This window comes from Malus domestica, chromosome 13 (assembly GCF_042453785.1).
Source record: "Malus domestica chromosome 13, GDT2T_hap1".
In the NCBI taxonomy this organism is placed as follows: Eukaryota; Viridiplantae; Streptophyta; class Magnoliopsida; order Rosales; family Rosaceae; genus Malus; species Malus domestica.
Genome location: NC_091673.1, coordinates 41,584,728 through 41,656,816, shown reverse-complemented (window position 1 = coordinate 41,656,816; position 72,089 = coordinate 41,584,728). Strand labels below are relative to the sequence as shown.

The window sequence follows — 72,089 nt, the reverse complement described above, 5'->3', positions numbered from 1 at the left end:
CTCCAAGTAAGTACAAGCAATAATCACTCTTAGATTTTCTGGAACACATTGGTTATTCATTTTCCGCTTGATTTGGCGTAGCCACTCTTCGGCTGCCATAGGGTTCAGTTCGCCTCTGAATACCGGTGGTCGCGTCTTACGAAATTCTCCTTGAATTCTCATCACTTGATTATCTTCAGTTTCATGATTAGGTCCATGATTATTCTGAGTAGTTTCCCTTATAGCATTTGCCATTTCTTGAATAACAAAAATGATCCCAGCATTCCCATCAAAATCATTCTCATGTTGTTCATCTAATCCGGCCATCTTATCATAAAAAAAAATAAACAACTACATTAATATTTAGTAAAATAGTTTTTTTTATTTTTTTTTATTTTGTGTTACTTAATCAAACATGAAAGCAAACATAGGCAGGAACAATTCAAGAACTAAATTATACAGGCTACAGTAATTTCCAACTAAAAAGTACAGGCTTTTGTATAGAATCAAACCAATGAAATCCAAAAATTCTTTGTCATTCATTAGAGTCCAATCATGTAATTTTTAGTAACCATATATATATATATATACAATGTATCCTTTATATTATCAAACAGAGAATATGAATACATATATATTTTTGCATAAGTACCAAAGAAATATATATTTACTTGGGAGCAGCCTCTCCATAAATGGGGGTAAGGCTAGCCGACATTCACATCTCCTAGACCCTGCGTAAAGCGGGAGCCTTGTGCACTGGGTACGACCAAAGAAATATATATTTAGAAACACACATATTATACATCAACAAAAATTTACAACCTTATGCATATGTCAACTATTTTACAAATAAAAAGACCCATACATATTTGTTATGAGTTATATATTAGTTAGAGTGTAAATAATAGTTTATTGTCCCACATTGGTGAAGTACATATGTAATACCAATTGTAACTCCTATGTATACTCCACTTTGGAGATTAATGAAAATATAAGAAATTCTCAAATATTGTCATATATGTTTTTGGTATTTACCATGTTTAGTTCAATATGGCATCAGAGCAGTTCGCTCTTGGTGACCTGTGTGCTTTAATTTTGTGCCCACATTTTTCGTGATTTCCTTCGTAAAAAAAAAAAAAAAAAAGTGAATAGTGGCACGCTACAGTACAGTGCTTGAACAGTGGTCCTCTACAGTGCTTGAACAGTGATTGCTACAGTATCGTGAAATAGTGCTCCGCTACAGTACATGAACAGTGCTATGCTACAGTATCTGGTAAATTGTTTTCATTCCGCTGCGTATCTTTTGTGCCTTTATTGTTCGTGATTTTTGTTTAATGGCTCAATATAATCATAGTGTTGTTATGCATCTTGGTGGAACAAATAAATGGATAATAGATACTGGAGTCACTGATCATATGACTAGTGACCCTAGAGTATTTGATGAATTATGTGACCATGTTCGTGATCTGTATGTTACTAGTGCAAATGGAGCACATTCCCATGTGAAGGGTGAAGGCACTATCTCTCTGACTCCAACCTTATCATCGGTATGTACTTTACTTGTTCCTGATCTTAAGTGCAATCTTTTGTCGGTAGGAAAACTTCTTGATACCTTATATTGTTCTGTTCACTTCTACCCTACGTATTGTTATTTTCAAGATATTCAAACTCAGAAGATAATTGGTCATGGTAAAAGAATAGGGGGTTTGTACATCTTGACTATGGAGGATACTGTTGTTTCTGGTTCAAATAATCATCAAGTTTTAAGTGCTAAAGTGGATGACAGACATCAAATTTGGTTGTGGCATCGACGATTAGGACATTCATCATTCAGCTATATGAAACATCTATTTCCTTCTTTGTTTCACATTTGTAGTGATTCAGAGTTCAAGTGTGAAACATGTGTCATGGCTAAGAGTCATCGTGCTTCATTTCCTGTAAGTGATTCTAAAACTACTTTTCCATTAGATTTGATACATTCTAATGTGTGGGGTCCAGCGAAAGTTACTTCTAATGGATTCCGTTGGTTTGTTACTTTTATTGATGATTGTACTCGGTTAACTTGGGTGTTCTTGATGAAGAATAAGAGTGATGTTCCGTTACTTCTTCAATAATTTTGTACAATTGTGTCTACTCAGTTTCAGACCAAAGTTAAGGTCTTTAGGTCTGATAACGGGGGAGAATATATGAATCACACTTTGGCATGTTCTTTTCATGATCATGGTATTATTCACCAGACGACTACTCTGTTTACACCCCAACAAAATGGTGTATCCGAACGGAAGAATCATCAAATAATGGAAGTTGCTCGCTCCTTGATGTTGGATAAATGTGTTCCTAATCATTTGTGGGTCATGCTGTTTTGGCTGCTGTGTATTTGATCAATCGTGTTCCAAGTAGGGTTCTTGATTTTCAGACACCGTTCGATGTGCTACAACATGTTTCTCTTGTTTGTGTATCAAAGCTTCCTCCGAAAGTGTTTGGGTGTATTACGTACGTGCATGTCTACTCTCATCAGCGGAGTAAACTTGATGCATTTGCTCTCTGGTGTGTCTTTATTGGGTATGCTAACAATCAGAAAGGCTATAAGTGTTATCATCTTCTGACTCAAAAAACTTATATTACCATGGATGTCACCTTCCATGAGGAAGTTTCGTATTTTGTGAAGCCCTCTTCCGACTCTCCACTTCAGGGGTAGAGGGGGAGTGAAATGTAGATTCAAAGAGATGGTATGGATGATGTGTTACAGGCAGAGTTGGGAACAGAACCTATTATGTTGTGTGATAATGATCATTCGACTACAGATAGTGATCAGTCACCTGTTATTCTTGGAACTATTTCTACTGATAATAGATCAAATGTGCCCAGCGAGTTGCTTGTTAGTATGTCTAACGAATTGCCTTCTAATGATCGGTTGCTTGCTGCTGATATGTCTAACGAGTTGCCTGATGATGGTTCGTCCAGTGATGATTCTTCTAACAGTTTGGTACAAGATGGTGGCATACATGAGGTAAATTCTGACGATTCTTCTACTTATCAGTTGCCTCCACAAGCTAATCTCGGAAAACCTAAAGTACACTATGAGCCTGATATGCATGCCAAAGCCAAATATCCTATCAACAATTATGTGTCTACTCATCGTTTATCTAAACCATATGCATCTTACATATGTCAGCTATCTAGTGTATCAATTCCAACACAATTGCAAGATGCCTTGTCTGACCCTAAGTGGGTTAATGCCATGCAAGTTGAGATGGAAGCTTTGGAAAAGAATTCTATATGGGATTTGGTTCCTTTACCAAATGGAAAAAAAAGTCGTTAGATGTAGATGGGTGTTTACTATTAAGCACAAAGCAGATGGTTCTATTGACCGGCATAAAGTTAGATTAGTTGCTAAGGGTTATACTCAAACCTATGGGGTGGACTATCAGGTGACATTTGCTCCTATTGCCAAACTTAATATTGTGCTTGTTCTTTTATCCTTAGCAGCAAACCAGGATTGGCCTCTGTTACATTTTGATGTTAAGAATGCTTTCTTTCATGGTGATCTTAAGCAGGAAGTGTATATGGATCTCCCACCTGGTATTGGAACATCTCCTGGAAAAGGTGTTGTATGCAGGTTACGAAAGGCTTTGTATGGTTTGAAACAATCTCCTAGAGCGTGGTTTGGGAGGTTTACAAGTTCAATGAAGAAGTTTGGGTATATCCAGAGTCATTCAGATCATACTTTGTTTCTAAAGCGACAAAATGGTAAGCTAACTGCATTGATTATTTATGTTGATGACATGATAGTGACTGGTGATGATCAGAAGGAGATACAACGTCTTCAAAAGTACCTAGCTACTGAGTTTGAGATGAAAGAATTGGGTGAATTGAAGTATTTTCTAGGAATCGAGGTTGCACGATCCAAGCATGGTATTTTTCTGTCTCAACGGAAATATGTTCTTGATTTGTTAGCTGAAACAGGTATGTTAGATTGCAAACCTGTTGATACTCCGATTGAGCAAAATCATCGTTTGAGCTTATTTCCAGATCAAGTTCCTACTCATAAGGAACGATATCAGAGGCTTGTGGGGAGATTAATTTATTTATCTCACACTCGCCCTGACATTGCTTATGCCGTTAGTGTGGTAAGTTAGTTTATGCACTCACCTAGTGAAGCTCATATGGATGCAGTAACCCGTATTTTGAGGTACTTGAAGATGGCTCCTGGCAGAGGCCTGTTTTTCTCCAAGAATGGTCATTTGAATGTCCAAGGGTATACAGATGCAGATTGGACAGGTTCTATCACTGATCGGCGATCTACATCTGGATACTTTACGTTTGTGGGTGGTAATTTAGTTACTTGGAGAAGCAAGAAACAAAAAGTGGTGGCTAGGTCAAGTGCAGAAGCTGAGTTTCGTGGTATGTTGCATGGTGTATGTGAGTTGTTGTGGTTGAAAAAATTGTTGAGATATCTTGCGTTTAACCCCAAAGGTGCTATGAAACTTCATTGTGATAACAAGCACTGCTATTGAGATTACTCATAATCCAGTGCAACATGATTGAACAAAACATGTCGAGATTGATCGACATTTCATTAAGGAAAAATTGGATGCTGAAATTATTATGTTTCCGTTTGTGAGATCTGAAGATCAACTTGCTAATGCTCTTACTAAGGTTGTGTCTAATAGTGTGTTTTCCAACTCGCTTGACAAGTTGGGCATGCGTGACATCTTTGCACCAACTTGAGGGGAAGTGTTGCGAGTTATATATTAGTTAGAGTGTAAATAGTAGTTTATTGTCCCACATTGGTGAAGTATATATGTAATACCAATTGTAACTCCTATATATACTCCACTTTGGAGATTAATGAAAATATAAGAAATTCCCAAATATTGTCATATATATTTTTTGGTATTTACCATTTTTAGTTTAATATTGGTATTTACCATGTTTAGTTCAATAATATTTACACTACACTTCCCCCCATAAAGGCTGATTATACTATACACCAAAAAGTCAGCCTGAAATACTAATACTTAGGTAGTCATAGTTCATCTCATAAAACATTTATTCCTTATCAGACTCTGTTTTAACTGGAACATCAGGACTTTCTTCACATCAGATTCATCATCAGAACTTAGACATATAATTGAAGTGTATGGACTTGAGCTTTGATGGACCACAAACAAATTCAAAAGAGAGTATTGAATCTTCAGGTATATCTTCTAAAGCAGTTTCCAGATCAGTAAGCTAGAAGTTATCTGCCTGGAAGTTATCACATTGGAAGTCATCTCCATCGAAGTTAAACTGAAAATCATCACTTTGAAAATCTTCAAACTGAAAATTAGCAGCTGGAGAGTTGTTAGCGTTTAAATTCTCAATAGGAAGATTGTTGACATGTGAATTTTCTGGGTTGTTTTCAATTGGATCTTCAACCTGGGGTAAATATATCCCTGGTGGTGGCCAAGCTATATCTCCTTTGGCAATAATCTGATCTTGAAGACTATTATATATTTCATCATCCTTCAGCTTAGCTCTTGCTCGTCATATATCCTCCATTTTTGACTTAGGGCGATAATCAACACACTCTCTCTGCATTTCTGGTGTATAAAATATCTTTTCATTTCCAACTTTCCACATCTCGTTCCGTAGAATCTCGGTGGAATTCAGATCAGAAACATAGTCATAAATGGCATCATTTGCTGGAACGATACCATCCTTTCCCATATGATATCCTCCTTTGGTATCCACACTTCCAAATGAAACCATTATTCTACAACAAAGTAACATGTTAACAGAGACAAAGATAACTTCAAAATCAGATAATAGCAAGCAAACCACTTAAAACAAGTTGTACTAACCACAGAATGTTAACCTAGTGCTCTGATACCAATTTGTCACACCCTAATCGGAGTATTAACTTAAAACTCTAATTAAGGCATGATTCACAATTTAATATGGAATAGAATCTTTAAGAACAGATTAATCCATAGTTAAATAGTGAAGAAAGAAAAGGAAAAAAAATTATTTAGAAGATATAAATTTGTTCAAACATAATTCACATTTATTCACCAAGAGATAATTCTCAAGTTTTACAAAGTACATTTTACATAAATTTACATAAAGCTTCTTGTTCCTTATTCAAACAAAAGAGCAAACACCACCAAGCTCTTTATTTTATTTCTATTTACACATATCATACAACAAGTAACATCTCTAGCACATGACTTAATTCTCTGGTTCCGATCCTGCACAAAATTTAAGTAGGGTGAGCATAAAGCTCAGTAGGGACATTAGACCTCAATATATAACCATTAGTATATTATTTTTATGTAGTTAAAACATATTAGAAAAATGATATGTATGAATGCACAAAGTTTCTCTCTTCAAACCCTATTAACTTGAACCCAAACACCATATTTTCCTATTGTTAGTGTTCTTGCCTAATTCCCTTTCACCAATCCCGTATTACCCTTAAATTATTGTGCACTTTGGGGCTGGCTTGAGACCTGGTACCTGCCAAGAATTAGGCTCAACTACACAAAAGCCTTCCTCATTGCCCATTTCCCTATCTACTTCACAAGAATCTCAGCCCAAGGTAATCAGTTCATTGTTTAACAAATGAATGAAGAGCATGTATATCAATCCATCCAAGTAATGGGTAATGAGTTTATGAATCCAACCACATAGATAAATATCAATCAATATGTATTAATCAATATGTATTAATCAGATAATAAAGGAATAAATATTTATAAGGTTTCCCAAGCACCCCCTACCTGGTTCCAAAGCTACAACGTAAGTCCACGTAACTGCCAAACTGATCAAGTATCTTGGTCCAACTCGTGAGTTCCTATTCAAAGTATAAACTATCACTATTTAAGCATACAATTTAAAGGGTAAAAGACTGTTTACTACCCTCATGTTTCGTGGTTTTCAACATTTAGTACATCAAGTTTTTTTCGTCTTAAATTCATACCTAAAGTGTAAATTTTGGGACAGTCTCATACATTTGTTAGTTAAACTGTTAAGTTTTCTGTTAACTATGACGTGGCACACTGACTGGGCACCACGTGTCATCCGAGTTTTTTTCTTTTTTTCTTTTTTTTCTTTTCTTCTTCCTTCTTCTTCTTCTTCTTCCTCCGACTGCAACTTTCTTTTCTTTTTTTTCTTTTTTTTTCTTCCTCCTTCTCCTTCTTCCTTCCTTCCTCCTTCCTTCCCTTTCTTCCCCTTCTTCCTTCTTCTTCCTTCTCATTCTCCTTCTTCTTCCTCCGAATCTGGGGAAGCTTTTTTGTTTTTTTTGTTTTTCTTCTTCTTCTTCCTTCTCTTTCCTCCTTCTTCCTTCTTCTTCTTCTTCTTCTTCTTCTTCTTCCTCTGAACCCAGATTCAGTTTTTTCTTTTTTTTCTTTTTTTTTTCTTCTGTCTTCTTCCTTCTTCTTCTTCTTCTTCTTCTTCCTCTGAATCTGCCCAGATTCAGTTTTTTTTTTCTTCCTCCTTCTTCTCCTTCTTCCTTCCTCCTTCTTCTTTCCCCTTCTTCTCCTTCTTCCTTCCCCTTCTTCGTTCTTCTTCTTCTTCCTCCGAATCTGGGGGAAGATGAAAGTTTTTTTTTTTTTTTTTTTTTTTTGAGGAAGAAGAAGAAGAAGAAGGAGGAAGGAAGGAGGAGGAAGAAGGGGAAGGAAGAAGGAGAAGAAGGAGGAAGAAAAAAAAAAGGTTGCAGTCGGAGGAAGAAGAAGAAGAAGAAGGAGAAGGAGGAAGAAGAAGAAAGAAAAAAAAACAAACAAACAAACTTCCCTAGATTTCGGAGGAAGAAGAAGAAGAAGGAGAAGGAAGAAGAAGGAAAAAGGGGAAGGAAGAAGGAGGAAGGAAGAAGGAGAAGGAGGAAGAAAAAAAAAGAAAGAAAGTTGCAGTCGGAGGAAGAAGAAGAATAAGAAGGAAGAAGAAAAGAAAGAAAAAAGAAAAAAAAAAACGTGAATGACACATGGCGCCCAATCAGTGCGCCACATCACAGTTAACAGAAAACTTAACAGTTTGACTAACGGATATATGAGACTGTCCCAAAATTTACACTTTATGTATGAATCTAGGACGAAAAAAACTTGATGTACTAAATGTTGAAAACCACGAAACATGAGGGTAGTAAACAGTCTTTTACCCCAATTTAAAATATAACTCGTATTATAAATAGATTTTGTAGAATACAAGTATGTATAATAATAACCAAAACAACACATACGTCAGTTTTCTAAAAATAGTTTTAAAACTAAAAGTTTTTGTATGGTGGAAATTTGTTATGCAAAATTAATATTGGATATCTGTACGAATCCACCAATAATATCTAAATATATTATTACAATCAGAACTCCTTTCTAACACCAAAATTTGTTTATTGAATTGGATGACTAGTTCAACAGTTTCATGTTTCAAAAATTCACCTTAAAATCCCTTCCTTCGTACCAATCCATAATCAAAACCTCAACATAAAAGACTCTTTCTTTTTGAGTTTATGAAAGCTCTCTGTTTTAAACAGTAACACAACATAAGTATATTTTGAAATAAAAGGGGAAATTGAACATTCTATAATAAAATTATGAGGTTTTTTGGCTAAAAGAGATTGACTATTAATTAACCAACCTTTTCAAAGCCCCTCTAAAATAAAAATGAAACAAATAAAAGGAATGAGAAGTTTAACCAAAAGAAAAATACTTCAACTCTTAGCACCCTTTCTCCTCACTAGCCTTCGGAAACTATAAAGCTTTTTGTCTGACATTTCTATTACTGTTGATTCTCAAGAGAACTATTAACTCCCTATTTATGCAGGTTTTTGTTTCATTTTAACTGGATAAAAACTCATACTTATCCCTAACAATCATGATACCTAACTCTAGACTATTCACCACTTGCTTCTTAGACCTCCGCCTCCTACTTCCATAGACTCCACATGTTCTTTTGGAACTAACACTCAGGTGACACAAGCCACCAAGCCACAGAAATTGAACACTTCCTGCTTGCTAGCAGTAAGAGGAGGATTTACCTGACTACCCACACGATAACTAGATTGAGATGAAAATCCTAGCAAATGAAAATAACACACCTCCTAATTTCAAATTCCTACGTGGTGGTAAGAGAGAAAGAAGCATGTAAAACACAAGTTCAATGTACAGTCATAAGGAAACCAGAACAAACTTACCTCATGAATTACTTGTTGGCTACTCCAATTTGACTCTAGATAAGTTTGGAATTGAAGACTCGACGACAAAAACTTCGAAGAGAGAAAAGCTAGGGTTTCTTTTTCCCCTTTTTAGACTAAAGGAGATAAGGAGATCATGAACTCCTTATTGGGGTTGTCGTCCAAAAGAAGGAAAAAATAAAGTAATAATAAAATATTGTATTTGTATATAATATATATATATATATATATATAATGAATCTAAAAAAAATATGAACCAATTTACATATTAGTCTAATTATATAAATTAGAGAGTTAAATCAACACTTGCACCACTAACTAATTAAAAAAATTTCAAGTTCTCACAGGTGCACCGATGTTCCAACGTGGGCAAAATCTGATGTGGCACGGTCAGATGAACCCGGGGAAGATGCAATCCAGTGCGTCATAGGACATGGGGACACCATAGCCACGGGCTGGTGTTGCGGGCTGAGTCCAACAAATGCCCAATTGGGCTCTATGTTGCAGGTCAAGAGAATCAAAGCCCAGGTGGGCTTAGGTCAAGTCCAAAACACCCCAGGTCTGAATTGGGTTATGTCGTCGTGAAAGGAGATCAATGTCGCTACTTCAGGCGGTAGGATTTTAGAACATGGTTCTCGATGCAGAGTCATGGGTTCGACGGTGAGCTAGTTCCTAGTGACAGAGGAAGGTACCTCGAAGTCAGGGAGAACGAAAGAAAACCCATGAAATTCAATCTCGAATTTCATCCAAATTCGATGAATTCTTCTGGAATTTCAATGATTTTGGTCCAAAATCAAGACATTGTGCCGTGAATTGCCAGAAAAACGTACGACAAAGTCGTGGCCTCATGGCAGGCGAGTTAGGGTTTCTGGGTTGGACGCCATAGGCGTCAAGTTTTCCAGGTGGAGCTGATGACTCTATGGGTTGGCTCGGGTCATGGGTTGGAAGAACCCTAGAAAAATTATTTTTAATTTTTTTCAATTTCCAGATTAATTCAATGTATGAACAGATATTTGATGTAATTTATGGCAATATCAATTCACATAATTCAATAATTATGGATATAATGTATACACAGTTTATGTAGAAACTAAAATTCAAAAATCGTAAAGTTGTGTCATGCATTATGGTGAATGTTCATGCTATCAGGCTGTAAAAATATCAAGATAAAAACCATTGTTTTGGAAGAACCTGATTGCATGATGATATTGATGAACTGGTTTGATGCAGAAAAAAACTTTCACGTCAGATTCCTAAGTGCAGCAGTAGGAACGTGTTGATAACGTGTTGTGGCTTATTTTATCTAACAGGGGAGAGGGAGTGCAAGGCAAAGAGAGTAGGGAGAGAGAGATGTGTTTGTAAGGTTGTGTAGATGATATGTTATTTCCCCTTACACAATGCCTTTATTTATAGTAATAAAGAAGGGAAGAATCCTTTTCCTCCAAGGAATACAAGTCATAATAGGGAAGAATAACTAATATCAAACCTAATATAGGATTTACACAATCACACTTAAATACAGAGTTTATAACATCATTACTATTGTGATGACCTGTCCCTAATTTTCCATGTAATTTCTCCCCAAGTGCGTAAATTGATGTTTATGCCCTTGTTTGCAAAGTGACGTGGACATGGTTATTTGACTTTAAATTATTTTCTCATTATCGTAATTAAATAGTACTCATTGTTACGATCGCGTGAGTACGAATTAGACCCGAATCAGAGTGGTAATGAAAAGTTACATTACATTAAAGTACGTAAACAACGGGTAGATTTGTACACTTGTATTAATTATTCAGTGTTGGAAACACTATTTTAGATAGAAACTTAGATTACGTTTGATTTCGAATTGTACAAATTTTATCTCTTTTTCTCTTTAAAGTGGGATTCGTGTCCCCTTTCTTCACACTTTCACCAATCATAACCCCTAAAACTGTCACATTCACTTGTTTTTCCCTAAATCCCTCCTCACCAATCAAACTCACCCTCACTCTCACTTAACCAATTAGAAACACTGTCTCTCACTTCTCTTCCCCAATCAGAACACACTCATTCTCTCTCTCTTCTTCTCATTCTCTCTCTCACCGAACCTCTCTTTTCTCTGCAACAACAAAACTCACACCTTAAAAATCCTAGATCGGGCCTGAAAGTACCACCATTTAACATGTCCCAACCCCGATATTCTCTAAATACCCAGATAGGCACGTGCTAGCCGACACCTGAGGGTGACGAAAGCCATTTATTGATTACAAGAGTAATGATTAGGAGGAAGTATTCATGAATAAACATTAGAATCTAGAAGTAATAAACAAAGTTTAAGGAAGTGTCTAGAGTGCACATAACACATTCTAAAACAAGATTCATAAAAGGAAAGATCATTACAAGATATCACACAAGTGAGTGATAGATTGCTACTGGTAAGGGAATGCCTCGTATGTCGTGTCATAGTCCTCGTTTCTAAGACCTGAATGGGGGCGCAAAACAAAGGTGAGTGGACCAAGTTCATATATACAATAATAGCTGCTGTTGGTAGCTATGCATTTGGCATAAGAAAAGGATATCAAATTGGGGCACCCAGATCCACCATTTTCTCGTGTTCCAAGAATAGATGTTCCGGAATTAGCATGCATGTGTTCCAACAAGCTCTCTTCTCCTTGGGACCTAGTTTCCCCGCACTGGACCGAGAACCGAGCTATATGCTCAATAGTCGACTTATTCTCCTCACCGGAAAAGAGACAGATCAATAGAATAGAAGGTATCATATTCACTAAATTCCTAAGAGAATCGCCTGCTTGATAAAATAGTTATCAATATACTAACCTCCACAGTTCATATAAAGAAAACTACTAGTATAATAAGTGATGGTTTTACTGAAAACCCTAGCATGCCAAAAATATCTCAACAGACATCGTAGAACACAAAATATCAAACGTCTCACAGATCGTCTTGTAATGCGATGTACTACTAGTAAGATCACTGAATGAATATATATATCTCCCGGCTCTATGCCAGTACCATGGTCTTTGCGCCCGTAGCCAGAGATTACCAACTCCCGGCCCAATGACTGTTCTGTGTCCCTCATCCCATAGCTAGGGATTATTTCTCCCGGCCTATCTGCCAACACCAAATCCTCGCCCCAGACGGCATAATGTCCACTAGGTACGCATAAATAGTTACGCCTTTCATAAATAACCACTTCATAGCATAAAGTCATCCATCGTCTATACTATAAAGAGGGGTTTCTAAAACATATTCTAGCATCCTATCGTCATCCATCAGATAGTCTACCAATTCATGGTTTTTATAGAAAATACGATATTTTAAAATATAGCTCAATATAGGCCAACAATTAATTCCTTACAAAATAACGAGATGATAATCAATATTTCAATAAATGTGCTTAACATAAAATCAGTTAATAACTCGTAAGGCATGCATTTCATTTATGCAATTAAACTATGAAATTATGCAAATTTTAGAAAGGGTCCACTCACAGATACTCCTTAGCAGTAGAGTTGTGTGGATAAGGATTAAGAATTTCCTCACTAGCAACTTCACCTAAGCACAAAAAGGTAACAAATAAATAAAAGGATTTTCTAAAGGATTTGGGCTTGAATTAAATAAAATAAAGGATTTGGGTTGAATGGGTTAAGGTATAATGGGTTTTAGGATCCTAATGTTTTTGGGTTAAAAGGGTTTAAGGTGAAGAAGGGTGGTTTAGGCTTAAACCCAAACCCACACTCACACACATACGCCAGCACACACATACATACACACACGTGCACATGCTTACACACACACACCACACATGCACGAACACACACACACACACACAACACACATACGTATCACATAACACACACACGCACGGACACACACACAACCCACACACATGCACGACCCACTTTCACATGCACACAACTCACACACATGCACGGCCCATGCAAGGCACAGCCCACATGCCAAATAATCAGAAGGGAAATGGGTCGGTTCAAGTAAGGGTTGAGGCCCGTGGGTGAGTAAAAATGGCCTGATGGCCTGGTGGCTTTGGGTGTAGTCGGGGAAGAACACCGGAGCTGTTATAGTTCCAGTCCACGGCAAACGTTCAAACAACAGTCAAACCAAGTACCAAATTGAAGAGGGAAATAGCTGAAATGATGGGAACGGAATTATACCACTTAGAGTCTCAACTGTGGTCGAGAACGGCGAAGTGGATCTCGGAATTCGTCGGGTTTTCTCGTCGGGTTCTGGAAAACAAAAATATAAGGCATGCACTGATTAGAACCTCCCATTGAATTGAGAATAACTCAAAAAAACATACTAGAGAAGAGCACTCGCCTGAGTTCGAGTTTCAGAGGTTTGAAGCTCTCGGCTTCAATGGCAGAACACACAGAGGTGTTCTACCAACGCATGCAAGGTTATAACTGTATTCCTCAAGCTCCAAAGATTCTAGCTATGAGGTTAAACTGTTGGTTCTGATTAGTTTTCAGAGAAAAAGAAAACAAGAGCTCTCGGAGCTCTAAAGTACATGAGGGTTCCCGTGAGAGAGAGAGAGGTTTGAGATGGAAAGTGTTTCAGGAAGAGAGGGAAAAGAAGAGAGCCAGAGAGCTACCACATGGCAGTTTAGGATAAAAAAGGAATCTGGATCAACGATTAGGATTAAAAGAGATAAAGCGTTAAATTGATAGATTTAAAAATGTTCTAAGGAAAAACAAAAATAAAATGGAAATATGAGGGTGGTTGTAACACCATTACATTCCTCTCGAAACCACGAACCCAGCCGTACCAACAGATCGTCAAATGGACGAGTTTTGACTTGTCAACTCGGAAGCTCCGGCTTGGACGAGTTTGCTCCGAAGTGATCACGGCCGAGTTACAAGTTTTTGAAGGTCGTGGAAGCACCTAGTCAACTCCCTAGAGTCCCTAGACTAGGTTTGGAGTGGAGTTGACAAGAGAACACATGTTTTCAAGGAGTCGAGTTTTAGGCCGAGACTTTCAAGACATTTCCAAGCCTTTTCCCATCCATTTTTGGACTTCCAAAAGGTATAGACTTGTTTTACTCCTCAAGAGCTTCACTTTCATATAAATTTCTTCAAAAATGGTTGAGTAATGAGCAAGCTATGAGGTTTTGAAATTTTACCCAGAAACCGACGAACCAGACGGCAGCAGACAGCAAGGCCTACTGGAGAAAACGAAGAATTCCGTCAAAGTTGACAGAATATTCTAACGGCGTCATGTAATGCCGTTAAGTTCCGTTACTATTTAACTGTGTTGATGCACAAAATCAGTGAGGACTTTGGTACAACAGAAAATGTTAAGTTTGTGACCTTCGCTAGATTGCTTTGATCACTAGTGTGGATAAGTATGTAAATCGATAGGGACAGGGAAGCAAACACAAAATGTACGTGGTTCACCCAGATTGGCTACCTCCACGGAGTAGGGGAGTACTCATTAATTGTGAAGGGTTTACATAAGTACATAGGTTCAAGCCCTCCTTTAGTGAGTACTAGTGAATGATTTAGTACAAATGACATTAGAAAATATTGTGAGAGAATGATCTCTATTTATAGAAGAGAGTTTCTAGTTTCATTCTGACATTGACACGTGTCATGTTGTGATTGGCTTCTAATGTTGACACGTGTCGCACTATGATTGGCTTCTAATGTCGACACATGTCGCGCTGTGATTGACCTTCTGGTTGGAGGGAAACTCTTCTGGGTCTTTGACGGTATAACGTTGACCAGTGCTTAGTAGTTTCAGGATTGGTCAAGTATGGTATAAACAGTGCTCCCCTAAGTTCCCGAGTGAGGGAAACTCCTCGGTTGGGGACTTGCAAGATCCAAGTTATTGAGTAATCATGAAACTTCTAAGTACCGAAGTGTGGTATCATTTTCACTTGTCTTATCTGTTCATATGTATATGTGACATCTTCTCTGGAAGTACTTTTCCTTCATCCAAAGGTGGTATCTTTAACCGATGAAGATGCACAAGGTAATGTATCAATTTCACTTGAAGCTTACTTGTAGTTTTGGGCTTGGTCAAGTGTGATACAAACCCTATAGTAGGAGTCCCCCAAGTCGCCGAGTTAGGAGATTTGCCGTAAGAGGTAACAGACAAGGTAAGCAATCAGACTTCCAAGCAAGCAACCTGGATCGGAGGTTCGACTTCGGCTTCTGGTTGATTGTTCTCCTTCTCCTTGCATCGTAAACAGTAACAAGGATAAGGAGAAGCAAATGTAGAAGAGATGATATGAGATACTTTTGAAGAAGTAACTTTCCACAGGCTTATTCTTGAACTAGGCTGGAAGGTTTTCTGGTGACTCAAGAATTTAAGGGTCAAAACAAGTCCATCAAATCTAAAGTACGTTCGACCCTGATGATATGGGATACTTTTGCTGTTGACAAAGTAGTGGATGTATCGACACGTGTTCTGTTATGTTTGTCTCCACATGATTCCTTGTATCTTTCTCACTTGCTCTATCTATTTCTCAGGCAGATGTGGTATCTTCTCTAGAAGCATAAGATGTTGAAGATGAGTACTCGAGAGCAATGCCAGGTAAGTAATCAGGCAAGGGGTTCCAGGCAGTCAATTCCTGATTGGAAGCTTGATTCCAAATGCTGACTGATTGCTTTCTTTCTCCTTGTCTTGCAGGTAAGAACAAGGCCAAAGGAAAAGACAAGGAAAAAGCATGATATGGGATACTCTTGCTTTTAACCCTGATGATATGAGATACTCTTGCTCTGGTGTGGCTTGTTTGTAGAGGTATTATCGGGGAGAAAATAAGCTGAGTATTTCGAGAGACTCTACTGAGTGCCCTCTCGGATGTGAAGAAAAGTTAAGCATTTTTTTTATTTGCAGGTCTGCCTGGCTGTGGAGGATGAAGGTCGACATATATAGGAATTGTCCCAACAATAAGTGGTAACGCTGTTCCTTTACCCTTCTCGGTCATAGCAATGTACTATGAGCTGCAAGATTCACGTGTTTTAACTTTGTTAGAAAACTTTGAAAAAGTGGTTTGTGGTATCTGGAAAGCTGATGTTGCGTGTGAAGATTGTAGACAAGCTTTATCCAAGGAAATCTAGCTCTTGAAGTTCGAAGAGCGGTGCCTCTTCGGTTTTCGAACAAGCAATCCTATCGGGGATCTGGCTCTTGAGATTTGGAGAACGGTGCCTCTTTGATTTTTGAGAAAGTCATCTTGCTGGGAGTCTGGCTCTTGAGATTTGGAAAGCGGTGCCTCTTCGATTTTTGAGCAAGTAATCATGTTGGGAGTCTGGCTCTCGAGATTTGGAGAGATGTGCCTCTTCAATTTTTGAGCAAGTAATCCTGTTGGGAGTCTGAATCTCGAGATTCGGAGGGCGGTGCTTCTTCGATTTTTGAGCAAGTAATCCTGTTGGGAGTCTGACTATTGAAATTTGGAGAGCCGTGTTTCTTTGATTTTTGAGAAAGTAATCCTGTTGAGAGTCTGGCTCTCGAGATTCGGAGAGCGGTGCCTCTTCAATTTTTGAGAAAGCAATCATGTTAGGAGACTGCCTCTTGAGATTTGGATAGCAGTGTCTCTTCGATTTTTTAGAAAGTAATCCTGTTTGGAGTCTGGCTTTTGAGATTTTGAGGGCGGTGCCTCTTTGATTTTTGAGCACGTAATCCTGTTGGGAGTCTGGCTATCAAGATAGAGCTGTGCCTTTTCGACTTTTGAGCAAACAATCTTGTTAGGAGTGTTTTCTCGAATGTGAGTAAAGGTTAGGCATTTTTGTCAATCTGCCTTGCCACGGAGCACGGAGGTGACACACATTGGGACTTTCTAGTTACCAAGCAGTGGTGCTGTTCCTTTACCCTTGTAGGTAATAGTAGGGTAGCTAGACCTTCAAAATTTATGTGTCTAAACTTTGTCAAAGATCTTTGGTAAAGTTATCTGTGGTACCCGAGGAGCTGATGTTGCATGTGGAAAGTGGTGCCTCTTCGGAATCCGAAGAGTGGTGCCTCTTCGATTTTTGAACCAACGGCCCTGTTGCCCTTTCTTTTATAAGGGCACCAATTATGTGCAAGAAGTACATTCAGTGAGTTATTGCTTGTAGGAATTTTCCCCTTACTTCAGAGATTTATTACACCTCATTTCTCCTTCATCATTTCTGAGAATGTCTGGCCCATCCGACCGTCGTTTTGACTTGAACTTTGGTGAAAAGGCAGCCATGCCCTCTCAAGACAACATATGGCGCCCATCCTTCTTATCCCCTACTGGTCTTCTTACCATTGAGGACTCTCTAATGAAGAATGATATGACAGCTACGGTGGTGGCCAGGAACCTTCTCACTCCCAAAGATAACAGACTACTTTCCAAACGGTCTGATGAGTTGGCTGTTAAGGATTCTCTGGCTCTCAGTGTTCAGTGTACAGGTTCTGTGTCTAATATAGCCCAACGCCTATTTGCTCGAACCCGCCAAGTCGAATCATTGGCGGCTGGACTGATAAGTCTCAAACAAGAGATCAAAGGGCTCAAGCATGAGAATAAACAGTTGCACAGACCCGCACATGACTATGCTACAAACATGAAGAGGAAGCTCGACCAGCTGCAGGAATCTGATTGTCAAATTCTACTTGATCATCAAAAGTTTGTGGGTTTGCTCCAAAGGCATTTATTGCCTTCATCTTCTGGGGTTGTACCGCATAATGAAGTTCCAAATAATCAACCTTCGGTGCCTCCTCCTTCTGGGGCCTAGTATTGAGGCTCCGAATAATCACCCTCTGATGCCTCCTCTTTCTAGGGCTCTGCCGACTGCTGAGATTTCTCCTAAGCAACCTTTGTGAAGGCTCCCTCTTGTTTGTTTATTTTGATTCATGTATATGTACATATTTGTAACTTATCAGAGATATCAATAAACAAGCTTTGCTTCATTTCAACGTATTGTATTAAATACACCAAGGCCTTCTTCACTAAGTTCTTTGAATTTTTCCTTTTGTTGAATTGTGTATGTTAAAGCTTTGTGACTGAAGCATGTAAGTTGAGGTAGTGCTCCCTTAATTTCCCGAGTGGGGAAAACTTTTTTCGAATTTTTTTTCTTTTCCGAAATTTTTTTTTTCGATTTTTTTTTCTTTTCAAATTTTTGAATTTTTGAATTTCCAAATTTCCATAAAAAATATATATATATATATATATATTAAAGCTTTGTAGGTGAAGCTTTGAGGTTGAAGCTTTGTTGGGTACCATGAATTGATTTTGCTTCACACTATCTTGATCAAGATAGTGTGAAGCTTTTGTAGGTGAAGCTTTTGTGTTGAAGCTTTGTAGGTGAAGCTTTTATGGGTCAAGCTTTTGTGGGTGAAGCTTTTGTAGGTAAAGCTTTTGTGGGTCAAGCTTTTGTGGGTCAAGCTTTGGAGTTGAAAATTTTGTTGGGTACCATGAATTGATTTTGCTTCACACTATCTTGATCAAGATAGTGTGAAGCTTTTGTAGGTGAAGCTTTTGTGTTGAAGCTTTGTAGTTGAAGCCTTTGTAGGTGAAGCTTTTGTGGTAGGTGAAGCTTTTGTTGGTGAAGCTTTTATGGGTGAAGCTTTTGTGGGTGAAGCTTTTGTGGGTGAAGCTTTTGTGGTGGGGGAAGTTTTTGTGGGTGAAGCTTTTGTGGTGGGGGAAGCTTTTGTGGGTGAAGCTTTTATTGGTGAAGCTTTTATGGGTGAAGCTTTTGTGGGTGAAGCTTTTGTGGTGGGTGAAGCTTTTGTTGGCGAAGCTTTTATGGGTGAAGCTTTTGTGGTGGGTGAAGCTTTTGTGGGTGAAGCTTTTGTTGGTGAAGCTTTTATGGGTGAAGCTTTTGTAAGTGAAGCTATTGTGGGTGAAGCTTTTGTAGGTGAAGCTTTGGAGTTGAAGCTTTGTAGGTGAAGCTTTGGAGTTGAAGCTTTTATTGGTGAAGCTTTTATGGGTGAAGCTTTTGTTGGGTACCATGAATTGATTTTGCTTCACACTATCTTGATCAAGATGGTGTGAAGCTTTTGAGAATTTGTAGTTGTCCTCCATTGATGAAGCTTTTGTTGGTGAAGCTTTGTTGGGTACCACAAATTGATTTTGCTTCACACTATCTTGATCAAGATAGTGTGAAGCTTTTGAGAATTTGTAGTCGTCCTCCATTGATGAAGCTTTGTTGAATTTCCCTTTTTTCTTTTTTTTTTGGGAAACTAGAAATTTGAAAATGTGGGAGAGACAACATATACAAATTTTGCTTCCACACTGTTGAGCAAGAGATTGTGATGCAAGCCACAACTTGTAATAGTCGAAGGTTTGGATGAACCGTATAAATTGAATTTGCTTCGAACAGTCTTGAATTTGCCTCGAAGGTTTGAGAATTGTAGTTGCCCTCCATTGATGAAGCTTTTGTTGGCACCATAAATTGATTTTGATTCACACTGTCTTGATCAAGAATGTGTGAAGCTTTTGAGAATTGTGGTTGAACTCCTTTGATGAAGCTTTTGTTGACACCATAAATTGGTTTTGCTTCACACTGTCTTGATCAAGAGTGTGTGAAGCTTTTGAGAGTTGTGGTTGAACTCCTTTAATGAAGCTCTTGTTGGCACCATAAATTGGTTTTGCTTCACACTGTCTTGATCAAGAGTGTGTGAAGCTTTTGAGAGTTGTGGTTGAACTCATTTGATGAAGCTTTTGTTGGCACCATAAATTGGTTTTGCTTCACACTGTCTTGATCAAGAGTGTGTGAAGCTTTTGAAAATTGTATTTGCCTTCCATTGATGAAACTCTTGTTGGCACCATAAATTGGTTTTGCTTCACACTGTCTTGATCAAGAGTGTGTGAAGCTTTTGAGAATTGTAGTTGCTCTCCATTGATGAAGCTCTTATTGGCACCATAAATTGGTTTTGCTTCACACTGTCTTGATCAAGAGTGTGTGAAGCTTTTGTGAATTGTGGTTGAACTTCTTTGATGAAGCTCTTGTTGGCACCATAAATTGGTTTTGCTTCACACTGTCTTGATCAAGAGTGTGTGAAGCTTTTGAGAATTGTGGTTGCCTTCCATTGATGAAGCCCTTGTTGGCACCATAAATTGGTTTTGCTTCACACTGTGTTGATCAAGAGTATGTGAAGCTTTCTACGAGTTGTAATGTTTGCATTGTTACAGAGGGGAAATGTTTGAAGCAGATGCAAGAGAGCTGAATAGCTTGATCTTCGTATGCCATGCACTGAAGTTGCTGTTGGCTTGCAATAAGACTTTGTTGGTGACTATAACTCTTGTTGGGCATAAGTGCTCCCCTAGTTGAGTTGTCAAACTTGAGGGTTTTTGATTATTTGTGAATGCTAGGAGTTCACATGTACAAGTTGTACCACTCATCTTCTGGTAGGTGGAATGAATGGTGAGTTGCTTTCATCATTTGGTTGGTGGTACGAAGGTGAGTTCCTTCTTCCCCTGGTTGGTGGCATGAATGGCAAGTTGCCAAATGATATTAGAGTACGGGTTGTACATTTCATCACCTGGTTGGTGGCATGAAGGAGAGTACGGGTTGTACATTTCATCACCTGGTTGGTGGCATGAGTGGTAAGTTGCCAAATGATATTAGAGTACGGGTTGTACATTTCATCACTTGGTTGGTGGCATGAAGGAGAGTACAGGTTGTACATTTCATCACCTGGTTGGTGGCATGAGGATGAGTTCCTTCTTCACCTGGTTGGTGGCATGAGTGGCAAGTTGCCAAATGATATTAGCGTACGAGTTGTACATTTCATCACTTGGTTGGTGGCATGAATGAGAGTACAGGTTGTACATTTCATCACCTAGTTGGTGGCATGAATGGCAAGTTGCCAAATGATATTAGAGTATGGGTTGTACATTTCATCACCTGGTTGGTGGCATGAAAAAGAGTACGGGTTGTACATTTCATTACCTGGTTTGTGGCATGAGTGGCAAGTTGCCAAATGATATTAGAGTACGGGTTGTACATTTCATCACCTGGTTGGTGAGAATAAGGGTAAGTTGTCTAGGCACATTGTAGCAATTGTCAAATGACACAAAATATGTTGAACCCTTTCAAAGCACAGTTGGCTTATGTATGAATGTGTTGGAATGTATGATTGAACGAATATGCTGTGAAGCTGTTCGTTTATTTGTATAGTCTTGTTGACATATACTTAGACTTTGTTTCATGTTGGAAGCATTCATGTTGAAGCTTTGAACCCCGAGTGTTTCATTGCTAGGAATGTAAGAGGATTAGGATCAAGTTGTCTAAATCACCTCTTTATTGAATTCATGCCAAATAGTTTTCGTTACATAGGATGCCGAACGACTAAAGCTTAACACTTGTACAGTGTGAGTTTACTTGTAATAGTACTTCAAGTGATCAGCGTTCCATGGGCCAAGGGTCTTGCCATCGGAGCTTTTAAGCTTGTAGAAGCCAGGGCGACTGATGCTAACAACTTCAAATGGTTCATCCCAGTTTGGACTAAGTGTCCTTTCACTCGGGACTCTGTCGCAGAGTAATCTTTTCTTCAATACCCAGTCCCCTACTTTGAAAGAACGAGGTTTGACCCTTGAGTCATAGTAGTTGGAGATGCGCTGCTTGTAGGCGACATTCCTCAAGTGAGCCTGGTTTCTGTGTTCCTCGACTAGATCTAAGTTGAGGGTAAGTTGTTTTTCATTTTCGCTTTGCACGTAGTTCTGGACTCGGAACGTTGCTTGCTCAAGCTCAACTGGGACAACTGCCTCTGTACCAAAAGCAAGTGAGAATGGGGTTTCTCCTGTTGATGTCTGATATGAAGTGCGGTATGACCAAAGAACTTGGGGTACAAATTCTAGCCAACAACCCTTAGCCTTGTCCAAACTGGTTTTCAAAGTTCGCTTGATTATTTTGTTGATGACTTCAACTTGTCCATTAGACTAGAGATGAGCTGGGGAGGCAAAACATAAGTTGATGTTGAACTTAGAGCAAAATATCCTGAACTTATTGTTGTCAAACTGTCGCCCGTTGTCAGTGACTATCGCATTGGGAATGCCGAATCTGCAAAGGATGTTCTTCCATACGAAGTCTTCTATTTTTGCCTTAGTAATGGTTGCCAAGGGTTCTACTTCGGCCCACTTTGTGAAGTAGTCAACTGCAACGATTGCATAGCAAACCTTGCCCTTCCCTACAGGCATTGGGCCGATCAAATCAAGTCCCCATTGGGTGAAGGGCCAAGGGCTGATCATAGGAGTGAGCGGCTTGGGAGGGGAGTGAGGAATAGTTGCGTAGGGTTGACACTTATCACATAAGCAGGATATTCTGATGGCATCTTGGTGGAGTGTTGGCTAGTAATATCCTTGGCGAAAAGCCTTGTGTGCTAGGGATCGAGATCTAGCATGTATTTCCCGAATGACAATTTCCGCCTCTGCGGGCGTAAGGCATCTTAGGTACGGTAGGTTAAAACCCCGCTTGTAGAATTGGTCATTAATGATCAAGTAACAGGTAGCCTTGTATCGAATCTGCTTAGCTTGGACTTTGTCATTTGGGAGGGTGCCATGAGCAAGGAATCTATAAATCGGGGTAATTTAACTATCCCCCTGTTGTAAGTTGCACACTTCCGCAGCCATGGTGCTTGGTGCTGCCAGCAATTCGACCTAAATTTTTCTCCTAATCTTGTCTTCCACCGCTGAGGCAAGGTGAGCCAAAGCATCTACATGACTATTTGCCGCTTGAGGAATTTGGGTGATCTGGTAGTGCAAGTGCTTGAGCAACAATTGTATTTATGCCAGATATGCTGCCACGGAGCTATTCTTAGCGTCAAAGTTGTTGGTGACCTGGTTAACCACCAATTGGGAGTCACTGAAGATATCAATTCATTTAACCCTAAGGTGTTTGGCCAAACGTAAGCCTGCTAGGAAGGCTTAATATTCAGCCTCATTGTTCGACGCCTTGAATTTGAAACGAATAGCATACTCCATCGCCATATTGTCAGGGGTCGTAAAGACTAGTCCTGCTCCACAACCATGTTGGTTAGACAAGCCATCAACGTATAGACTCCATGTTGGGGCTGTTGGTTCTATTTTCCGAACTTCCAAGGGTAATGAAACCACTTCTTTAGGCGTAGAAACAATATCAATAGGATATGTGAAGTCAGCATTGAAGTCTGCCACTGCTTGGCCCTTCTCAGCTGGCTTTGGTTGGTAGGAGATGTCAAACTCACCCAATGTTATTGCCCACTTCTTTAGGCGTAGAAATAATGTCAATAGGATATGTCAAGCATAATGGTGGAGTGTGCTTGGAAGTAAGGGCGAAGTTTTCGAGCAGACTTGACCAATGCTAGAGCCAATTTCTCAATGTTGGAGTATCGTGTCTCCGCATCTTGTAAGGCTTTGCTAGCCTAGTAGACAGGTCGTTCAACATTACCATCATTTCGAATGAGAACGGAACTTACTGCTGAAGCTGATACCGACAGATAGATAATGAGAGTGTCACCAACCTCAGGTTTGGAGAGCAAATGAGCTTTACTCATGTAGTCTTTGAGGTTCTTGAATGCCTCAGCACATTCATCAGTCCATGTAATGTACTTCTTACTTCCTTTAAGTGCTTTGAAGAAAGGAGCACATCTGTCTGTGGCCTTAAAGATGAACCTAGTTAAGGCTGCCACCTTGCCAGTAAGGCTCTGGATGTCTTTTGAAGTTATCGGTTCCTTCATGTCGAGGATTGCTTTAATCTTCTCAGGATTAGCCTCAATGCCTCGTTGGCTTATCATGAAGCCTAAGAATTTGCCAGAGCCTACGCTAAAGGCACATTTGTTGGGGTTCAACCTCATTCGATACCTCTTCAGAATGGTGAAAGTTTTAGATAGGTTGGTGATGTGTTGGTCAGCATGTTTGCTCTTGACTAGCATATCATCAACATAAACTTCCATGCTTTTCCCAATCTGTTCGGCGAACATTGAATTGACCAGTCTCTGATAAGTCGCTCTTGCATTCTTTAGGCCGAAGGCCATGACTTTATAGCAATATAGTCCCCTGTCAGTAGTGAAGGCTATGTGTTCTTAGTCTGGAGGGTTCATGAGGATTTGGTTGTATCCTGAGTAAGCATTCATGAAGCTCAAAAGTTCACACCCTGCCGTAGAGTCTATAAGTCTGTTTATGAGAGGAAGAGGAAAGCTATCCTTCGAGCATCCTTTGTTTAGGTCGGTGTAATCGACACACATTCTCCACAAGACCTTTTGGAGCAGGAGACTTTCCTTGGTCGGATTCTTCTTAACAATGACAACATTTGCTACCCACGTTGGATAATTGACTTCACGGACGAAACCTATGCCTTTGAGTTTTTCAACTTCTGCCTTCATTGCCTCGTACCGTTCAGCGTCATAAGATCTTTGCTTTTATCTCACTGGCTTGGTCTTGGGGTCAATGCTTAAGCGATGACAAATTATATCGGGAGAGATGCCTAGCATGTCCTCGTATGACCAGGTGAAGACCTCAATGTTCTCTTGCAAAAAAGAGATCAATGTCAACCGAATGAGTGGTGACAAGGTGGTACCAATCTTCACCATGCGATCCGGAATAGAGACCTTCTCAAACTCTTCAGCGGGTTGTGATTGCTGGGTGAAAGAGTCATCTCGAGGATCGTCGGGTTGACTGTTGCCACTGTGAAGATCCAAGTTGGCTTTGTCTGGGCTGGTCTTTATGACTTGGTCATGTATAGAAAGGGTTTCCTTGGGCACAGGCAGGTGTTGTTGCTTGACCGAAGTGTTGTAACATGATCGTGCACTAAGCTAATCTCCTCTGATGTAACCATTGCCATAGGGGGTTGGAAATTTCATCAACAACATATGTGTGGATACCATGGCCTTGAGATCATTGATGCCTGTGCGTCCGAAGATGACATTGTATGCCGTTGGGCAATCAACCACCTGGAAGTTAGTGGTAATGGTAGTTGTGTAAGGGCCTGTACCAATGGTGAAAGGTAAATGTATGCTCCCCAAAGGTTGCACAATATCACCGGAAAAGCTTATCAGAGGGGATATCGACCGATCGAGCAAGTGTTCAGCTACATTAAGTGCCCTGAAAGCTTCAGCAAACATGATATTGACCGAAACCCTCGTGTCTACCAGGATTCGTCGTACTTCAAAGTTGGCTATGTGAGTTTCCACGATCTGTGGGTCATTGTGAGGGTAGATGATACCTCTTTCTTCCTCAGGGTAGAAACATATTGGATCCCAATTAGGCTTTTGATACTTACCTCCCCTGATGTCTTCCACGTGAAACACTTGGTGGCCAGACCTTCAAGCTCGTTCACTATTTTTCATGGCCCTGTTGGAAGATTTAGATATATGTGTGCCATCACTTATGGAATATATCACATTGACCTGGCGTTGGTTACGGTTACCCTTTGGAGGGTGAATGAGGAATTGATCAATTTTTCCTTCACGTGCCAACACTTCAATATGATCACGAAGGGTGATACACTTCTCGCCGTCATGGCCGTTATGCTCGTGGTAGCAGCAAAACGTGCCCGTGTTCTTCGTGGGCTTGTAATCCGGGTGCCTTGGCTTTGGTTTCGGTATCAAGTGTGCTATGCTGGGGTAAATGGCCACGCATGTGGCGTTCAAAGGCGTGTATGCCTCGTACCTCGTGGTAGGGGCTATCCTGACACGTGCTTGACCTACTGTGTTGGCTACCTGGGGTTGGGGATTATCATGGCGATACCCTTGGTTATCGCGGTAATGTCCCTTACTCATTTTATTAAAATGAGACTGGTGAGGATGGAAATCTTTCGTTTTGCCCTGAGATTGATATGTCTGTTGACGTGCAAAGTATTAAGTAAGGCAGGGGAGGCACCGCTACCGTTTGGAAGGTCGAGGTCTTCTCATTGGGTTGGATCTGGCTTCCACTCTATACTTGCTGATAAGGGGTACTTTGTGGGGGGTTTCCCTTGATATGTCCTTGCCTCGGCGGAGGCATGGTTGTAAGCTTGTGCCATCACCTTAGAGTAAGTCTTCCAAGTGTTGGCATTGATCATGTACCTGAAGAAACAGTCACGTAGGTTTGCCGTGAAGGCTTTGAGGGCAGTCTTGTCGTCTGCCTCGGCACAACGAGAATACTCATGGCTGATGCGGCCAGCATACATACGTAATGACTCGTTTGGCTTATGGCGAATAGTGTACAAGTCATCAGCAGAGTGCAAACGATCGGTCTGAAAAATGTGTTGAGAACAAACAGTTTCCTCAATTCCTCAAATGAGTCTACCGTCTCAGGTGGAAGACGGCAATACCAATTTAGAGCTCCACCAGATAGGATAAAGGGAAAGAGAAGACATCGCTCTTCGTCGGTGTGCACCCGGTATGCCATGGTAGACTAAAAAATGTTAAGGTGTTCAATCAGGTCCTCCTTGGTAGACTCAAAAATGTTAAGGTGTTCAATCAGGTCCTCCTTTCCAGTATAGAGTTGCAAGCCGAGCTTCTGCTTTGTCTTTGCTTGGAGGGGGGTGTCGAGGATCCTCCTTGTAAGAGGGCCAGGTCTAGGTTGGTTCCAATCAGGTATCTCAGCTTGTCGTTCGACCTTCAACTTATTTACTACCTTAAGAAGTTGTAGGACAAGAGCGTCCTGAGTGGAGTCATGTACCACTGGAGCTTTCTTTTGTAAATCTCCATCTCCTCTTGGAAGTATAAAGGTTTGACCAATAGCATGTGATTTTTCCTTGGACTCGCCGTACTGACTTCCTAGGTATGTCTGTCGGAACATCTCTGAGTCCCTTATACCTTCGTGTTTCTCTAGGACTTGTTGCCCCTTACTTAAATTGGTAGCCGGCCTGGGACATGGGAGGGGACTGAGTATTTCAGAGACCCTTGGGTTATTGATCTTCGAGCTTACATGGATGGGATTGTCTCGAAGTTGCTTTACGAAATCTCGACAGTCGCGAAAGTCGGCTTTCGATCCTTCCACTCCTTCTGTAAGGAGGTTTCTTCCTCCACTTCTCCTACTTCGGGTCGAAGCAGCTGGGTTGAGAGAAGTCTCATGTTGATCAATGTTTTGATGATTAGCTTGCTCCTCATCAGGGATACCCATGTCGAAGGAATGCGACCCTCTGTGTTGGGGGGCACCCAGATGATGGTTGAAGTCCACAAGGGTAACGAGTTCGCATGCTTGAGTACACCTAGTTTGTGGAGCGAGCGTCTCAAAGAGCTTCTCATACTGCTTATGGAGGACCTCATTCTTCATTGCTATCTTGTTGTTCTGAGCTTCTAACTCATCGACTTTAGCTTAAAGAGCAACCCTCTTTCATTCTTTCTTTCGTTGCCTCGCACCAAGTGCAAGAAGGGTGTCATTCTGCGTGTTGTGGCTTCCTTCACTCCCCATGTTGGAGAGGGATGCCTGGTCAAAAGAGAGTGTACGAATGGTGGAAACCAACTTAACAAAGCTGAAGAAAGTGGGAATAAGTGTCTTTCCCACAGACGGCGCCAAATGTTGATACACAAAATCAGTGAGGACTTTGGTACAATAGAAAATGTTAAGTTTGTGACCTTCGCTAGATTGCTCCAGTCACTAGTGTGAATAAATATGTAAATGGATTGGGACAGGGAAGCAAACACAAGATGTACGTGGTTCGCCCAGATTGGCTACGTCCACGGAGTAGAGGAATTCTCATTAATTGTGAAGGGTTTACACAAGCACATAGGTTCAAGCTCTCTTGTAGTGAGTACTAGTGAATGATTTAGTACAAATGACATTAGGAAATATTGTGAGAGAATGATCTCTATTATAGAAGAGGGTTTCTAGTTTCATTCTGACATTGACACGTGTCGTGTTGTGATTGGCTTCTGATGTTGACACTCGTCGCGCTATGATTGGCTTCTGATGTCGACACGTGTTGTGCTATGATTAGCCTTCTGGTTAGAAGGAAACTCTTTTGGGTCCTTGATGGTATAACGTTGACTGGTGCTCAGTAGTTTCAGGATTGGTCAAGTATGGTACAAACAAACTAGATATTCCTTGGCTTCTGTCACCACTGACCTGTGTGTGGCTATGCGTGTGGTCGTGGGCTAGGCAGCGCATGATGGCGCGTTCGGCCTCCGGCCGGCGAGTGGTTGACACATACGGGTCCGTGATGTCATGTAGAGTGTTTTCGTATATTCAAACCTTCCGTTTGAGCAAACTATGGGGGGTTTTTCCTAGCTTTTAGTGTATGTTGTAATTAACTAATTATTATTAGTTGTTTCGTATATAAGGGAGATTTACCTTGAGGATGTATAAGGACAAGCGAGGATAGGGGGTCACAATCCATCGACGTATAAGTGAGTGGGCATTTGTTTTCATGTATATGTGTGTGTGTATATATATATATATAAGGTTATAAGAAATGTTATAAGTGGGTGGGCATTTTGAATTGATTTATGCATATCATGCCATGATTAAATAACATTATAAGAAATGTTGTACTTTTGTGAAATGCTAAAATAATCCTACGAGATGTACAGGTAAGTTTATTGTCAAGTAAGATTATTATGTTGACTGGAATTATTGAATTGTTATGACATGCTTATATTCATTTAGTTTGTTCATCATTGCTGCACCCTGGTGTTAGTGCTCGCCACGGACCTGGGCCAGTCTTTCACATGTATGTTCATCTCCGCACCGCACGCTCGCCTTAGATCCAAGTAGGTGCCAGCCCTATCATACAAGTTGCATAAGGCAACTTCGACTTGTAGGTGACCGCGATTAGCGCCAGTCTTCACGTGATTGTAGCACTAGAGCATATATTATGATTACACTCACTCTTGTCGTACAGGTCGTATTAGGCGACTCCGACTTATGTGCTAACATAGATTGATGAGCATTAGTTCAGTTGTACAGGTCGCATTAGGTGACTCCGACTTGTGTGCTAGTACAGATTGATTGAACCCTTGATTTTACTTATACTAGTATTGAGATATTGTGATGTGGCATACTTATGGATTTACTGTTGATTGCATTTGATTTCATACCTATACGTAATATGATTTTCTAGAAACTATACATGTTTTACAGTAAGGGGTTAGTATGTTCAGAAAATAAATGGATTTTATAAACTTTTGTTTTTGTCCACTCACCCTTCTATTTTTCGTCCCTCCAGGTGCTAGATAGCTGAATTACTCTGTGGCGTATGAGAATTAGCCGGCGATTCTGACATATCCCTGTTTAAATGTAGGAACTATTCCCGTTGTGTATTAAGTGCTTAACTAGTTTGGACTGCACTATTTGTCATCTATGCTCTGAACATTTGTATTATATGGGTTCTACCTACTACTGCGCATTCACTTTATTATTTTAAATAAGTTCTAGTTTCGGTTTTAATTTATTCACATTTTTACATCACTCACACTTTTGGTTACGTCACTTTCGGGTGACGGCCAACATGCCTCGACTCTGGTCGGGGTGTGTCAGCTATTATCATACCATGCCAACCGAAAATTTTGACATACCAAAATTTGGTTTACTGAAAGTTTAGTATGGTAATAGTAATGAATTTTTTCATACCAAATGTTTGGTATGATAATGGGTACAAGAGCTTTGGTATAGTAAACCTACCGAACCCACCCTTACAATTTAGCATCCAAAACTGATCAAATTACATTATACACCTTATAGTTTAGCTCATTTTCACTTAGATACAAAAATTTAAGAAATACTAGACAATAGGAAGTTTCCAAGTCCATACCCAAGTACTTATTACTTTGGGTCGTAATTGCTATTTTATTAGGGTCAGCTATTATAACCGTTTGTAATCCACAAACCATTCCTATTGATTAGGGTTTAGGGTTTAGTGGAGTGTGTTTGACTTACTTAAGTTTGAATCTTCTTCTTCATAATTTTTTGTATTTATGTTTAAAAAAAACCCAAAATGTTTATATATATAGTAGCCTATAGACATCTCTTACATTACGAAATAATTATCAAACACTCTGTATCATAATTTAATTGTAATAAACTTGGAAAACCAACAACAACAGTGTGGCATGTGACGATTCAACTGTCAAGAAGGTCAGAGCACATGCCTTTCACTACTATGATTTAGTAGTATTCTTCTTCATTTATAAATGAGAGATCTTAAGCGACAAATTTGAATTATATTATTATGACTGACTCATTATGAGATTTAACACCCTCTACGGGTAATATTATTTGTGAAAGAATAAAAAAATAAAAAGTCAAAGTACACACCTCACCTCAATCACCCTCTCTCCGTTCTCTGTCACCGGCCCTCGTCTTCCTTCCTCGGACAAGGGACTCGTGGCGACAAAACAAGCAGAAGAAAGAAGCTCCGTCGTCAGCTCACAGAAACACTCCAAAAAGAAATACAGAAACCCTAGAAATTCAATCCAATCGATCAAATTCCCCCAAACTGATAAAACCCAAGCCAATACCTAGCTGCAACCTTGACTGTGTGGTAATGGTGGGTACTGAGGAAAGGAATTGCACAGCAAGAAAAGGAAATTTCTAATTGTTTTTCATATATGCTTTTCAATCCACTAGCTGAGGCTTTTATCCCACAAGCCAGCCCTTACATTCGCGAGAGTGCCATCTGGCATAACAACAACTCAATTAAAACTAAAACCCACAATTAACAAGACTATTACAATCTAATCCTTACTCTAATACAATCTGACCCCCATTATTTAACTACTACTTCATAGTGATCCAAGGATTCACTAATAGGCCAATTGCAAGATCATAACATTTACTCCCGCCTTCGAAAAAACCTTGTCCACAAGGTTAAAGAGAGAAAGCAGGGAATCGAGCTTGGAAGTCTTCAAAGTCCTCCCATGTTGCAGAACTGGCATCTTGATCCTGCCACTGAACAAGCAATTGAACGCCGGCAGAATTACCCTTCTTATACATGCGCCTGGCAAGAATGGAGGCAGGAACCAACTGTTGAAGACCATCTTCTGTAACTTGGGGCAACAGGTTGTTGGCTACCACATTCGGCCCTAAGTGCTTCTTAAGACTGCTGACATGAAAAACAGGGTGGACTTTAGACATGGCAGGAAGTTCAAGTTTGTAAGCCACATCACCTACTCGGCTGAGAACCTTATAGGGACCATAGAACCTGGGTAACAGTTTATGATAACTGTGTGCAGCCAAGGATTGGAGTTGATAAGGAATAAGTTTTATATAAACCATATCGCCAACTGCAAAACTCCGTTCCGATCTCTTTTGATCAGCTTGTGACTTCATCCTTGTCTGAGCTAATTCAAGGTTCCTTTTCAGAATCTCCAAAACCTTGTCCCTCTCAACCAAACATTGCTCCACAGAAGCGAACTTTGTAGAACCAGGTTCATACGGTGTGATATGAGGTGGGGAATAACCATACACTAATTCGAAGGGTGTGAACTTAGAAGAAGTGTGGTATGAGGTATTGAAACACCATTCGGCCCACGATAACCATTGTACCCATTTTTTAGGTTGGCCTCCAACAAAACAGCGCAGGTAGGTTTCCAAGCAGCGGTTCATAACCTCAGTTTGACCGTCAGTTTGAGGATGGTAGCCCGAACTCATACACAACTTGGCATTGTGCAGTTTGAATAACTCTTTCCAGAAGGCGCTTATGAAGATCGGATCACGGTCACTGACTATAGAGTTGGGCATGCCATGGAGTTTGAAAATATGCTCAAGAAAAAGCTGTGCTACACTAGCCGCTGTATATGGATGTGCCATAGGAACAAAATGACTATATTTGGACAGCCGATCAACCACCACCATGATAACAGTCTTACCCTTGCAATTAGGAAGTCCGACAATAAAGTCCATGCTTATATCAGCCCAAATTCGTTCAGGAATTGGAAGAGGCATCAGTTTTCCAGGAGGTGCCACTGTTTCATACTTATGTTGTTGGCAGATGTGACACTCCGAAACGAAGAGTTTGACATCATTCTTCATACTTGGCCAATAAAAGTCCTTCTTAAGTTTGTGATAGGTTTTAATCACACCTTGATGACCTGCAGCAGGTATGGAATGATAAGCTTCGATAAGCTTGGTGCGCCATGGAGAGGAAGGGCTTAACAATATCCGTGCCTTGTACCGTAAAAACCCATTCTGGAAAGAGTAATTAGAAGATGTAGGGGTGGTAGCATTAGTCTCCTGTGCTTGGAAATACTCCTTAGCTTTACTCTGAATCCAAGAATCATGTTCATTATATTGTCGAAGTTCATCAAACCAACCAAAATGAGGATATGATATTGCTGCACATTCAGGAAGTAGAGGAGAGCCATGTACGCGAGAGAGAGCATCAGCTACATGGTTGTCACTGCCACTACGAAACTGGATCTCATAGTCATAGCCGAGAAGCTTAGAGACCCATTTTTGTTGGAAATGAGTATTGGCTTTCTGACTCAAGAAGTATTTGAGGCTGCAATGATCAGTTTTAATGGTGAAGTGCCTGCCTTGTAAGTAGGAGTGCCATTTCTTCACAGCATAAACGATGGCAATAAGCTCCCGTTCATAGGTTGAGAGAGATTGATTTTTTGGACCAAGTGCTTGACTGGTAAAGGCAATAGGTCTTCCTCCTTGTTGCAACACGGCTCCAATGCCATTACCTGAGGCATCACACTCCAGTTCAAAGGCTTTGGAGAAGTCAGGTAACGCTAAAACTGGTGGGGATGTCATAATATCTTTGAGCTGATTGAAAGTTTCTGTAGCTTCTTGAGTCCAATAGAATTTGTCCTTCTTGGTCAATTGATATAAGGGTTGGCAAATCTGACCATATCCAGCGATGAACTTACGATAATATCCCGTGAGACCCAAGAAACCCCGCAATTCTTTAAGAGTCTTAGGAATAGGCCAATCTCGGATGGCTTGTAATTTGGAAGGATCTGCAGCTACCCCTTCGCGGGACACGATATGGCCTAAGTACTCAACACACTGTTGACCAAAAGAGCACTTGGATTTCTTAAGGAACAAGCGATGTTGCTGTAAGATTTGGAAAACAGCCAACAAGTGGGACATGTGATCCGCCCAAGAGTGACTGTAGATGAGGATATCGTCAAAAAATACAAGCACACACTTCCTTAATAAAGGCCTAAAAATGTCGTTCATGAGTTGTTGAAATGTTGCCGGGGCATTAGTAAGCCCAAAAGGCATTACCAAGAACTCATAATGGCCTGCATGAGTTTTGAATGCTGTTTTTTCAACATCAGCAGGTTGCATCAAGATTTGGTGATAACCGGAGCGAAGATCTAACTTGGAAAAATAGGTGGCACCACAAAGTTCATCCAAGAGATCATCAATAAGAGGAATTGGATATTTGTTTTTGATTGTGAGAGCGTTAAGTTCCCTATAATCAATACACATACGCCAAGTGCCCTCTTTCTTCCTGACAAGAAGTACAGGGAAGGAAAAGGGACTATGACTGGGTCGGATAAAACCGGCATCCAATAAGTCCTTGACAGCTCGTTCAATCTCATCCTTTGCAAGAGGCCCATAGTGATAGGGCCGTATATTAGGTGGTTTGGCACCGGGCAACAATGGAATGTGGTGATCATGTGAGCGGGAGGGTGGAAGTTGAGATGGCAGCACAAAGAGGGACTCAAAGTCGGCCAATAACGCATGCAGTTGTGTAGATTGAGCTGAGGACAACTCACAGTCACGAACAAGCACCGGTCGTGTCTCCATAGAATACAACAAAAGGCCCAAGTTGGAATTAGCAACTTCCTTCTCAAGATGCTGTAAGGAGACTTCTTGAATAAGAGAAGGTGGAGCCGCAGAATGAAACAATTGGTAGTGCTGATTGTCCTTCGTGAATGCCATAGTCAAGTGATGGAAATCCCATAAGACAGGGCTAATGGAAGAGAGCCACTGAACCCCCAAGACTAAATCACAACCCCCGAGAGGCAATGAATACAAATCAACACTGCAAGTATAACCTCCTAAGGACAGTGCACCGGACCGCCAACAGCCTGAACTTTGGACTTTACCACCATCGGCAATCATGACCTCAAATGACTTAGTAGGATGAACTGGTTGGCCCCATTGTTTTAACAACCGAGTGTCGACAAAGTTGTGCGTGCTGCCGGAGTCTAACAAAATCCGCACAGAATGACCCTGGAGAGTGCCCTGCACTTTCATAGTTTGAGCTTTCGGGGTGGCGGTTGTCCCATAGAACGCACACTCACTGAGTTCCATGTGATGAACTTCAGGAGGGGAGTCCGGGGGAAACGCATCAAGCTCCGCTTGGTCAGCAACATCGAGCATAAGCAATTGCTTCAACCCACATTTATGACCCGGAACCCATTTGTCAGTGCAAAACCAACATTCGCCCTTATCCCGTTTTAATTGGATGTCAGCTGGAGAAAGCTTCTTAACAGGATAATTTTGGACCCGAGGAACATAGGGATGGATGGCAGTAGTAGTGTTTGGGTGGTGTTTAGGAACTGTGGGTGATGGTTTAGGGATACCGCCTTTGAGCTCTTGAAACTTAGTATCTAACTGAACCGCAATGGCAATAGCATCATGAACAGAATGAGGCTTCAACAATTTCACATCATACTTTAATTCTCGTTTAAGGCCACCAAGGAAACAACTCTTTAACAAGAGAGGACCAACATCACAAGTACGATTAGCCAGTTTTCTAAATTCAGCAATATAATCACGCAGGGTACCTGTTTGGCGAAGTTTGAAGAGTGCCTCAGTACTATCGTCAAACTCGGAAGGACCAAACTCCTTACACAGTGCTTGAGTGAAGTCCTCCCAACAGGGAGTAGTATTGGAACAATCCATCCATCGATACCACTGAAGGATCTCCCCCTCGAGGTGGAATGAAGCTGTGACCACGCGCTGAGAAGCAGGAATGCCATAATAAACAAAAAATTGTTCAGCCTTATAGATCCAGGATAACAAATCGTCACCATCGCCAAATCGGGGAAAGTCGATGCGCGGAGACCACGGTGGCTTGACCGTAGCACTGCCAGGGGTGACCGGACTGTGCGGCGCGTGGATGCGGTCCATGTCGCGATGTGGAGGAAGATCCGTGAAAGAAGGAGCAGAAGGACCCTCGCCGCCGCCGCGAGCAGCTTGCTCACGACGAAATTGCTCGAAATAGACAGGCAATCGTGTTTCAAAAGCATGATCAATGGCTTCAGCGAACTGATTGGGAAGGTTGGCTAAGATGGTTTCAATAGCAGCAACACGAGATTCCATGGCAGAGAGGCGGGCCGTGGTGGTGGAACGGGGCATATACAGAAGGGATACCAGAATCGGAGGGTGATACCAATGATAAAACCCAAGCCAATACCTAGCTGCAACCTTGACTGTGTGGTAATGGTGGGTACTAAGGAAAGGAATTGCACAGCAAGAAAAGGAAATTTCTAATTGTTTTTCATATATGCTTTTCAATCCACTAGCTGAGGCTTTTATCCCACAAGCCAGCCCTTACATTCGCGAGAGTGCCATCTGGCATAACAACAACTCAATTAAAACTAAAACCCACAATTAACAAGACTATTACAATCTAATCCTTACTCTAATACAATCTGACCCCCATTATTTAACTACTACTTCATAGTGATCCAAGGATTCACTAATAGGCCAATTGCAAGATCATAACACAAACTGCATGTTTCACTCACCTCAAATGGTGAAGAAGCGAGTCCCCGAATGGCTCAACAGCTCGCTCTGGTCCTCCTCCACGCCCTCCCCTTCCATCGACGACGATCTCGTCCAACGTTACACCTCCAATCCCACCGCCGCCGCCACCACCACTCCAATTTCTAGTTATTCTGTCTCCGACTATGACCCGCCTTCCACGGTTGACCCCCCAATCCCTGTTGCCCCTCCCAAATCCACCAGAGAAGACAAGCATCTTCCCGAGCCCCAATTCTCAGATTCATTTCCGCATCACGAAGACAAGAGCAACAACACCGCTCCGTCCCCCGAGGATATCTCCAGACAGTCTCAACTCTTGGCCGAGGTTTGCCCCTCACTCTCTCTCCCTATGCATGTATTGCTGATGAATGATTAGGTTTTTCTTAATTTTGTGTTTGCAGCTGTCGAGGGAGGTGATTAATTTGCGCGAATTGCGGAGAATTTCATCTCAGGGCATACCAGATGGTGCTGGGATACGGTCTACAGTTTGGAAGGTGATAATGTTTCGGTTTTTTTATTTTTGTTTGATTTCATTTAGTGTTTAGGACGTGTTTGTTTCTAGAGAAAATGTAGGCAATTTCTCGTAAATTTAGCTTTATCATGGACAGAATGATGCTTGAGGACTTGAGAGTTACCCGTCTAGCCGATGGAGCAGGACATAGTAAAAGAAGTGTGCAATTCTGATTTTACCTGTTGCAGCCAAGGAACTGGATTAGTTTTAATGGTTGATAATTGTTCCTTGCAGCTTTTACTCGGATATCTACCACCGGATCGGGGACTTTGGTTGTCTGAGTTAGCTAAAAAGAGGTCACAGTACAAGCATTTTAAAGACGAGCTTTTGATGAATCCTGTAAGTCATGTTCACTGTTATATCACTGTCATTTTATCTACTTCTTTGGATTTTGAAGATCAAACAGAAAAGCTAGATTGATGACATAAGGTTAAGAGGTTGCTTTGATCTGAAGGGTAGCTAACGCTTTTCTATATTGGGCAAACATTTCTCTAGAAAGTTGCTACAAGTTTTAATCACAGTTGTTCAAATTCATAGAGATGTTGAAGAATAAAAAAAATTGATAAGATTCAAGCATCAGCTGGTAATCCTATTAGTGAAAAGATTGGTTAGCGGCCGATTTTTGTCCTGGAAAGACTACAACAACAACAACAAAACCTTTTCCTACTAAGTGAGGTCGGCTATGTGAATCCTAGAACGCCATTGCGCTCGGTTTTGTGTCATGTCCTCCGTTAGATCCAAGTACTCTAAGTTTTTTCTTAGGGTCTCTTCCAAAGTTTTCCTAGGTCTTCCTCTACCCCTTCGGCCCTGAACCTCTGTCCTGTAGTCACATCTTCGGACTGGAGCGTCAGTAGGCCTTCTTTGCACATGTCCAACCCACTCATTCCTAATCTTATCCTTTCTCGTGAGCCCACACCTCCAATAAGCATCCTCATCTCCGCTACACCCATTTTGTGTACGTGTTGATGCTTCACCGCCCAACATTCTGTGCCATACAGCATCGCCGACCTTATTGCCGTCCTATAAAATTTTCCCTTGAACTTCAGTGGCATACGACGGTCACACAACACGCCGGATGTACTCTTCCACTTCATCCATCCCGCTTGTATTCCATATATTCTGTCTTTGATTGGTTTAGGCGAAGACCTTTAGATTCCAACACTTCTTTCCAAATGTTAAGCTTTGCATTTACCCCTTCCGAGTTTCATCTATCAACCCTATATCGTCTGCGAAAAGCATACACCAAGGAATAACATCTTGAATATGTCCTGTTAACTCATCCATTACCAATGCAAAAAGGTAAGGACTTAAGGATTGTTGATACACAAAATCAGTGAGGACTTTGGTACAACAGAAAGTATTAAGTTTGTGATCTTCGCTAGATTGCTCCGGTTATTAGTGTGGATAAGTATGTAAAAGGATAGAGATAGGAGAACAAACACAAGATGTACGTGGTTCACCCAGATTGGCTACGTCCACGGAGTAGAGGAGTTCTCATTAATTGTGAAGGGTTTACACAAGTACATAGGTTCAAACTCTCCTTTAGTGGGTACAAGTGAATGATTTAGTACAAATAGCATTAGGAAATATTTTGGGAGAATGATCTCCTTTTATAGAAGAGAGTTTCTAGCCTTGTTCTGACATTGACACGTGTCATGTTGTAATTGGCTTCCGATGTTGACACGTGTCGCGCTATGATTGGCTTCTGATGTCGACACGTGTCGCTCTGTAATTGGCCTCCTGGTTGGAGGGGAAGCTCCTCGGTTGGGGACTTGCAAGATCCAAGCCGCTGAGTAATCACGAAACTTTTAAGTACCGAAGTGTGGTATCTTCACTTGTCTTATATGTCTCATAGGTAGATGTGGCATCTTCTCTGGAAGTACTCTTCCTCCGTCCAGGGGTGGTATCTTTAACTGGTAGAGATGCACAAAGTAATGTATCAATTTCACTTGAAGCTTACTTATAGTTTCAAGCTTGGTCAAGTGCGATACAAACCATGTAGTAGAAGTCCCCCAAGTCGCCGAGCTAGGAGATCTGCTGAAAGAGGTGACAGACAAGGTAAGCAATCAGAGCTCCAAGCAATCAGTCCCAGATCAGAAGTTTGATTTTGAGTTCCGGTTGATTATTCTCATTCTTCTTATCTTGCAGGCAGCATGAAGGATAAAGAGAAGAAAAGGAGAATAGATGATATGAGGTACTTTTGTTTTTAAAGAAGTAACTTTCCACAGGCTTATTCTTGAACTGGGCTGGAGGGTTTTCTGGTTACCTCCAGAGTATAAGGCCGACTGAAGAATTTGAGGGTCAAAACAAGTCCATCAAATCTAAAGTACGTTTGACCCTGCTGATATGGGATACTTTTGCTGTTGACAAAGTAGTGGAAGTATTGGCACGTGTTCTATTACGCTTGTCTCCACATGCTTCCTTGGATCCTTCTCACTTGCCCTATCTGTTTATCAGGCAGATGTGGTATCTTCTCTGGAAGCATAAGATAAGATGTTGAAGATGAGTACTTGAGAGCAATGCCAGGTAAGTAATCAGGTAAGGGGTTCTAGGCAGTCAGTTCCTGATTGAAAGCTTGATTCCAAGTGCTAACTGATTGCTCTCTTTCTCCTTGTCTTGCAGGTAAGAACAAGGCCAAAGGAAAAGACAGAGAAAAAGCATGATATGAGATATTCTTGCTCTGGTGTAGCTTGTTTGCAGAGGTATTATCGGGGGGAAAGAAAGCTGAGTATTTTGAGAGGCTTCGTTGGGAGTGCCCTCTCAGATATGAAGGGTTGATCATTTTTGCAGGTCTGCCTGTCCGTTGAGGATGGATGTCGACATATATAGGAGTCTCCTTAACAAGTAGTAATGCTATTCCTTTACCCTTGGTCATAGCACTGTAGTGGGAGCTGCCAGCTTCACGTGTTTTGACTCTGTCAAAGCACTTTGAAAAAGTGGTCTGTGGTATCTGGAAAGCTGATGTTGCGTGTGAAGATTACAGACAAGCTTTATCTAAGGAGATATGGCTCTCGAAGTTGAGAAAGCGATGCCTCTTCGATTTTCGAACAAGCGATCTTGTCGGAGATTTGGCTCTCGGGATTCGAAGAACGGTGCCTCTTCGAATTTTAAGAAAGCAATCCTGCTGGGAGTCTGGTTCTTGAAATTCGGAGAGCGGTGTCTCTTCGATTTTTGAGAAAATAATCCTGTTGGGAGTCTGGCTCTCGAGATTCGGAGGGCGGTGCCTCTTCGATTTTGGAGCAAACAATCTTGTTGGGAGTGTTTTCTTGAATGTGAGTAAAGGTTGGGCATTTTTGCTAGTCTACCTTGCCACGGAGCACAGAGGTTGACACACAGGAACTTTCCAATTATCCAGCAGTGGTGCTGTTCCTTTACCCTTGTGGGTAATAATATAGTAGCTAAATCTTTAAAATTTATGTGTCTAAACTTTGTTAGTGCTGTTTCTTTGCTATTCTTTTATCCTTCTTGGTCATAGCGATGTAGTGGGAGCTGTAAGCTTCACGTGTCTAAACTTTGTCAGAGATCTTTGGCAAAGTTATCTGTGGTATGCTTGAGCTGATGTTGAGTGTGGAAAGTGGATGATTGAACAGTAAGATTCACGTGCTTTTTACTTCACCAGAAATCTTCGACAGATTGCCCGTAATTTCCGCAAAGCTGAGTGTGCATGTGACAGGTGCTGACAAGGCTGAGAAAGCAGGTGCCTCTTCGATTTCTGAGACCGGCCCTCGTGGTCTCTTAGCAGCCCCGCTTTTGAGAAAGCAAGTGCCTCTTCGATTTTTGAGATCGGCCCTCGTGGTCTTTGAGCAGCCCAGCTTTTGAGAAAGCAAACGCCTCTTCGATCTCTGAGATCGGCCCTCGTGGTCTTTGAGCAGCCCAGCTTTTGAGAAAGCAAACGTCTCTTCGATTTCTGAAGCTCCGTCGAGTGCAAATTTTTATAGAGGCTGGCATTAAGTTCCAAAGCACACTTGAATCTCCACCAGTAGAAGCTCCCTTCTTGCACTTCTAAGATCTTGATTTGTCCGACCTCTTCTCTCTTCAACACCTTTGAAAATGTCTGGCCCTTCCGATTGTTGTTTTGACTTGAACCATGGTGAAGAGGCTGCCGCGCCTTCTCCAGACAACATATGGCGCCCATCCTTCTTATCCCCTACTGGTCCTCTTACCGTTGGGGATTCCGTGATGAAGAATGATATGATCGCTGCGGTGGTGGCCAGGAACCTTCTCACTCCCAAAGATGACAGACTTCTTTCCAAACGGTCTAATGAGTTGGCTGTTAAGGACTCTCTGGTTCTTAGTGTTCAGTGTGCAGGTTCTGTGTCGAATATGGCCCAACGCCTATTTGCTCGAACCCGCCAAGTAGAATCATTGGCGGCGAAAGTGATGAGTCTCAAGTAGGAGATTAGAGGGCTCAAACATGAGAATAAACAGTTGCACAAGCTCGCACACTCATTAGCTTAATACCCCTATAGTTCATGCAATTTTGTACGTCGCCCTTATTCTTGTAGATAGGCACCAAAGTGCTCTTTCGCCACTCATTTGGCATATTCTTCGTTTTCAAAATCCTATTGAAAAAGTCAGTGAGCCATGCTATACCTGTCTCTCCCAAGACTTTCCACACTTCGATCGGTATACCATCTAGGCCCACTGCTTTTCTATGCTTCATTTTCTTCAAAGCTACAACCACTTCTTCCTTCCTGATTCGACGATAAAAGGAGTAGTTTCTACACTCTTCTGAGTTACTCAACTCCCCTAAAGAAATACTCCTTTCATGTCCTTCATTGAAAAGATTATGAAAATAACCTCTCCATCTGTCTTTGACCGCGTTCTCTGTAGCAAGAACCTTTCCATCCTCATCCTTGATGCACCTCACTTGGTTTAGGTCCTTTGTCTTATTTTTCCTTGCTCTAGCTAGTTTATAGATATCAAACTCTCCTTCTTTGGTATCTAGTCGCTTATACATATCGTCATAAGCCACTAACTTAGCTTCTCTCACAGCTTTCTTCGCCTCTTGCTTCGCTCTTCTATACCTTTCACCATTTTCATCGGTCCTATCCTTGTATAAGGCTTTACAACATTCCTTCTTAGCCTTCACCTTTGTTTGTATCTCCTCATTCCACCACCAAGATTCCTTTTGGTGTGGAGCAAAGCCCTTGGACTCTCCTAATACCTCTTTTGCTACTTTTCGGATACAACTAGCCATGGAATCCCACCTTTGGCTAGCTTCACCCTCTCTATCCCACACACACTGGGTGATTACTTTCTCTTTGAAAATGGCTTGTTTTTCTCATTTTAGATTCCACCATCTAGTCCTTGGGCACTTCCAAGTCTTGTTCTTTTTTCTGGCTCTTGTCATCCATGGCAGTACAGTTATCTTTGTTTCTCCTTGTAGTATTTCATATTGCATGTTTCTTGGTGACCGCTTAGCCAGCTTTGTGGGATTTTAATTTGTTAAGATAAATTGAAAAATGAAAGGTCATAATATGCTATGTGGTTCATACATTTTTGCATTTTTTAAATTCTGTGAGAAATGGCTTACTGAATGTTTCCATTGGCTAGTCAGTCAGAAATCACAAGGAAGATGGATAACTGCACTACTTGTGACAATGATGAATTAAAATGTCAAGGCAAGGGGTTGCTATCAAGATCAGAAATACCTCATGGGGAGCATCCATTGAGTCTTGGGAAGTCCAGTGTCTGGAATCAATTCTTCCAGGTAATTACCCAATTGACTTGCTCAATTGATTTTCCGAGCAAACTTGCTCAATTGATTTATCGAGCAAACTTTCTTCCAATTCCATAATGTGCACAATGCAAAATAATGTTTTTTATAAGCCAACTCTGTAAATATATATTTTTCAGAGTAATAAAAATTATGGTACAAACAAACCAACTGTATTTTTGGCAGAATTGATAAGAAACGCAAGGTTTTCAAGTATAATTGGCATGTGCTTCAGTTGTAAGTCAAGAGCGTAGCTTGTTTTGGCCATATGTCTGATGTAAACTCAAATTTCCAATTTTTTTGTGTAAATCTTAGTTCCTTGTCATGCTGTCGTTATAGAATGGTGGTAACAATTTCTGGTGCAAAACCTCATTTTTATATGTAACTCCAATTTTGGGTCATGTAGGACAAAGAGATCATAGAACAAATTGACCGAGATGTAAAGCGCACACATCCAGACATGCACTTCTTCTCAGGAGACTCTCAAGATGCTAAATCTAATCAGGTTTTTCTTTGATGTCCTGCTCAAACTATGGTACAGACCAGCCGTAAGATTGGCAAATACAAGCCATTTGGCTGACTATGTATATAACAATTTCAGGATGCTTTGAAGACCATCCTGGTTATATTTGCAAAGCTAAATCCTGGTATAAGATATGTTCAAGGGATGAACGAAATTTTGGCACCACTGTTTTATGTATTAAAAAATGATCCCAACGAGGAAGATGCGGTAAGAGTGCCATATGTTTTTTCTATTTAGTTTACAAGCCACTCTATTTAAATTTCAGACCATAGCATGTTCTTATACGTGTTCATCTGTATGTGAGGTTTAAAATTTAGGTACTTGGTGTTTGGAGATGTTGACTTTCTGGTTGTCGTTCATTTAATTTGAAATGCATGTTCTTCTGGTATATATTTTCATATGGTATACATTTCCAGACTTGTAGGCTTAATTATGGAAAAAGGGTAACATGCACATAATAAGGGGCAAATGTTGACCCCAACTCACAGGTGCCAGAATTTAATTCACCTGAAGAAAAAGAATTGAGAGCAGTTTATCATGAAAACTATTCAGCATTGCCTATGTTTTCTCTATAACAAAAGAAAATATTGAGCAACTGATTATAGTGTTGGCTGTGAACAATAAATTGTGTTAATGCGTGGACAAGGGATGGACACAATGATATACGTCAGTTTGTTGTCATTATGCTTTTGTGCAATAAACTTTCATTATCATTCTATTTATCGTATTTGGTCACTTTTGCTCATTGTTTCCAAATGCCAAGTTTTGTAGGCCTCTGCTGAAGCAGACACGTTCTTTTGTTTTGTTGAATTATTGAGTGGCTTCCGTGACCATTTCTGTCAGCAACTCGATAATAGTGTTGTTGGAATTCGTTCCACAATAACAAGATTGTCACAACTTTTGAAGGAACATGATGAAGAGCTATGGCGTCATCTCGAGATCACAACCAAAGTAAGACATTCTCTATCTTTGAATATGTTTTTCTCTGAATCAAAATGGGTGGCTAATGGTCGAGTGGGGCACACTTGGGGTACCTTCTGTTTACTGATTTTTGTAGCTAGATAAGGTAATCATTGTGCATATGTTTTACAAATTTGAACAAAACCTTAAAGGTCGAATTATCTGTTATCAAAGTTTTTAATGTTAATTTTCTTTTCAATACACGCTTTATAACGCCTTGAATAAATATTGCCTTGAAACTAATTTGTTATTAGATTCTTTCTATTTCTGGGTCCAAGCTTATCCAGTGACTGCCTATCACTTTCTTTTACTAATCTCCTAAAAGATTTGATCAAAGTCTATAATTTTTCCAAGATGGCTGAGAGAATTATTGTGTCACCTGTTGACAGCCTTAGAAGTAGTAAAATACTGCTTAAATATTCATCATGTTAAGGTTTTCAAGGTGATTCGAGAATATCATATTTAGGTCGCTAGAATTCTTTATATAGGACTGACTGGGTTCTTATTTTAAATGACAGGTCAATCCCCAATTTTATGCATTTAGGTGGATCACTCTCCTCTTAACCCAGGAATTCAATTTCACAGACAGCCATCACATTTGGGACACACTTTTAAGTGATCCCGAAGGTCCTCAGGTAGTACCATATCCTTTCCGACTTTAGGTTACTTATTATTTCTTCTCTTTTGTTTTCAGGGTGTTAACAGGGTGTTAATCACCACCCTTAGATTGTCAATAATATCTGACCAAATGAAAAACTATCAATCTTGCTTGTGGTTGAGGTCACTCCGCCCTTTTTGGGCTTGCCTTTGCTTTTGGCTGTTTTTTGTTTGTTCGTTCGTAGGCTAACGATGAATCTAACTAACAAATTGTAGGAAACCCTTCTTCGAGTATGCTGTGCAATGTTGATTCTCATTCGGAGGCGCTTACTAGCAGGTGATTTTACCTCAAATCTCAAACTACTGCAGAACTATCCTCCAACAAACATCAGCCATCTGCTCTACGTTGCCAACAAGTTGCGTGTACAATCCTCAGGCTAATTTACCTAACACACCATCACTCCCTTTTTATTTTTCTCTTCCATCATTTCGTGATTCAAATGTCCATGTTTTGTAAATGACTGGGTGTATATGCTCTTAGAGTAACAACTGACTGCTTTAAATTAATTAATTTGGTAGAGTAGTCTGAATAGTCCTCATCTTTACAAGGATGAATTGTTGAATGTGGATTTTTTTTTTGTTGGGACACTAGTCATACGACTTGTTCCGTGGTTTGTCGAATGGATTGCGGTTATTTTCTATATATTTCGTTTACACTTTGTTCTTTTATCAATATTTTATAAATTCGTGTCGCTATAAACCGGTCGACCTATTGAATTTCAGTCGGACTTTAGTGGTAGCGAAACTAGCAGAGGTTCGGTATGGGATCCTAAACCAAAAATGAAATTTTGAATCCTAAACTGAAAATTTTCGGGAGGGAATTTGAAGATCAATTCCAAACTGAAATTTCGGTATTCCCAATTTTCAAAATTCCCGAAATATTTTTGGTATTCCGGGATGGTTCGGTATTAACCAAATTTTTTATAAATTGGAATACCAATCATTCATATCAAGTCAAATTAACATGGAATCAAATAAAATAAGTTAAGTAACAAACCCAGAAACAAAAAAATAAGTTACAAAATATGTTTGAAAACTAACCATACGATTTTTTGATTTCGTGTTGAAGAAATATACACATTTGGTTGAGAAGCAATAGTGCAAGGTGAGTGTGTGTGAGGTTTGTACAGGCATGTGGCGATAAAAGGTTATGGTTATTACCTGTAGACCAAATGGCAGAGTTAAAATTCTAGAAATCCAAGAGTTGGATGACAGCGTTGAACAAATGGAGCAAAGGGCTATGGTTACTACCTGTAGACCACACCAATTATATTGCTACTAGTGGTTTGCAACAATTCAAATGTCTTTTTTCAGTACTTGAATTCAACTTCAACTATAACATACATGCAACCAAAATAAAATCGGTTCCATATGTCATCCAGAAAATTTTGGGAATTTTAGTTTGGGACTTTTTGGTTTAATTCGGGAATTTTGGGAATTTTTTCCAACCCTAAGCAGAGTAGGGTTAGTTCAGATGTACCTATTTTGAGATTTGAGATTGGCAATGTGGGCTATTGGAATAGAGCTCATCCCAAATGGGTAGAACAAAAGGCTATTCAGGAGGAGATTTGAAATAGCCCCTATATTGACAAATCACTTGCGAACAACGTGAAATTATGTCCCAAGGCTGCAAATCACAATTTAACACATGCATAAAAAACAAGGTTAAGGTCGCCTCCTTCGAGCTTGGGAGCTTTCAAAATGGACAGATATATCAACTCAAGTGCATAAGAACCAGAATGAGCATACCAAAAAATGTTAAAGTAATTGTGCATTTTGTTAAGGTATAGAAAAATCATTAGACTATCGCCATAAATGTCAGAATCATACAAGCAAGTCAAACCAATATATTACAATAAATCACATGCATTGTATATGTTTAGATCGGAGCATAACAAATTAGTCAACTATCGACGTGTCTCGTGTTGTGCATACTCCAGCCGCTTGAACATGATCAAGAAGAAAACAGAAATTCAGACTGGGTGAAAAATCATCAACTTGTATGATCAGGAGGAGCATGAAAGATGAGTAAATATCCGAATGATGAGTAAAACAACATGCAATTGTTTGTGAAAGAGGTCAAGAAAGGAAATTTCTTCAAAGGAAGTATTTAAACAGAAAGAAAATATGGATATTATGATTACCTCAAAGGCAGAGTAACAATCACCCGCTAAAAATCCTCCAACTACTTTCTCATCCCTCTGCCACAGGTATTGTGGAATTTGATTCCAGGCCATCCATAACTTCACTCAACTGGCTGTCCAGAATTTCCAAAACATTATCCGGTGGACATTCATCTGCTGGATTCTTAGGAGACGTTTGGCAGAAACATTCCGGCCAAGAATTTGTATAGAAAGACTCAGGCGGGGTCCGCTTGTGCTTTCCTATCCGGTCTAATTGTGGTCCGGAAGCCATAATAGGGGCGGTGTCCAAGGAGATTGTTGGCAAAGTTGCTAGGGCCATCATATGTAGGTATAAAAATATCAGAGAGGAGGCAAACCATGTAGTCCACTGCAGACCCTAACAATCCCTGGGTGTTTTCTGCTAGCTCGAAACAGTTTCATGAATCTATGCCCACCAAATAGTTCACCAGCAGCTAGGTATATCCTGGTAGAATTGTTAAACCTCATTGCCGACCTGCATACAAAAGGGGAACAAGCTTGTTTGCATTTTATATACAAAATGTCATCTGGTATCTGTTGCTAAGAACAACATAAGCTTTTATATACAAAATGTCATCTGGTATCTGTTGGTAAGAACAATATAAGCTGCCGATGCAATGCAAGGTAATAATCTTTAATATTGATGGGCTCCATATACTGTAATATGCAAAATAAATAACAAGAAAGATAATATTACCTCTTCAGGAGTTAATGGGCATTTTCCTAGGGCTCTTCTTTCCTCATAGACAAGCTTCTTTGGCGCAAAATTTTCTTTTCGATACTTCTTCAAAATCTCTTGCTCTTTGGGGTTGAAAATATCAAAGCAGCTGCAGAGTTATCATACCAGATGTTAAGTCCTCACATAACATTATTTTTCAAAATCTGAACCCATGAACTATTTTGGTCTTCATCCAAAACAAAACAAAAAATAAAAAATTATTCAGTCATGAAACAAACAGATTGCGCCCCTTGCCTAGCTAGTCTAGTGGCCATGAAAGATGAAATTTCCACACATGATATAAAGGCCAACAATCTACTCATTATTCATTTTATGTAAGGATTTCGCTAATAACATACCTCATTTTTGTGAGACTATATAGATAACACTGTTGTGCTTGGAATCTTAGTTTTGACCAATTGACACTACGATAAAAGATAAAGTTCAGTTAAAGTAGTCGAGTTTAATTATGGTTCAACCTTTTTTTGTACCTCTTCTCTCTCCTTGTTCTGCTCAATTAGTATCAAACCAACCCATATCGTATGTCCCTTAAAGCATTATTATGCTGGGAATTGGAAACTATGGCAGCATTGGTTAAAGGGAACCCCCATTCCCACTGACCCTAAATATTTTACAAAAGTACCATCAAATCTTTGACAAGTTTAACTCAAAGTACGCGTACACAAACATTTTTCTACAAGTAATTATGTGTATGGTTTGCTTCCGTTTTATTCCGCTCCTATTACATCTTACCATATGCAACAAAGTCAATCATTCATCTCAGATCCGACCCTCCACCCCCATGCAGATGCAAACTTGAGCATAACAAGATAATCAGATAAGAACGTACCCAGCAAATGCCAGCATATCCATCTCAAAACGAAGATGTATGGACATGAAGTGACCTTGTGAGTGAAGCTTATCTACGATTGATTTACTTAACTTATATTTCACTTAAACCTCAGAGCATGATAGCTAACTCTGCATCTCAACCGTTGATACTCAGGGTTGTCATTCTCTTCTGCCAAGCGATGTGAAAAGGGAGTAAGATAAATAGCACCATGCTCCTTCATTTTCGCAAGTGCATCTGTAGTATACCAACTGATAGGAGAATCTCGAGGGGGACGAAGCTGAGACAAGGTTTAGAGGAAGAGCGAGTCAACATTTCAAACATATTGAAGAACTCAAATTGATTTCTGATTATGAATTTGATGATAAAAATACTGATGTTATACCTGCACAGCTTTTATCTTCTTGGTCTTCCCATTTTTGCGAATTTCTGGTATTTTTTCTACAATTTTTACATCATACCTCAATGACTTGATAAAATGCTCAACATCATAGATACCGCCGAAACCACTGCACTTGAACATAATAATTTATAAACTTAACAGAAACAAGCGTACAATTAACCATGAGAGCACAGTAGACACATTACTCACAGTTCATCAAAACGAATTCCTTTTGCTTTTCCAAGAAAATATAATATTTATGTCATTACCATAAAATATGAAGGGAGCTATTCATATGAAACTGTGCAAAAAGATGCAAATGGCTGTACAGGAAAATCCGTTCATGCAGATATCTTGAAGCTTTCTCTTTCCATTCAACAAAGTTATAGACCAGTCACTAACATGTTTTCTAATTCCTCCATAATTATGAAAATGTTACAGACAGTGACTAATTATATGCGACATGTCTCCTATGTAGCTACGTGTTTATCACAATTTTATCTACCTTCTCTCTCTTGTCTTGGTTAATACTTAACAGCCTCAATCAGAAAATAAAAGTTTGTAAGTCTGTAAAATGTGAATTTGAATACACCAAGAAACCAAATCTGCATATGTGAATTACTGATTAGAGAACCATTGAAAATAGATACCTGTCATCATGCCAAAAAGAGTTCGCATCCAGTTCTGGCAGCACAAGTGTAGCGTTCATGATTCTTGCTGCACGGACAGCATTGCATACTAAAACATCCAAGAGAGTAATACAACAACAACAAAAAAGCCTTTTCCCACTAAGTGGGGTCGGCTATATGAATCCTAGAACGCCATTGCGCTCGGTTTTGTGTCATGTCCTCCGTTAGATCCAAGTACTCTAAGTCTTTTCTTAGGGTCTCTTTGATGCAAAATATATAAGCACACAAATTAAACCCTCTTTTTATTAATTGTAGTAAAGTATGTAAGTAGGGATCGTTCTGGGCCGGGGATTAGGAGGGATTGCTAAATCACTTGGAAACTGACTTGAAAACGTAAAAACAAAGTTTAAAACACTAACTAGACTCAAAGAATGCAAAACTATACTTTAAAACACTAAAACAAACCAAAAGACTCAAAACAGCCCCTAAACACACAAAACTACCTTAAACACACAATCTGGGCAGTTTTGGGACTCTAACACAAACTTGGACGAATTTTGGTTTTCTAATGAACTAAAACACTTAAAAACATAATCTAAGACAAGTTCTAATTAATATGACTCAAAGAAATAAGATGGGGTTGATTTTGGACGAAAATAATTAAATTAAGACAAGAACAAAGTAAACAAATTCTTAGACAAATTTAAGTGAATCAAAACAGATTGTAAAATGAATTTGAATGAAACTTATGGATGGAAGGCTAGCTAGGAGGTTCTTCTCCACACATGTCACACTTGCATACAAAACGATTTCCAGTTGCTTTTCGATAAGCTATGAATACTCAACGCCCCAAATTAACCGTGAATTGCACTAATTAACCCTCAGTTTTTCCACAAGTTATTGGATTGGATGATTGCATACGACAACCCAAAACATTCCCTACAAGTTCCCTACATGAATAGCATAATAGAGATACAAGCAAGAATCATTAAGTTCTATGAAAAACATAAGCATTGACGAGGCACTCGTTACTATGATTTGCATGAAACTTATGCCAAGAATTTACTTAACGTGATTGTGACTAGCAACCTTCACTACTCGTGAATATAAGTTCATAACGATTAGGTGAAACTCCCTTATATTCTAGCGTTAAATTCATGCATGAAAATTAAGCGTGCACTCTCAACCAACATACACAAATCATTTTTTATACGATCGGATAAGTACATTGAATTCACAACTTATGAATCACAACTGGATGTAATCAAATCATATTGCAAGTATGAACATGGTTTCGAATCACCCCCTAACTAAGAGGGGTTTAGTTCCTCATACTCACAAAGCAAAGATACATACAATTAGACATTAAAATCAAAGGAAAGAAAACACCTAAAATGCTCCAACTTGGGTAGCAAGTGCATCCAAGAATTCTCCTTTGCTTGCTTGCGGCAGATTGCTTTGTGGACGGATTTTTGGGTAGTTTTATGATGTAGAATGGATGGGGAATGGTATGGAAAGGTTTAGGGTAAGTGTGGAGGAGTGTTTGAGGGTTGGAGGGTGGTGGAGAACTAGGCAAAGAGGGTGGAAGAAGGTGGAGTGGCTGTTATGTTTTCTAGGCACTAGAATGGTGTTTTTGGGGTGTTTTGCTACCTAGGGTGAGTATGGACGAATTTCTGTGATGAATGGTGAATATGAGAGTGTGAACCCTTTGCCAAGGGGTGTAAACATGTATATATAGGCCCCAAAAACCTTAGAGAATCAGGTTAGGCTAGGGAGAATGCACGGCAAAGAGTGTATGTGGTGTGCAATGGTCCAAGGGTGAAAAATGAAGTGATGATGCAAAGTGTGAAGGGTAAAATGGAGTGGTCTTGTAGCTAGGGGGCATGAATGATTGTGTACATTGCATAGAGATGGAAAGGGAGGTGAAAATGTGTCAATAAATGGGTCAAAGGTGCAGCAACATGTGGTACACAAGGCATGGGATTCCAAATGTGAATGATGGAGCATCAATTGGTGCATGTTATGGTTGTGAAAGTTGTATAAAATTTTGTGGGTGAAGGGAACAAGAGGTATCAAGCAATTAAGTGTAATAATTAAATGAATTGAAGCATGAAATCAGAAATTATGTAGGGGACAAGAGTGATCAAGCATGGCATGGGAATCCAAAGGGAATTCTATGTTGTTTTGCATGGCAATGAAGGCAAGTTGGGGTGACAAATTTTTGGGTTGAGTTCTTCATCTTTTGGACCATAATTCTTCACATTCTTGGCCTCTTTAGTTCTCAAATTCGTCCATCCACTTTGGCCCAAATATGTGACATGCATTCCAAGCTCCATTTTGCTCCAAAATGCTCCAAAATGCATCTTCTTGCCTACTTTGTCCATAAAATCTGAAAACACACGAAAATGACTTTACACATTAAAATAACTAAGGAAACACGACATAAATGCACAAGAACAAGCCAACTAAGTCGCATAAATATGCTCCTATCACTCTTCCAAAGTTTTCCTAGGTCTTCCTCTACCCCTTCAGCCCTGAACCTCTGTCCCGTAGTCACATCTTCGAATTAGAGCGTCAGTAGGCCTTCTTTGCACATGTCCAACCCACTCATTCCTAATCTTATCCTTTCTCGTGAGCCCACACCTCCAACGAAGCATCCTCATCTCCACTACACCCATTTTGTGTACATGTTGATGCTTCACCGCCCAACATTATGTGCCATACAGCATCGCCAACCTTATTGTCATCCTATAAAATTTTCCCTTGAGCTTCAGTGGCATACGACGGTCACACAACACGCTGGATGCACTCTTCCACTTCATCCATCCCGCTTGTATTCCATATATTCTGTCTTTGATCGACTTAGGCGAAGACCTTTAGATTCCAACACTTCTCTCCAAAGGTTAAGCTTCGCATTTACCCCTTCCTGGGTTTCATCTATCAACCCTATATCGTCTGCGAAAAGCATACACCAAGGAATAACATCTTGAATATGTCCTGTTAACTCATCCATTACCAAAGCAAAAAGGTAAGGACTTAAGGATTGTTGATGCACAAAATCAGTGAGGACTTTGGTACAACAGAAAGTATTAAGTTTGTGACCTTCGCTAGATTGCTCCGATCATTAGTGTGGATAAGTATGTAAAATGATAGAGACAGGAGAGCAAACACAAGATGTACGTGGTTCACCCAGATTGGCTACGTCTACGGAGTAGAGGAGTTCTCATTAATTGTGAAGGGTTTACACAAGTACATAGATTCAAGCTCTCCTTTAGTGGGTACAAGTGAATGATTTAGTACAAATGGCATTAGGAAATATTTTGGGAGAATGATCTCCTTTTATAGAAGAGATTTCTAGCCTTGTTCTTACATTGACACGTGTCGTGTTGTGATTGGCTTCCGATGTTGACACGTGTCGCGCTATGATTGGCTTCTGATATCGACACGTGTCGCTCTGTGATTGGCCTCTTGGTTGGAGGGGAAGCTCCTCGGTTGGGGACTTGCAAGATCTAAGCCGCTGAGTCATCACGAAACTTCTAAGTACCGAAGTGTGGTATCGTCTTCACTTACCTTATCTGTCTCATAGGTAGATGGGGCATCTTCTCTGAAAGTACTCTTCCTCCGTCCAGGGGTGGTATCTTTAACTGGTGGAGATACACAAGGTAATGTATCAATTTCACTTGAAGCTTACTTGTAGTTTTAGGCTTGGTCAAGCACGATACAAACCATGTAGTAGGAGTCCCCTAAGTCGCCGAGCTACGGGATCTGCTAAAAGAGGTGACAGACAAGGTAAGCAATCAGTCCCAGATCAGAAGTTTGATTGCGAGTTCCGGTTGATTGTTCCCATTCTCCTTATCTTGCAGGCAGCATGAAGGATAAAGAGAAGAAAAGGAGAATAGATGATATGAGATACTTTTGCTTTTAAAGAAGTAACATTCCACAGGCTTATTCTTGAACTGGGCTGAAGGGTTTTCTGGTTACCTCCAGAGTATAAGGCCGACTGAAGAATTTGAGGGTCAAAACAAGTCCATCAAATCTAGAGTACGTTCGACCCTGTTGATATGGGATACTTTTGTTGTTAACAAAGTAGTGGAAGTATCGGCACGTGTTCTGTTACGCTTGTCTCCACATGCTTCCTTGTATCCTTCTCACTTGCCCTATCTGTTCCTCAGGCAGATGTGGTATCTTATCTGAAACCATAAGATGTTAAAGATGAGTACTCGAGGGAAATGCCAGGTAAGTAATCAGGTAAGGGGTTCCAGGCAGTCAGTTGCTGACTGGAAGCTTGATTCCAATTGCTGACTGATTGCTCTCTTTCTCCTTGTCTTGCATGTAAGAACAAGGCCAAAGGAAAAGACAGGGAAAAAGCATGATATGGGATGCTCTTACTTTTAACCCTGATGATATGGGATATTCTTGCTTTGGTGTAGCTTGTTTGCATGGGTATTATCGAGGGGAAAAAAAGTTGAGTATTTCGAGAGGCTTCGTTGGAAGTGCCCTCTCAGATATGAGGAAGGGTTGAGCATTTTTGCAGGTCTGCCTGTCCGTTGATGATGGAGGTCAACATATATAGGAGTCTCCCGAACAACAAGTAGTAATGCTATTCCTTTACCCTTCTTCGTCATAGCACTGTAGTGGGAGCTGTCAGCTTCATGTGTTTTAACTCTGTCAGAGCACTTTGAAAAAGTGGTCTGTGGTATCTGGAAAGCTGATGTTGCGTGTGAAGATTACAGACAAGCTTTATCCAAGGAGATCTGGCTCTCGAAGTTGAGAAAGCGATGCCTCTTCGGTTTTCGAACAAGCGATCCTATCGGGGATCTGGCTCTCGAGATTCGGAGAACGGTGCCTCTTTGATTTTTAAGAAAGTAATCCTGTTGGGAGTCTGGCTCTCGAGATTCGGAGGGCGGTGCCTCTTCGATTTTGGAGCAAGAAATCTTGTTGGGAGTGTTTTCTCGAATGTGAGTAAAGGTTGGGCATTTTTGCTAGTCTACCTTGCCACGGAGCACAGAGGTTGACACACAGGGACTTTCCAATTATCCAGCAGTGGTGCTGTTCCTTTACCCTTGTGGGTAATAATATGTGATCGGATCATATTTATATATATTTTTACTTCGAATTCACTCGTCTTTTCTTAGTTAGTTCCTTATATTTTTGAGCTATTTACGTTATTTTTGTGTTTATAGGATTTGTTATGCAAAGAAAATAAAAATAGAACAAGTGAAATTTTATGTAATAAATTCGTCAAAACTGTCTGTGTAGATCAGCTTTTAAATTAAATTAAAAAAAATATATAATAATGATAAGTCATGATGATGTTTGAAACATCATCATGATGGTTTTGTTTTGTAGAAGAAAAGAAAGGATCGGATGGAGAAGAAGAAAAGAAAGGAATAAAAAAAGAAAAGAAAGGAATAAAAAAAGAAAAGAAGGAATAAAAAAAATTAAAAGAAGAATAAGAGGAGTCCACACGGGGGACGGAAAAGGGAATCCAAGAGACGCAAGGGGGATAGCGGGGAGAAGAAAAGAGCTGCTTGAGCAGCGTCAAAGAAAAGAAAAAAATATTAAAAAAAAGAAAGGAAGGAGCAGCGGAAAAAGACGTGAGGCAAGCAAGGGAGATAGGCAGAGAGAAGGGGAGAGGCGCAGGAAGAGTGGGGGAGAGAAGAGACTGGCAGCGTGCAGGGGACAGAGGACGGGACAGCAGAAAAAGCACAGAGGCTTGCCAGCGCAGAAACGCAGGGAGAGGGAAGTCAGGGAGTGAAGAAAGCTGCAAGCTGTTCTCTCTCTCGGTTTAAACTTTCCAAACTTCTATTTTATTTCTGTTTTAATAATGTGTAATTAAATTTATCTTGGCTAGAGGTTAATTCAAAGCCATGAATATATTTGTAATATGAATTGATTACCTTCGGTTGTGATTTCATAAGTTGTGATTTCAATTTACTTATCCGTTCGTATAAAACCTGATTTGTGTATGTTGGTTGAGAGTGCACGCTTAATTTACATGCATGAATTTGATGCTAGAATATAAGTGAATTTCACCTAATCGTTATGAATTTATATTCACAAGTAGTGAAGGTTGTTATCCACAATCGTGTTAAGTGAATTCTTGGCAAGAGTATCATGCTTTTCATAGTTACGAATGCCTCGTCAATGCTTATAGTTTTCACAAAGTCTAATGATCTTTGATTGTATCTCTATTGTGCTTTTCACGTATGGGACTTTTGAAGAATGTTTTGAATTGTTGTATGCGTTTTCCCGTCCAATTCAATAACTTAAGGAAAACTTGAAGATTAAAAAAGTGTTGTTCACGGTTAATCTGAAGTGTTGAGATTCACAACTTATTGAAAGAACAATTGAAAATCAATTTAGGTTGCATATGTGTCATGTGTGGAGAAAAACCCTCTAGCTAGTCCGTCATTTATCATTTTACCTTAATTTCATGTTTTTGTCAATTCTGTAATTTAATTAAGTTTAATTTACTTCTAGTCAAAACCAAACACCCATCCATTATTAAATTATATTATTTATTTAGTTTTCTTTATTGTTAGGCTTTTAATTTAATTTCCATCCATTTCAGTTCCTAGTGTTTAATTTAATTGTTTTCATTATTTTGAGTCATTTTAAGTGTGTTTCGAGTTATTAGAGTTTTTAGCCTAGTTTTGTGTCCTTGAGTCTTATTTAATATTTTTAAATTAATTTAGAATAGATTAGCAATCCCTCCTAATCCCCGGCCTAGAACGATACCCTACTTACATCTATACTACAATTGTCAAAAAGAGGGTTTAATTTGTGTGTCAAGTAAATTTACGCATCAAATTTTGGCGCCGTTGCCGGGGATTAGTAACTTTGCTAATCCTTTTATTTTTGTTTTTGTTATGTTTATATTGGTGTTTGTGTATTTTACTTTTGATATTTGATTTATTTTTCTTTCTTTGATTTTAGGTTCAAATGGAGCCGAGGGAAATTTAAAGGAAAGATGCGTCCGGCTAAAGACGTTAAATCAAGCGCTTCTTGGGAGGCAACCCAAGCATTCAACGAAGGGAGACTTTGGAATCGCTAACCCAATCAGATTTGCATTTTTACACCCTTATCTTTAATGCTTTCATTTTGTCTTGTTTAGTTAGTTGTGTTATTTGTTTGATTTCTGTGAGTTTGTGTTATTTAGTTTAAGTGTGGGGGAAGGTTAACCAAAGTCTCTTTACATTAATTTACATATATTTACATATATAAAAAAAAAAAAAAAAAGATAAAATTTAAAATTAATGATAAAAAAAAAAATTAAAAAAAAATTACAAAAAAAAAATTAAAAAAAATAAAAAAAAAAAAATTTAAAAAAAAAAAAAAAAAATAATAATAATAAAAAAAATAAAAAAAAGTACAAATATTTTACAATGATGTAAACTAATAGTATTCATTGGTCGGGTGGTGCTTCAGTAGTAGGCGGGGCTTCAGCAGTCGGCGGGGCCACAGAAGGAGGAGGCGGCAGAGGTTGATCAGTTGGAGCTTCACTACGCGGTGCCGCTCCAGAAGACGAAGGCAGATGCGGTTGGAACAAACCCACAAACCTCCGATGATCAAGTAAAATTTGACCATCGGTGTCCTGCATCTGGTCAATCTTCCTCTTCATGTTGGTAGCATAGCTGTGTGCGAGCTTGTGCAATTCCTTATTCTCATGCTTGAGCCCTTTAATCTCTTGCTTAAGACTCTGTATTTCAGCCACCAAGGATTCAACGTGACGGGTTCGGGCATATAGGCGTTGGGCCATGTTGGATACGGAACCCGCACACTGCACGCTAAGAGCCAGAGACTCCTTAACCGCCAATTCATCAGACCGTCTAGCGAGCAGTCTGTTATCTCTTGGGGTGACAAGGTTCCGGGCCACCACCGCAGCTGTCATATCATTTTTTATCACCGAATCCCCCACGGTAAGGGGACCGGTAGGGGATATGAAGGATGGCCGCCATATGTTGTCTGGTGAAGGCGGAGCTGCCTCTTCACCAATGTTCAAGTCAAAACGACGATCAGAAGGGCCAGACATTTTTCAGAGGTGGTAAAGAAAGAAGAGAGTCGGAATGATCAAGATTAAACAAGTGCAAGAAGGGAGTGTTTACAGGAGGGTACTCAAGTGTGTTGTGGAACAAAATTAACGCCTCTATAAAAAGAAGAAATCAAAGAGGCGCTCCTCAGAGAAGCGTCCTCTCGCAAATCGAAGAGTCGGGGCTCCTTTCTCAAAAGCCGGATTCTTTTCTCAAAAGAGGAGTTTCCGTTCTCAAAAGCCGGATTCTTTTCTCAAAAAAGGCGTTCATTTCTTAAAAGTTGGGCTTGCTCAGAAACCACGAGCCGAACCCCGGATTTCGCAAGATCAATTCGTCCAGACGTGTTGTCACCCGTCACACGCAAACTCAGCTCTGCGAAAATCACGGGCAGTCTGTCGAAGTGCCGATTCCAACCATCTGTCTCTCTCAGCCTAGTCAGCACTTGTCACATGCAACTGGCAGCTTTGCGGAAATTACGGGCAGCTTTGTCAGAAAGCGCGTAATTTGTATTCTTCACCCATCCACCGGCTGCCGACACTAAGTGAGAGAACAGTTCCGGTTGTGAAGACAAGTCCTATAAGTTTCTACCTTCGCCTTCCACAGCAAAAGCACACTCTCTCAGCACACCCTCTCAACACCTCTTCATCTCCGAAAATGCATTCCCAAAGAATCCTCTCGAGTCACTCTGTGTTCCTCATTCCTTGGGATACTCCTGCGAACAACCCATTCAAAGCAAAAGTATTTCATATCATAAAGGTTGAAAGCAAGAGTATCTCATATCATGCTTTCTCCATGTCCTTCTCCTTGTCTTTGTTTTCCGACAAGGAGAAAGAGAGCAATCAGCCAGCATTTGGTATCAATCTTCCGATCTGGAGCCAACTGCCTGGAACCCCTTCCTGATTGCTTACCTAGCCTTGCTCTCGAGTACTCATCTTCATCATTTTATGCTTTCTCTTCGTCTACCACATCTGCCTGGGGGACAGTAAGGGAAGTGAAAATGATACCTCGAAGCATGTGGAGACAATTCAGCTAGGGACAAGGAGAAAGAAAGCAAGAGGTGGGCACTTGGAAAGATTGAAGAAAGAAATAAGGACCAACACCTTTCCCTCGTGCCTGCCCGTTGTGCAGAAGAAACAAGCAGAGAAGAATGCAGCTTGCACAATCATCCCAGCGGAAGGAGTCCGAACTGAGGAACTAGAGAAGCTGCCACATCTGCTTGGAGAACAAATAAGGAACTGCAACATAACCAAAGAGCAAAGCTTCGCCGTACAATATCATAAAATCATCACTTGCAAGTGAAAAGCTAAGTGTCACCCTGTTCAAGAGGAAAGCTGTGGAAAGTCAACAAGCACGACCAATGATTACTTATTAGTTTTATTCATTATCTTTTATCGTAATTTTCAATTTTTCGTTTGCAATTTTTTTTTAATTAATTTTCTTGCGTACTTAACTGAATTATTTCTTTTCTTTGCAGGAACTTTTGGTTATTTCCACCCTTGAAGTTGATTGCAGAATTTTAGCTTGGGGGTCATCGCTTGATTTTACTGCAAATTAGGGAAGTTTTCAGTCCAATTGCTTTATTTTTTTTTTTATTATTTTGTTTATTTTATTTATTTTTGCATTATAGTGTTTTCTGACATTGGGGACAATGTCAAGTTTAAGTGTGGGGGTAGAAATCTCCAGAATTTCATTTGTCTCTGTGTTGTTGTTTTTTTTTGTGTTCTTAATTAGTTTTGTTTTCTTTAAAAAAAAAAAATTAAAAAAAATTTCGGAAAATTTAAAAATCCAAAAATATTGTCTTGTTTCCCTTATTGTTTTGAATTAGATTTTTGTTAGTTTCCCGACCCAATGATATAATTAGATCAAATTTGAATCACGATTATCAAGAACTTAGTTAACATGTGTTTTATGAAATTCCTAATTCTCTTGTTAGTTTTGTACATGTTTGATCATCTTTGAAAAACCAAATGCACATAGCCTTGTTGATGTGAAACTAAAGTATGACTTAAAGCTTCATATGTGAATTTAGTGACCATATACATCCTATGTGAGTTTTTGAGCCGATTGAAAGTGTGTGCATTTTTCATACACTCCTATTCTTTCATGTGTGATGAACTTATGTGAGATACATCTCTAGAACTTGCGTAACGATCTTTCGAAATGTTTGTCATTGATTGCATGAACTTGGAAATGATAGAGGCATTAGGTTTACCACCATGGCCCAAATAACCATGTTTCCCAAAGAAAAATGATATCATTAGATTGCCAATTTGAGCCGTGTATGTTGAGCCTTTTATTTCTTATCACCAGATATGTCTACCCTTATACCTGAAACATTTTTCCTTACCCTTTCCAAGCGAGCAATGCGAAATTGTCTTATGAGAAACGTTTGTGAAGTACTTTGAAGGTGTTTGGCAAAAGAATAAGTGTGGGGGTATTTCATGTTTGTATAAAAAAAAAAAAAAAAAAAGGGAAAAAAAGAGAAGAAAAGAAAAAGAAAAAGAAAAATTGTACACAAAGAAAATAAAAAGTTGTTCAAGTTTCAGTTTAAGGGTATGGTTGGAGGTGCTAGAAGAATTGTTGGAGAGCTTGAGTTCTTATAAATCTAAAGAGAAAAATTGCTTGCAATGTAGCTTGGAATTTGTGTTTCCTATTCTTTCGTTTCAATAACCCTATCCCTAAGCCTCATTACATCCAATAAAAGTCCTCTTGATTTAAGTTTTGCAATTATGACTGTGGAGAAGTGATCTTTATGCAAGCTTATGGTAGAAATTTCACATTTGTTTCTTTGAGCGAAACACACTAAAACTAAACACATATGTGATTGAGTGTATATCCCGTGAGAAGGTTACTAGTTTGCATATGATGATTTTAAAAATAAAAACTTGAAATTGCATTAGCATGGCTATCTCACACACTACACTTCAAGGATGATTCAAAGATTACTGCTAATATTTGAATAAGGAAGATGAACTTGGATTAGTTCCTTGATGCTAGCTATGGTTCTTGATGATTTGTTTTCTTGAATGAAATTCTATGAGGGTCACATAGAGGGAAGCTAATGTTTTTCATGTTATTACTTTTTCATGTTTTCTTTGTTTTGCTCGAGGACTAGCAAAAGTTAAGTGTGGGGGTATTTGATCGGATCATATTTATATATATTTTTACTTCGAATTCACTCGTCTTTTCTTAGTTAGTTCCTTATATTTTTGAGCTATTTACGTTATTTTTGTGTTTATAGGATTTGTTATGCAAAGAAAATAAAAATAGAACAAGTGAAATTTTATGTAATAAATTCGTCAAAACTGTCTGTGTAGATCAGCTTTTAAATTAAATTAAAAAAAATATATAATAATGATAAGTCATGATGATGTTTGAAACATCATCATGATGGTTTTGTTTTGTAGAAGAAAAGAAAGGATCGGATGGAGAAGAAGAAAAGAAAGGAATAAAAAAAGAAAAGAAAGGAATAAAAAAAGAAAAGAAGGAATAAAAAAAATTAAAAGAAGAATAAGAGGAGTCCACACGGGGGACGGAAAAGGGAATCCAAGAGACGCAAGGGGGATAGCGGGGAGAAGAAAAGAGCTGCTTGAGCAGCGTCAAAGAAAAGAAAAAAATATTAAAAAAAAGAAAGGAAGGAGCAGCGGAAAAAGACGTGAGGCAAGCAAGGGAGATAGGCAGAGAGAAGGGGAGAGGCGCAGGAAGAGTGGGGGAGAGAAGAGACTGGCAGCGTGCAGGGGACAGAGGACGGGACAGCAGAAAAAGCACAGAGGCTTGCCAGCGCAGAAACGCAGGGAGAGGGAAGTCAGGGAGTGAAGAAAGCTGCAAGCTGTTCTCTCTCTCGGTTTAAACTTTCCAAACTTCTATTTTATTTCTGTTTTAATAATGTGTAATTAAATTTATCTTGGCTAGAGGTTAATTCAAAGCCATGAATATATTTGTAATATGAATTGATTACCTTCGGTTGTGATTTCATAAGTTGTGATTTCAATTTACTTATCCGTTCGTATAAAACCTGATTTGTGTATGTTGGTTGAGAGTGCACGCTTAATTTACATGCATGAATTTGATGCTAGAATATAAGTGAATTTCACCTAATCGTTATGAATTTATATTCACAAGTAGTGAAGGTTGTTATCCACAATCGTGTTAAGTGAATTCTTGGCAAGAGTATCATGCTTTTCATAGTTACGAATGCCTCGTCAATGCTTATAGTTTTCAAAAAGTCTAATGATCTTTGATTGTATCTCTATTGTGCTTTTCACGTATGGGACTTTTGAAGAATGTTTTGAATTGTTGTATGCGTTTTCCCGTCCAATTCAATAACTTAAGGAAAACTTGAAGATTAAAAAAGTGCTGTTCACGGTTAATCTGAAGTGTTGAGATTCACAACTTATTGAAAGAACAATTGAAAATCAATTTAGGTTGCATATGTGTCATGTGTGGAGAAAAACCCTCTAGCTAGTCCGTCATTTATCATTTTACCTTAATTTCATGTTTTTGTCAATTCTGTAATTTAATTAAGTTTAATTTACTTCTAGTCAAAACCAAACACCCATCCATTATTAAATTATATTATTTATTTAGTTTTCTTTATTGTTAGTCTTTTAATTTAATTTCCATCCATTTCAGTTCCTAGTGTTTAATTTAATTGTTTTCATTATTTTGAGTCATTTTAAGTGTGTTTCGAGTTATTAGAGTTTTTAGCCTAGTTTTGTGTCCTTGAGTCTTATTTAATATTTTTAAATTAATTTAGAATAGATTAGCAATCCCTCCTAATCCCCGGCCTAGAACGATACCCTACTTACATCTATACTACAATTGTCAAAAAGAGGGTTTAATTTGTGTGTCAAGTAAATTTACGCATCAATATGGTAGCTAAACCTTCAAAATTTATGTGTCTAAACTTTGTTAGTGCTGTTTCTTTGCTATTCTTTTACCTTTCTTAGTCATAGCGATTTAGTGGGAGCTGCAAGCTTCACGTGTCTAAACTTTATCAGAGATCTTTGGCAAAGTTATCTGTGGTACCCGTGAGCTATGTTGCGTGTGGAAAGTGGATGATTGAACAGTAAGATTCACGTGCTTTCTACTTCACCTGAAATCTTCGACAGATTGCCCGTAATTTCCGCAAAGCTGAGTGTGCATGTGACAGGTGCTGACAAGGCTGAGAAAGCAGGTGCCTCTTTGATTTCTGAGATCGGCCCTGGTGGTCTCTGAGCAGCCTAGCTTTTGAGAAAGCAAGCGCCTTTTCGATTTTTGAGATCGGCCCTCGTGGTCTTTGAGCAGCCCAGCTTTTGAGAAAGCAAACGCTTCTTCGATCTCTAAGATTGGCCCTTGTGGTCTCTAAGCAGCCCAGCTTTTGAGAAAGCAAACGCCTCTTCGATTTCTGAGCAGGTGCCTCTTCGATTTCTGAAGCTTCATCGTGTGCAGATTTTTATACAGGCTGGCATTAAGTTCCAAAGCACACTTGAATCTCCACCAGTAGAAGCTCCCTTCTTGCACTTCTAAGATCTTGATTTATCCGACCTCTTCTCTCTTTAACACCTTTGAAAATGTCTGGCCCTTCCGATTATCGTTTTGACTTGAACCTTGGTGAAGAGGCAGTCACGCCTTCTCCAGACAACATATGGCGCCCATCCTTCTTATCCCCTACTGGTTCTCTTACCGTTGGGGATTCTGTGATGAAGAATGATATGATCGCTGCGGTGGTGGCCAAGAACATTCTCAATGCCAAAGATAACAGACTTCTTTCCAAATGGTCTGATGAGTTGGCTGTTAAGGATTCTCTGGCTCTCAGTGTTCAGTGTGCAGGTTCTATGTCGAATATGGCCCAATGCTTATTTGCTCGAACCCGCCAAGTTGAATCATTGGCGGCTGAAGTGATGAGTCTCAAGCAAGAGATTAAAGGGCTCAAGCATGAGAATAAACAATTGCACAAGCTCGCACATGACTATGCTACAAACATGAAGAGGAAGCTTGACCAGATGAAGGAATCTGATGGTCAGATTTTACTTGATCATCAGAGGTTTGTGGGTTTGTTCCAAAGGCATTTATTGCCTTCGTCTTCTGGGGCTGTACCGCGTAATGAAGCTCCAAATGATCAACCTCCGTGAAGGAAATTTTGTGAAAAACATGTTCATTTAAGCAACATCTATATAGCATGCAATTAACAATTAAAGGCAGAATCATGCTTGCATGCACTCAAAACAAAACATTACCCATGAAATTCAAAGCCTAGTAGTTAGGTGAACCAAGACTCAACTCAAAACAAAGTGAGTTAAGAAATTTATACCTTTGTTGATTCCTCTTTGCATAAGCAAAGGATAATCACCCAAGAGATAGGGCCTTCATTCCTTGCTTCTTATCTCCATGGATTTGGATGTAAGAATTGGTTTCTCCAAGTTCTCAAAATTAAGAACCTCTAAGTCTCCATACCAAGGAAAGATTGATGAAGAAATGAGTGACCTAGAGGAAGTAAGATTGCTAGCTAAATTCCTCTAGGGTGGCCGGCCTCTTAGAGAGAAAAGAGAGCTTGTGTTCTCATCTTTTCTCCAAAAGAAAACCCTAAATGAATTTTGGCTATAAAGTCATATTTATACCTACATTCATTGGAGTGGCAAACTTGTAATTAAGTCCAAAATCCACTCCTTTATCAATATGGCCGGCCATAGGGTTTCATTGGCCTTTTTAGGCCTTTGTGAATTATTTGTCATTAAGTTGTCATACAACTTAAGTCAATGGGCTTGACGTTCGAAGCCTATTGGGCCTTGAGGCCCAAAACTAACCCGTGGTCTTTTAATGAACTTTATTCGTTTGATTAATTAACATATTAATTAATCCTTGCCATAAATACATAATTAAACCATTTAATTATCCTTACTCATCTCCATTGTTTCTTCAATCTCTACCTTACATGGTGTACTATCCATTAGGTTCCTTTTAGCGAGGCAGTGGGCGATTAGAACTCTTTCAAATCGATTGTGAATTGAAACTTACTTTCAATTCTCCCTTTAGTGATTATACACGTTTAGGGCTTCCACAAACCATGAGTGACACCTAGCAGTATGTCATGGTTGCCCAAGCTAATCAGAAGAGGTGGAGAACCTATTCAGTTTAGGATTACAATGCAATACGGTCTTTCTCTAATACAATACTCTTGACCACATTGTTTGGTTTGATAGTTTATTCATGTCTACTATCCAATGTGATTCATTTACTTATATGATTACCTTGAATGTGATTTGGAATGACTTCCTAAATCTTATTCATACTCTGGCCAGAGATTCTTAATCATACCATAGAGTATTCTCCCTCAAACGGTTTGAAGGTTAGAGATCCCTTGTTGCGCATTCACTTGCCTCCATGGCTAAGTGGCTTAACCCCAACTATTCCGTGGACACCCGCGAATGGAGTGACTTTGACATAATCAAAGATCAAGGACCTAAACACAAGACAACTATGATGCCTCAGGTCAAAGGACTACTTTGCATTATCCCAACCATGAGTTCTCATGTGACATGAGTATGAGAACTCTTCGTTGATTGTGTTCAGTGAACTCATTCCTTATTGAGCACCTACGTACTTGTCTTGGTGTTAATCACACCAATGACTCGAGACCAGTCACTCTCCATGAGAGAAGACACACTTAATGGACTGTCAATGTCCAATTGGCAATCCTATGATCAGGAACGTTTAGGATATGTATACGAAAGAGAATGGTCTCATAAATCTAACTTGTTTAAATTACATTCTCCTAATTACATATTCCTTGGACTTATCGTTTAAGCATATAACATTTATATGAGACGGCTTAAAACAATAATCTATGCCCTTGATATTAAACTAGATTAGTTTAACATGTGAAATGTCCGTAAAGTATCATCATATGATTGGGTTTAGGGCACATTTCCAACAATCTCCCACTTGCACTAGAGCCAATCAGCTTGGTCATAGTGATGATACCTTTTCTGGAGTCATTTCAAAAAATGGCTGAGTAGTAGTCCTAGACAATGGATATCTATATGTTATCCATAGAAGCAACCTTGAGAATAACGACGTCACCATTATACATGATTCTCAATCATGTGGTTCAGTCTCTCATTTGAGTTCGGATCGTGATGAGACCTTGATTCCCTGGCTTGAGCTATCGCCCCATTAGTGTCGTAGTGTCTGTACACTAGAGACACTTTCTGGTTGGAACCGAATAGAGAGTTCATAAATGAACTTTCCCATCCAAACAACATTGTTGTAAGCTTATATATGGCAATATATTTTGCATTCACAATGGAACACACTAAAGTCATTACTTTTAATGTTTCCATCCAAATATCTCTTTTAGTCATAATAAAGAGATATCTGATTATCTCTTCATTCATAATGAAGAAACGTCCAATGATGGATTAGATTCATAATCTAATACATTTACACTTCCATTTCGTTACTCTCATTCTTTGAGGAATCTATCCTTTAGTATTTCTTAAATACTCAAGGACTCACTTGACAGTTGCCATGGTTCTAATCCTGGGCTTGCACTGATATCGTCTTGTACCTTTCTAGGTACAACTCATATCAATGTTTTCATACAATATGAAATACATAAATCACCTTTCTACGTATACATAAAGGATTCTATTTACGCATTATTTCTTTGGGAGTCAGAGGGTACGTTCCCTTTGAGAAGGGCAACTTGCTAGTCTCACTAGAGTCGTCCTTCTAATTGAAGTTTATCATCGTATGAGAAACTTCCTAGCATCTTTTGTCTATTATAGGGATTGATATAATCCAATTATATCTTGAAATATATCATTATAGATTTCTATCCCATGTATTTAGACTATATCTCCCATATACATTCTATCGTTATAGAATGTTTAAAGTCATAACTTTAACGAAGAAGTATTCTTTTCATTTCCAAAATTAATATATCATATATATTCAATTTTAGGAATATGATTAACTCCCACTAATCTTTTGTAAACTTAGTAAACAAAAGATTAATTTACATCTTTATGAGAAATCAATTGGTTTGATCTTTCTCTCATAAGACGCTTATAACTCCCACTAGCTTGCTAAGATCCATGATGGTTGGATCTCTACAACTTACATGTCTTGTGATTCATAGTTTTAGACATATATTATCAAGACTATCTTAATAATGGTTTCGGAAACCCATATTATGTCCAAACATTGAATCACCATTTAGTTGTAGCTAGCAATCTTCGAATTAATTGAAACCAAGACTACATCAAAGATGGTTTCTTCCAAGTCAACCAATCTCTTTAATTGTAGTCACCTTAAGCTACCAATTAGCTATGGAGGTTTCATTATTTCGGGTCAAATGGTACTTTACCATTTCCTTGAGTATATGTCGTATATACACTCAATGTAGTCATAAGGATTTTCATTCTTATTTCTTTCGAATTAAGAGGTGTAACTCTATGACATAGTCATAAAGTTCAAACCATTCAACTGAGACAGTTTATAAATCATTCTCGACTACCTTGGAGCTTGTGGTGTAGGAACTAGGTTGTTATATTTGTTGATTATCATCTTGTCTCTCAAAGAACCCATTCTTTGAGTTCTATCTCTTGTTCATTTGCGCTATCTTAGGCAAATCCTAGTGTAGGATTACAATGAACTACCCAATAAACAACATTTGTTAGTTGGTTTATAGAAGTGATATCCAAATGTTAATATAAGGATACCCACAAGATAATTCTTTAAACAAATATTGCTTATTAGCACACAACCCCAAATCTTAACATGATTAAGATTTGTCTTTCTTTCCAACTACATCCTATGGAGTCATGAAAATTTTGGAAGATCTTCTAATTGACAATTATATTGTCTTAGAAGTATATATCCTATATATGGGTAATTGATAATATCCAACGAACTAAATCTTATTCAAGTTCGTTCTTCTCTTAATGGAGAAATCCATTATCTTATGATGCTTCTTTCCTTGATATCTTTCAAGAAAACTGTTCTAAAGTGTTACCTTTCCTTGGATCAAAACTAAGGAGGTAAATACTTTAGACATCTTACTCATCAACTTACATTTCTTGAATTCTTTGAAACCTTTTGCAAAGTATTCGGACTTGTGTTTATTCAAAATAAACTATAGTCCAACCGAGAGTGATCTTCGGTGAATGTCATACAACATGAGTAGTTTTATGTTGTGGACAAGTGCCACTAACATCTAAGTGAATTAACCTCAACAACTTTGTGATTCTTTCTTCCTTTCCAAAAGAATAAAGATTCGAACATTTCGCCTCTATACAATTTTAATAAGAAGGTATTGGATCCGGATCTAACGATCCAAAGCATCCATCTATGCCCAACTCGTAATTTATGTTTTAGAGGTATCACAACTCAGTTGGGATTAGTCACTACCTTGCAACCTTTTGGGTTTTAAGCATCGTTATATTCTAAACAGTTAACACTACCATATCATCTCTACTATAGAGACAATCAATTAGATTACAATAATCTAATCATTCATTAATAAAGAACAATGTTTTGTCAAACAAAACATTCATCCATCCCTTATAGTGATGGAATTAAGTTCCTTAAAATTGGAATGTAAAGACAATCTTTGGTTTTTCCAATTTCTTTGGTAGTTCATATGAGAAAGTAAGTACCATCTGCTTTCGCAGAGATCTACATTTGATTCACGTTCCGAATGTGAAGTACTTTCTCTTCTCTCATTAATCTTCTACTTCTTATTAGCCACATTTTTACAACGATTGTAAAACATAGTTACTAATACTGAATCATGCATTCAAGTAGAAGAACCAACTGTTTTGAACTTTTCAAGAACAATTTACAACACCTTCGAAAGGTGGGTTCTTGACATTTGCAAGACATTTCTTGCAAATACCCCTTCCAATGTCCATCCTTTCATAAAGAAAGTTTGTTCCCTTGGAGTTTATTTCGCTTTTTTCATTTGACTTCTCCTTTGACTACAATAGTCATGGTGCCTAAACTCCCACTATCTCTCTTGAAACTTATTTCAATTGTGTTATACACATCAAACGATTTGGAGAGTGTGTGGTTATTGTTCACTATATAGTTTACAATAAACTTAGTGAACCATTTGGATAGGGACACAAAGGTGAAGTCTTTGCCTAATTTTCCGTTTCTAGAAGTGGTTTAACACTTCAACACTCAATGATTTAAAATCATCATAAGTCCATGTTGATGGACTATTTTTGTCAACCAACCATTATGTTCTAAACATAATTACAAACTTTCAAGAGTTGTTCAAGGCAACTCTCATTTCTTCATACAACAATTTGTAAGTGAAGAATCATGGCACATAAAGTGTCCATGCCCTTGTGCTTTCTTCTCAACTTCTTTGTTCATTTAACAAAGAAACAAGCACTAGTGTTTGCATTAGCTAAGGGTTGTTCAAAGCAACTCTTATTTCTTCATACAACGATTTGTAAGTGAAGAACTATGACATCAAAAGTGTTGTCCTTTTTATGATAGACTTATCTAACATGTTCTTCCAATGATACATTATCAATAGGAAGATAGTGAGGATTAGACTACTTAGGTACATAAACAATCCATTTAAGACAATCTTTGGGATTGTGGTACCAAGTCCGGAAACTAAAGCATTCGGTTTTTCTTAGTCAAGTTTTGGATAGCGTTTGCAAATATATTGGTAAACAAATACATAACGAATATAAATTGATTGATTTGAAGCCATTTGATTCGGGTCTTTAAATCAAATAGCACCACCCACTATTTTTGGCAAATTCCATATCCCTCATCGGAATTCGAGAGTTTTGGAGGAAACTCTTAGTAGGGTATGGGAGACTCATCATTACCAAGCCCACCTCAGAATTATATCATTTTGGCTACCAACAATAATGATGAGAGGATAACTCTTAGCCATTTACAACTTTTGTAATTACCCATCTGTTTTGGCCTCTAGAGAATGATTGCCTCAGAATTATATCATTTTGGCACCATTGCACTTAGTTAAGTCATTCCCACCATGCTAGTTGATGTAGGGGTTCAAGCACAACCTCATAATTATATCATGTTGGTCACAGTCTACACTCACTTCATCATATATGTTTATGGACTCCTCCTGGATGTAAGCACATACTTTGAACTTCCCCATTATAGGGTGAAGCCAGTGTATGAGTCACAAACGATTGGAGCCCACCACGGTGGAAGGCCACAAAAGAGTGTTCAAAGCATTCTCATGCTTATCAACTTAATAATGGTTTGGTTGAGGGTTTTAGGTCTCATCACATATAAATATACATTTTAATCTTATTAAAACAATTTGGTCCTATTACAACTATTGGTCCATGTGATTGACTTAGTAGTATATAATACTCCCACTAAGCTTGTAAAATGGTTTTTAAAGCAAGAGTATATGGTACTACTAACATAAGGTTTGCATTCATTGATGGACTATATAGTTGCCTTAGGGCCTTAGGATGACTATGAACCTTTGATTAGATCCAACACGAGCCTAGTGTTGAATCTCGGTCTAGGGATGGTGATTGATTTTAGTTAGGTGTTTAATCACATTAAGGCGTGTTGTCTTATTGGGCGTTGGACCCGCTACTCCAATTTCATGCATATCAAATAAAACAAGAAAATGAGTACTTCAAAGTAAAGAAGAGCTTATGCTCTTTTACAACATTTGAATAATACAAATTACTTTAAAGTAAAGAAGAGCTTATGCTCTTTTACAACATTTGATCAAATCAAATTACAACCAAAATTTAATCTACACATTCCCATGGTTCAAACAAATTTGAAACGGCCTTTCACATAGCTCAATAATCGTAGGCTTAGGTTCATAATCACCTTTTCTTTAATTAATTAACGCTTTAACTAATTAAACTTGAATGCAGCATTTTCATTTGGTTTTTGTATCCATAGAATTGATTTAAATGGAGCTAAATGAAATGAAAATCCAATTCTCATTTAATGAGACAAAACCATTTTGTTCTCAACCTAATTTGGGCGAAAATGCAATAACCTCAACCTTTTGGGCTATGTTGCAAAACTTAAACTTTTGAGCTCATTTTGTAAAAACACAAAAATCCACTACTTCATGTAATTACAACTAGAACCCAAAAATTTCAACAAATTTAAAAACTTCATTAAAGGAACAAAACAATTTGTCCTTTAATGATTTTGGGCCTTTACGTAAATACGTAAACTTTTGGGTCAAACTACAAAATACACAAAAGTATCAAAACTTTATGTAATTGCATAAAAACCCCAAAAACACTCCACTTGTAGGGTGGCCGGTTTTGGAGAGTGAAACCATCAAAATTTTGAAATTTTTTCAACAAAGTCATAAAGCCATGCAAGTGGAAATAGGTTGGTGTGAATAAAGCCATGCAAGTGGTGTGTATGTAAGAGAAGTACTTCTTACACACCCATCATCATTTCTATCACCTTTCAAAATTTCAATAAATGTTTTTGTTGATAGATAAGTCACACCAACCAACACAAAACAAAGACTTTATGAAATTAACCAAAACTTTGAATCAAAACATCAAACTTTTTGTTTTTGGTAAGAACCTCAAGAACAATGAAGAACATCCATGAAAACCCATAAGAGTTCCATGAACATTTTCACTCAATAAAACTCAAATTTTCACTTCTCAAAATGGGGTTAGCATCCTAGGGTACTTAGGGGTTCCAAAAGTCACCTTAAAACACTTTTAACAAGTCAAACAAGAACCCAAAAATCCACCCTTTGGATTTGGCAGAAAATCCCCAAAAACATGGCACCAAATTTTAGCTCCAAAATTCATGCTCATATGTAGACTTGGCATTCGTGTCGTGTTTTCCGTGTTCGTGTCGTTTTCGTGTCATACCCAATATCTTAACGGGTCGTGTCGTGTAACACCCGTTAAAATAAACGGGTAAAATGACCCGACCCGAAATCGACCCGATAATATTAACAGGTAATATGACCCGACCCGTTACCCGTTAAGGAAAATATATTTTAAACCAATAAATAATCAAATGAAAAACATAATACTAAATATGACACACCCCGTCCCGAAGGAGGGCATGCTGGCCGTCACGTGAGAGTGACGTAACCATTTACACAGTTCGGAAGCTTGTAAAATACAATTACTAAAATGGAAACCCCCGAGGGTGACTCCTACTTTTGTGAATTCTGTCAGAACGCCGTTAGGTTCCTCGTGGCCACCAAAGCTCTGCTAACTAGAACCTGGAGGGGCGAAAAACAAAATTGAGTGGGTTAGTAAAACCAAAGCTTTTCAAAAACATTTCGCCAAAAATAATTCTAACCCCTCTCTGTAAAACCTGTATACTTTTCCCAGAAAATAACATAATAGTATATAACAAAAAAAAATCCTCATATCTCAAATCATCAATCTGTATCAAAATCCAGAAATCATGCCATGCCATAAAGTCAAAACAGAATATGGATGCATCAATATAACAGGTGAAATAATAAATCAACCGGAGACCCTACAAGGGTCCTGTACGGCTGATTCTAAAGCTCAACATCCCACTCAGCCGGAGTCACCATAGTGACCTATACGGCCCTACCGGAGTCACCAACTGTGACCTGTACGGCACTACACTGCACATCACTCGGAACTACGTATAGTAGTCTGTACGATGAAAGGTGTATAAATACGCTCTAGTGCTTCTCTTATCAATCATCAGTGCGCATAACTAAGGTCACCCACTAGTCGGAATCACATCTGGTGATCTATACGACTAGCATGTCGGAACCCTCACATGGTCTGTACGACATCCACCTACTTGGATCCAAGGCGAGCGTGCGGTGTGGTGAATAACAATATAAGCACTAACACCTAAGTGCAGGTTATGAGCTTTCAATGTAATTCATATAAAATAACTCATTTGTGCGTCCACCGCGTCAATTCACATATATATGCATCAATTCTCAATTCAAATATCTCAACATTTGCATGCATGGCAATTTAAATCATAATTTTCATATAAACACATTTTCTGGGAAAAACAGTTGCATATAGGTAATACGAAATCAAAACTGCCCACTCACCTAGAGTTCGCCCTACAACTCCCTAGCACAATACGCCAAGGCGTCATGACGATCGGCGCCTAAAACAATAATCAAATCCAACCTCAGAATTCATATCGATAGAATATATAACTTATATAAAATACGTCACTACGTAGTTCGATCCGGAAGATCTGCCACTCAGATTTTAAATCCATAACTTCCAGAGGTCCACA

At 39.3% G+C, this 72,089-nt stretch overlaps 2 protein-coding genes across 2 annotated transcripts; one reads left to right on the top strand and one right to left on the bottom strand.

The window, feature by feature from the left end:
• The first annotated feature begins 35,496 nt into the window (after nucleotides 1-35,496).
• On the top strand, nucleotides 35,497-44,731 carry LOC114820557 (uncharacterized). The gene is made up of 9 exons (XM_029091527.2): nucleotides 35,497-36,027; nucleotides 36,104-36,196; nucleotides 36,448-36,552; nucleotides 41,774-41,926; nucleotides 42,339-42,437; nucleotides 42,534-42,662; nucleotides 43,227-43,406; nucleotides 43,934-44,050; nucleotides 44,289-44,731. Exons 1-9 carry the CDS (start codon nucleotides 35,674-35,676, stop codon nucleotides 44,451-44,453), a joined length of 1,395 nt encoding a protein of 464 aa, XP_028947360.1. The 5' UTR covers nucleotides 35,497-35,673; the 3' UTR covers nucleotides 44,454-44,731.
• A 1,081-nt stretch (nucleotides 44,732-45,812) lies between these two features.
• On the bottom strand, nucleotides 45,813-48,893 carry LOC108171258 (O-fucosyltransferase 1-like). The gene is given in 6 exon segments (XM_070811491.1): nucleotides 45,813-46,015; nucleotides 46,217-47,061; nucleotides 47,803-47,899; nucleotides 47,902-48,082; nucleotides 48,188-48,311; nucleotides 48,835-48,893. Coding segments are annotated over 5 exon segments (654 nt in total). The 3' UTR covers nucleotides 45,813-46,015; nucleotides 46,217-46,868.
• Nucleotides 48,894-72,089: the final 23,196 nt, after the last annotated feature.

Coding starts and splice junctions, on each gene's coding strand:
- LOC114820557 (XM_029091527.2), top strand. CDS start 35,674: ATGTTTCACTCACCTCAAATGGTGAAGAAGCGAGTCCCCGAATGGCTC. Junction 36,197..36,447: donor TACGGTCTACAGTTTGGAAG/GTGATAATGTTT, acceptor TGTTCCTTGCAG/CTTTTACTCGGATATCTACC. Junction 43,407..43,933: donor ATCTCGAGATCACAACCAAA/GTAAGACATTCT, acceptor TTTAAATGACAG/GTCAATCCCCAATTTTATGC.